The 72,089-nt window shown below is 34.5% G+C and overlaps 2 protein-coding genes, 1 long non-coding RNA gene and 2 pseudogenes across 3 annotated transcripts; 4 read left to right on the forward strand and 1 right to left on the reverse strand.

Moving 5' to 3' along the window:
- Window positions 1-5,001: 5,001 nt before the first annotated feature.
- Window positions 5,002-14,116, forward strand: LOC125656144 (uncharacterized). Its single transcript, XM_048886735.2, has 5 exons — window positions 5,002-5,109; window positions 7,784-8,019; window positions 8,880-9,024; window positions 12,796-12,942; window positions 13,209-14,116. The coding sequence occupies exons 1-5, from the start codon at window positions 5,010-5,012 to the stop codon at window positions 13,403-13,405; spliced, it is 825 nt and encodes a 274-aa protein (XP_048742692.1). The 5' UTR covers window positions 5,002-5,009; the 3' UTR covers window positions 13,406-14,116.
- Window positions 14,117-20,337: 6,221 nt separating this feature from the next.
- Window positions 20,338-26,886, forward strand: LOC125656447 (putative nuclease HARBI1; annotated as a pseudogene).
- LOC125656446 (uncharacterized) lies at window positions 26,594-29,953 on the reverse strand (annotated as a pseudogene).
- Window positions 29,954-32,429: 2,476 nt separating this feature from the next.
- Window positions 32,430-37,732, forward strand: LOC130048218 (circumsporozoite protein-like). The gene is made up of 3 exons (XM_056144625.1): window positions 32,430-32,505; window positions 36,658-37,144; window positions 37,641-37,732. The coding sequence occupies exons 2-3, from the start codon at window positions 36,710-36,712 to the stop codon at window positions 37,647-37,649; spliced, it is 444 nt and encodes a 147-aa protein (XP_056000600.1). The 5' UTR covers window positions 32,430-32,505; window positions 36,658-36,709; the 3' UTR covers window positions 37,650-37,732.
- Window positions 37,733-54,080: 16,348 nt separating this feature from the next.
- LOC130048219 (uncharacterized) lies at window positions 54,081-56,118 on the forward strand. The gene is made up of 2 exons (XR_008797076.1): window positions 54,081-54,117; window positions 55,723-56,118. It is a non-coding gene; the product is annotated as an uncharacterized LOC130048219 (long non-coding RNA).
- The last annotated feature ends 15,971 nt before the right edge of the window (window positions 56,119-72,089 follow it).

The raw sequence follows: 72,089 nt of genomic DNA on the forward strand, positions 1-72,089 counted from the left end.
AATCCCCCAAGTGGGATTAAAAATCCCTCCAAAATCCCATGGGATTTTTTGATTTCAGGTGAAATATCTTAAAAACTACAATAGGTACAAGTGTAAATGTTGGTGCATGTCTTGTGGACATAAAATCCCATCTTTTTTTGTAAAGGGTTTATTTGTATCCTTAATAAAAGGGTTGGCGAAACTCCGGACTTTTGTCGTGTCCAGAGTTAAATGTCGCACTGTTTTAATTGATCTTTGTGTCATAATGTTTAAAATACGTCTTACGTTAATATTTCATATGATATTTGAATAGTTTGGTAACTGGAAGTGCAAAATACACGTGTGAACAGTTTATAAAAAAACACTGAAATGTCAAAATGTTTATAAAGAGTAATATATATTATCTTATGTAAAATATCTCCGAAAAGTGAAAAGATTGCTAATACATGTAGTTTGATATCATATGCTTCTGTTCAATGTCATGGAGTTGTCGCAAGAATAAAAAGGAATTAAAAAATTTGTATATGTATGGTATATTTATATTACATTGCTAGTAGTATATGTATTTCGATACTGATGATTGTTGTCACAAAGTGTGTTATATGAGGATTTTGGGTTGGAATAAGTCATCATGAATAATGATAATTTATATGTTTATTTGAGTTCATGAATTTGTCTATGATATAGCATAGCTATGGTCATCTTCAGGATTTTTTGAAAATTGTACATCTCCCCTTAATCTCAGCATACTATGGCGTTACATTTTAGTTCCTTGAATTAAAACAAGTTTCTATATAAGCGGGATTTTTCTCATCCAGAAAGAAAGAATTGTTGCATGTCAGCAATGCGTGCACTCCGGTCCACGCTGAAGATTGAATCAGTTGGCTCAAATCTTGATCAATAGTTGAGGGGAATTTCTTCTCACGTGCGAATACCAAGAGCCTCTGTGAGCATTAGTTACAATTTATATAGATCTAGAAGGTCGGAGTCAAAGGGGGTTAAAGGCTTTGGTTGGAAATACTGACCGGTGGACGTATTGGATTATTATTTGATTAATAAAGGTTAGGAGTTCGAGGTTAAAGTTGATATGACGTCTACATTTTGCTAGATTATGACAAAATCTGAATTGGTTTAAGGTGGCAATTAAACCAAAATATTTAAATATAGCTCGCTAAAACACCTCTTATGAAGTATGATTTCACCATCGAAAGAGTGATACAAGCTCTGAATTATTTTACATGATTGTGATTTTTTTTCTGGAATGATAAAATGGTATTTTTGGCTTCCAAATAAGATATTTTGGAGTTCAAATTTTGCTGTGAGTTGATGCATGATATAGATATCTATTAAAACGTACCTTAAACACTTAGATAGACGTTCACTATGCAAATAGAAAAATATTTATGAAAATTGAAAATTTTATTTATTGGTATTTTTAAATGCACCGCTGAAATCTTCACGAAACATGTCAATTAAAAAAATATATATCGGACAAATGTATAGTATGAAAGGCGAAGATAATGAGCAGCGATCAATCTCACTACTCTATAAGCAATACAATGTAGATGTTATTCCTGTAAATTACATTGATATCATGAAAGGTGAAGATAACGAACAGTGATCAATCTCATAACTGCTGTAAGCAATACAAAATAGAGAGTTGGGCAAACACGGACCGTTGGACACATCAGAGGTGGGATCAGGTGCCTAGGAAGAGTAATCATCCCTTGTCGACCGGTCACACCCGCCGGGAGCCCTATATCTTGATCAGGTAAACGGAGTTTTCCGTAGTCAAAATCAGTGTGCCAAGAACGGTTTACAATCGGTATGAAACACGTCAGACATCATTTGTCCCAATGATAGGTTGTATTGGCAAACTAGATCGTTATAACGACCATATGATTTGCAAAATGATAACTTTAAACGAGACTGTTGAAACCCCTGTACCATTAACGTGTTTGAAAATAGCTTGCCTCGATTTAAAAGCTGACCATACGTAGAACAAGCGCTTGCGTATCGAATCAGTTGAGAGATATAAACACCATATGCAGGTGATAATGGAATATTGCAACTATATGGTGTTTGTTTTTTTAAATTCTATCAATATTGATCGGGATCGGTACTTTCTAATCAAATTGGTTGTCTGTTGGCATCGTCGGCGTAAACTTTTCACATTTTCATCTTCTCCAGATCAACTGAGCCAATTTCAAGCAAACTTGGCTTAAAGCATCCTTGGGTGAAGGGGATGCAGGTCTCTTCAAATGAAGGGCCATACTCCCTTAAAAGGGGGATATAATCGCACAAATAGGGTGGGTTCATTTAAGATTTTTCTTGTTAAAAACCACTGGACTTGAAAAGCTGATACTAGTATTTACATGAAAGCTTCTTGACACAATGGAGTTTCAGGTTTGTAAAAATCATGACCCCCAGGGATATGTTGGGTTCCACAATAGAGGATCAAAGTCATACATGCGAACATATAAAGAAAATATTGAGCCACCAGGCCATTTGAGTAGATATTTAAGTGAAAGCTTCCTAATGTAGAGTAGATTCAAATTTGTTCAGCTCATGTCCCCCAAGGGTAGGGTGGGGCCATATAAGGGGTAAACTTTTACATGCTGATATATAGGAACATCTTCAGAAGCATTGGGCCAATTTCAATCAAGCTTGGAACAATTCATCCTTAGGTGAAGGGGATTCAAGTTCAAATGAAGGGTCATGCCCCCTTTAAAGGGTAGATAATCACAACAATGCAAAAATAGGGTTGGGTCATTTACATGAATGCTTCCTGACAAAGTGGAGATTCAAGTTTGTAAACATCATGATCCCCTGGCGTTAGGAAGGGGTCACAATAGGGGATCAAAGTTTTACATGCGAATTTAGGGAACAAAACTTGGCACAAAGCATCCTTAGATGAAAGTTGTTATTGTGAACGTCCATATCCGTCTACAAGGGCATATGATAATTGATGAAATTGTAGTCACGTTTAATAATTAAGTTTGATACTAAATGAATTTTTAGTCGTTACCTTTAAAGGTTTTTATCTGAACAAAGCTGCTTGTGTGATAGTTTTGATCAAGCTTGTTTATTGCTAGGTACTGCTGCTCAGATGAGTGATGTGGTCAATGGGTCTCTTGTTTATCTTATTTTGTTTAAATCTATAAAATAACGGTATTTCTGAAATTTGGTCATTTCATTTCAATTTGTCTAAAATGTTGTTGTTTTCCCCAATGACATGTCTCTTGCAGATTATTGTCGTAGATTTAAAAATAGATATTAACAAAAAAAGTTTTAGATTTCAAAAATATTTTTATTAAGAGAATTAGAACATTTACATGAGCCTTCTTCAAAGGTTTTATTAGACATCAATATCATGCATCGAAGCGAATTTGGGATTTAAAATCTCTTATTTTGCAAAACTACACCAGGGTTGTTTGGGTTTTTTGTTGTTTTGTTTTTTGTCATTCCAGAGAGCATCACAAAAAAATTGTGTAAAATAATTTCGAGATTGTTTCACTCTTTAGACGGTGAAATCATGCTTCATACAAGGTGCTTAAGCGAGCCATTAAATAAAGTTTTGGGACATTAATGCTTAAATTATGATTTTTAGTGCAATTATTTTACAAGTATTTATTTATTTATTTTGAATAACTACACATTATATTATTTCATAACTTTCAATGTCATCTGGGAGAATGTTCAAATCAAAATAAAAATAACATCAAATGACACTATCAAAATAATAATATACACAACCCCACTGCATATAGTGATGCGCGCAGTTGAAAGTGATAAAGCGCCGCGAATGTCGTAAACTATCTCCAGTGATGAATATTGACTGTCATACAATTTTACATTCTAAGCAAAGGTAGACCAATGTTGCAGTAGACTAATTAACATTTCATTAAGTTCAGGACATCAGGTTGATTTATCCTTTGGGTTTCATGGGCAGGTCTATTTTAACCTGCAATCCATGCTCGTGTGTTTAATATCTATATATACCAGGCGCTGTCAGGCATTCAATAAATATAGGTTAACAAAAGTATTTTGTCTAAAGGAACATTAACTGTTTTGATTCTTTATAAGAAGATCCCCAAAACAAATTTGTGACATTTTGTCTTTGCATTCTAGTAATTAGATATCAGTAATTATATATCAAGGGAAAAAAGAAATCGTGTACGTTATACGTAATGGAATGCTATATGTACAGAATAATTACGTACATAATCACCCGGATACTACATTCACAATAGCTACTTGTATCTTTCATATTAAGGCCTCCTACTGTATAATCTCCGGCTTGTGTGAATATGAGACGGATCTGTCTTGTGGTATTGTGAAGTAGATATATGTACATAATGTTAACTGTGTTAGATCTGATGTTGGGATCATTTTACATGCAAAAGCAGCAGCCGATTACTTAAGATTCAGACGATACAGGTACATCGTACATAATCCTTCTTTTTGTCACTGTTCAGATATTCTCACATTTCATTCTTATCATATACATTGAGTTATTACCCTGTTACCTACATTTATGTATCGTCATTTTTATCAGAAGCAATGTCTCCAGATATTTTTTTCTGCAGTATTGCTTGTTGAAAAACAATATCATAGTTATGTTATACTTGTAATAGCACTGAAAATATTCTGTAAAATATTGTTGTTTTCGAGCATATGATAATATGAGGTTTTTTTGTGTAAGCCCAGACCTAAATGTATATAAAAGTATTCCATCTTCATCGTCCGACCAGCGAATGCACGACACAACACCTGAAAAAGTTTAAGGCAATCTTGATACATGTATGATTTAATACCAATTTACATACATTTATACTAGTAATATACTATGATACAATTCATTGTGAATTATAATATCTCAAAATAAATTCAATAATATACGTAGAAAAAAATTGAAGTTCGTGTGGGTTTTTTCCCTTTTATAACAGTGCAATGATATATACAATAATAGTCTTATTTGTGTGTCGGATGACTTGATTTGTCCTTATCATACAGATCTGAGGGTGGAGATGGCTCATACAAAACTGGGATATGACTGTGTACTCATTGTAATATTACATGTAATGTGTGTAGTGGAATCACTCGCAGTCAATGTTGGAAACATAACATGTAAGTTTTTCACCTACTTTACTATGGTAAAAGAAATTATATAGTATATCTATCATAATCACAAAACAATTAGCTTGGAAGCCTGATAATTGAACTTAAATCATAGTAAATAAGGAATTCTTCACAATCTTTTATTTTTCCCCATCGGTCTATAAAATGAATTCTGAGTTATGTTTAATGGTTAAATTAAAGAAGACATTTTTTTCGAAACAGAATATTAAATTATGATATCAATATAGGGCCCACGGTGGGTGTGACCGTCAACAGGGGATGTTTATCCCTCCTAGACACCTTGTCTCACCTCTGGTATGTCCAGCGGTCCGTGTTTGCCCAACTCTTAAGTTTGTATTCCTTTTAAGAGTTCTGAGATTGATAACTCTTCGTTATTTCCACTTTGTAATCAAACTGATGCAGAACTACACTGTATGAATGAATACATAATAAACATGACAAAACTGTTCTTATTAGGATTTACAGAAATTATTTATGAGTCATATAGCGCAATACAAAATGTGTATGAAACATTAAAATGTGAGAATATCACATGATTATTAACCGATGACAGTGGCTTTAAATATTGGATTGGCATCTATCTAGTATCCTTCGAATACAAAACAATTCGTATATGCTAGCTTATTAATTCATTATGATTAACTCCTACTTTTTTCCTACGGAAAACCGTTATACATTGATGACATTTTGAAATACTCCATCAACACTCACTGCTCGTTCTGTCCCTCCGTAAAGGAACAACTACGGTAAATTGCTGGATATCGTTCTGGCCTTCCGTAAAGGAAAAACAACGGTAAATTGCTGGATATCGTTCTGGTCCTCCGTAAAGGAAAAACTACGGTAAATTGCTGGATATCGTTCTGGCCCTCCGTAAAGGAAAAACTACGATAAATTGCTGGATATCGTTCTGGCCCTCTTTAAAGGAAAAACTACGGTGAATTGCTGGATATCGTTCTGGTCCTCCGTAAAGGAAAAACTACGGCAAATTGCTGGATATCGTTCTGGCCCTCCGTAAAGGAAAAACTACGGTAAATTGCTGGATATCGTTCTGGGCCCCCTTAAAGGAAGACTACGATAAATCCTCTTACATTTCATAAAGGAGATCATGTACAATACAGTTTGCTAGGTTGAATGTTTTCTGCCGTGTTTCATACCAAATGTTAGGCCGCTCTTTTCACATTAATTTTGAGTACGGGTTACTCCGTTTACTTCATCAAGATACATGTAAAGGACTCATGGTAGATGTGACCGGTCGACAGGGGATACCTGCTTCTTATATATACCTGATCCAGCACCTGGTGTTTGCAGGACACCGTGTTTGTCCTGCTTTTGTTTTTGTATTTTCTATAGGATCGATGAAATTTATCACTCTTCGTTATATCTATCCTTTTCATATCAATCAAAGTGACGTATTTTCTCAAGAGTTGAAATGTTAATTTTTGCGCATGTTTATCAGCAAAAATAGAGCACAACTCTTAACAAACTTTTTTTCCTATCACAAATGTATAAGGAAAAGGGAAATCTTAAGACATGGTACAAAGTATGACGAAGGCGATTTTTCAAAAATAAAACTACTGTACATGGAAAATAACCATTTTACGTCACAATAACTAAACACGTCGTGACATCACGTGTGTGTACAGTATATGATGTCATGGGTTATTTCTTTGCTACGCCATTGTTATCATGAGAGATTTGCTTCGGGATTCTTGCACAGATGTGGTAAAAATATCTTACAGATACATCCAATCGTTTCGAAATATAATTGTATCGTACTGTTATGAACAAACCTATTCTGACTTTGCACAGTTTGACAACAAATGATATATTCATGTAATTTTTTTTTTTACATGATATGAAAATGGAAACTGAGTTTCATGTGGGATGCTAATAAATTTCTTTCACAAATAAACTGTTTATACTGTTTACGAAGGGATAATTTTATATGAATACTGTACCCATCTGTTAATTTCAAATTTATGGTGTCGAGTGAAATTTATTTGCATCAAAACATAACAAAGAAAGAAACAACAACAAAAACCAAAAAAGAAAGATCAAATATTTTTTTTAAAGAAATACCTTTTAGTTTTTAAAAGTATAGCAGATGTTATACCTCCATCTTTTACACACCAGCATATATTACGCGCTCGAAGATAAATATGCCGGTGTGAACAGCCTTGAAGTATATCAACTCACATGCTTTCAAAAACTTAAGGTGATATCTAATATCATCATAATGATTTCATAAGCAGTGGCTAGCCTACAAGTCAAATACATTCATACGCAGTAATTAGGTAATTTTAAAAGTTGACAATGTATGAGTTATTTACCTTCAATTATTAAGAATGAAAGGTGAAATCAATAACGAAGAGTGATCAATCTTATAACTACTATAAGGAATACAAAATAAAGAGTTGGTCAAACACGGACCCCTGGACAGATCAGGTGCCTAGGAGGAGTAAGCATCCCCTGTCGAACAGCCACACCCGCCGTAATCCCCATTTCTTGATCTGGTAATCGGAGTAATTCGTAGTCAAAATCAACGGCCTAACAATCGGTATGAAACACGCCAGGCAGATTTGACCCATTGATAGGTTGTATTAGCAAATTAGAAATTTTACTAGAAATACCGAGTGAAAGTAAATACCATGAAATATTTTAGATGAGTTTGGACGGGACTGCAATGTTTCATTGGAACGAGTAACTGAAGATCTTCAGATTTTCGTGGAGTACCATGGAAAAAGTGTTAAATTTTCGTGCGCTGAATTTTCATTCCAAGGAGAAGGAAAAGAGATTGCGGATGAATATGAGTTTTGTGTGACGCCTGAGTATTTTAGAGATCCAAAGTGTGCTGTGAGATTGGATTATAAATCTTCAGATGGTAGCGGAAGTTTACGGGTAACTTTCTAGACATTTATAATCATTGAACATATTCAATTCTATTCCGAAATTCTTAATTGTACATGTATATATATACCTTTATATACTCGTATATGAAGAATGTATAGGATTATATGACTCGTACGATCACTTGACCTTCTTGCCCCCGCCGTTTTGTATGTACGTATTTGGGGTACTTGTATGTAAATGTTAACGTGTCCCTGACATTATACCTTGCTTATTAACATTGAACTAGATCAGTGCGTGTAATTCTAGAAATAAGGCATCAGTAACGTGGATTATGTTTAACAAATCCTTGTTTCTGCTTTTAACTACCCCTCTGCAGGTAAAGTCTGTAATGGAAGTAAAGGAGCCTTGTTATTTAGTGGGTGTAATCCTTTTGGCGTGTAATTTTTGAGAGTTAAACTACCTTTTTATCTTAGTGTTTTAGTTTTACTTCTCTGATTGAAAAGGCTTAGATTGTGCAGACGTCTTAAATGAAAGTGATCATGAGAGGCTTTGATATTTTGTGGACATAATTCTTAAGGCGATTACGTTCCAATCGAAAGTAACAGGAAGTGCATTGTATCGCCATGGGGAAATCCAGAACTCATAACCATGTCTTGTTTTAAATATTGTGAGTTAAGGGTGGCATTTCTAAGTTTCCATAATCATCCGCGAAAAGAACGAAACCTCGTGATTAACATCCTGTAGAAAGGGTGGGTTCAGACATTTTTCAGGGGGGGGGGGGTGCTACCCATGATTGTATCCTTTTTGCTCCCAACTCGCATCCCTACCCACCCCTAAATATAACTAAAACTACTAGATATAATTCATGTTTATACTGGTTATTATAACGCGTATTTATTATTTTTCAGAGCGTGACTTGCGCTGATAATTTCGACTCAATATACTGTGGTTCGCAGGGTGAAAATCTCTACATAAGAATTCAGGCACGTAATGGAAAATCCACAACGGATGCCAGGTTTAGACTGCTGATTAAAATACGAAAGCCACTTGATTGTAAGTTTTTGTTAATGTACAAAATCAAAAATGTTATCTAGTATGGATATCCTAAAGGCTTTGTTTGTTTTCAATATCAAAGCAATGCCTTATAATATCATATTACATACATGTACAATAAATATAGCAGAAACAGATTCTGGAAGAAAATGCAACGGTGGGTTGCGAACCAAAAAAGTAAGGACATTTTCTATAGTCATTTGGCCCAGAAAACAAATGATTTCAGTAGAAGTCCCAAAATCTGGCATTCAAATAAAGAATATATAAGCAAATCCAAACGACGTTTAATTTGATCCAAAACTGCTCTGTGTTGTATGACAGGAGCGTGAAGTTGGCATGCAAGGTGAAGATAACGAACAGTGATCAATCTCATAAAATTGCCAAAAAATGCAAAAATCAATGAAAGATTTCATAAAATCAGAGGGTCTTCCTTTCAGAAAACATGCAGCCCATCCGTCGAGCAAATTTATATTCAAATATATTTTTTATCTTCTCTTAATACACAATATATATTAATTTCATTTTGCTTGAAGAATGGGCACACCTTTTCCTAAGCAATAATCTGGATGAAATTTAACAGTTATCAAGCTCTTTTTAAAAAACAAAAAACGGGAAAACTCTTAATCATGACGTAATAATGCTATAAAATAAGAAATAACTTCGTTTTAAGTTGAGATAGTATATTTGACATGTTTGATTCAATACACATTCAAAACAGTGAATTTTTGGGCCTTTTCATGTTCACAATCGTTCCATTTCTGCTCCAACGGGGAGAGTTGCAGACCCAAAATAGAAAAAAAGATATTTTTCTAAACAAAAACAAACAAATCAACAGCTGCTCAACCAAAATGGAGGGGAGTTATAACTCATCTGACCCCTCTAAACCTACCCACACCACTGCATAGTAACATCATAGAGTCGCATATTCGTACATGTACTTTAGCATTAATTGCAATTCAATCCGCACTATATCATGCCACAAATGTATCGTGCTCTGTATAAAATGCACTGGAATTGTTGCAGTAATAAGTATATATCAATATATATAATATACAATATGGGATGTTTAAGACTTCTATTTGTTTTAAATTATGTTTCTCTCTTAGATGAAATTTTTATTACAACTCACTGTTTGTAGTTACATGTATTCTAGAACTTGTTCACATTTTCTATAGCAGGCTTATTTCCTTATATCCTTGGTTTTGCATCTGGCTTTTCTATTTTTCACATTCTAAAATTATTTAGATTGAAAGCTTGCAATGTACAATGAACAATGAAAGATAACGAACAATGATCAATCTCATTAATCCTATAAAGAATACAGCATTACGAGAAGGGTAAACACGAACTCCTGGACATACAAGAGGTGGGATTAGGCATCCAGGAGGGGGAAAGTTTTCCGGTTGACGGGTCACAACCACCGTGAACCCTATATTTTGATCAGGTAATTGGAGTAAACCGTAGTCAAAATCAATATGTAAAGAACGGGCTAAAAAAAATTGCGAAATATTGACCATAAACGAGATCACTTAAACCCCTGTTGTATGAACGTATTTGCCACTAGCCTGCCTCGAATTAAAGAATTGATCATAAGCAGAACAAACATGCTCTCGAATATCGAATGAGGTGAGAGATATAAACACCATATAAGGTAATAATGGAATATTTCTGCACAAAAATGAGTAGTTTGTTATAAAGTTGTGTTGTTAGTTTGCCGTTAACATGTATGTTCAATGAAATATCCAAATATAAAACAGATATGGAAGACTCTGTGGTGTCTTTTATTTCGAGTTATATAGAATCGACATATGAATGAATATGTGTATGGTTAATAGATAAGACGTCGTCGACATATCTTAATGTCGAGTCGAAGGCCACAGCAAGATGTTTTGTCTTTTTGAATAAATTCGTTCTCGTAAGAATACAAACATAGGTCAGCTAATAATGGAACATAATTTGTGTCCATGGGAATTTCAACAGACTGTTGGAAGACCTGACCACAAAAACTACGTAAATATTGTCAATGAGAAACAATGCTGTAGCTTAGATTTATCATCATACAATATATAAAGCAATGTGCAAATTAGCAGTTAAATTCATATCATTTGAAACAGAAATGCTCCCTGAATCGGAATTCTACTGAAGTAATGTAATCATAGTTTAATCATCTCAATAAAATTCCTTTCTCAACATATTAAGAGCCTATATTGTATAGTAAAATCGCAGCATTACGTGATCCTATCCCACTGCTGTGTTCGCTTTACCCATCGTTCTGTAAAGGAGATAGTCGTCAGCAAAGAGCCGGACTTTAGATGTTACCAGTTCTGGCATGTCATTAATGTATATCAGGAAGATAATAAGGCCCATCACTGCTCCCTGGGATACTCCGGATGTGACATTTGATTTTCTGGATTTCTTCCCGTCTTTTATTACCTGCTGAGTTCGATCCTTCGGAAAACTAATGATCCATTCCAGTTTGTTGCGTCTGATTCCAACGTAACGGTATTTGTTAAGAAGTAGTTGATGGGGCACCTTGTTCAAGGCTTTTAAGAAGTTGAGTGATATGCAGTCCAACAGGTATCCACTGTTCAATCCATCAATTAACTCCTAGTTTGTTATGACGTTCTGAGATTCATATGCTATTTGTTTGCTAATTCCATGTTGGTAATCTAATAGAATTTCGTTTTCCTGAAGATGTCTGATGACGTTACCATGCAATAGATGTTCCATTAATTAACAGAACATTGTTGTTAGAGAGATGCGTCTGTAATTTACTTGATGTAAATTCTAATCTGTTTTGAATTTAATGCTTTTATTAAAGTCTTTTGATTTTTTTTTTTTACATCTATGTCAATGACGCTAAAGGTATGAAAAATATATGATGACATCTACACGTGATATGGAGTAACACATGAACTGGAATAATAACAGTTGAACTATAATAGTAACATCGAACCGGGTATAAAGATGGTCGATTAAGTATTGTTTAGACTATTGACTGATTTTAATGTTCCAAGTTCTTCGATTATTGATGTAAAATAAACAAAGCTTTGCAGCTTTTCGTACTTGTATACACAGATGACCAATCCGGTATCATTTCATAGGCTCCAGTAGCCAGTTTCAATGTTTGAATTAGTCAATCAGCTTACATGTACTAGCAAATACGTCAATGTTACACATATTTCAACAGTTGCGTTTACGTCCGCATTTTACAAATTCTATGGTCGCTGTGATCATCTACAATGTAATTTTACAAATACAACCTGCCATTAGCTCGAATGCTGTCTGACGTGTTTCATACCAATTCATAAGCCAATCCTTATATGCTAATTTTACCACACTTGATTACTCCGTTCATCTGATCAAAATATAGGGCTCACGTCTGGTTTAACGGGTCAACAGCGGATGCTTTTTCCTCTTAGAAATCTTAACTTACTCTAGCTTTTCTGATTTTTTAATAAGACTAATAAGATTGTTCGCTGTTCGTTATCTTCCCTTTTTCATAATAGAACTATCCAAATTCCATTTTCTCGACCAATTCAATACTTTGGCTCCTCTAGGACTTTAGATATTATTCGAGCACGGAGTGGTCGGTGAATATTGTACTTCTTGGGCAGCTAAAATGTTGTATTGCCTCACAAAATATCGGTTATTATAATACATCTTATATAAGCATTCAAGTTTAATTGCAAAGCAGGATAGGGGTGATATATTCGTAAAATAAAACAGCACTGAGTAGTAATCTAAGATTATTTCATTTTATATGAACAGTTGGAGGATTAATAGCTCTTGTTATTGTCTCGTGTTTGATTGGGAGCTTGATAGTGATCTCACTGCTGATTGGTTTGTTGTGTTGGTGTGTAAGCAGGAGAAAGCCAACACAGGGAAGGGTTTTTAACCGAAACCAAGCAAACCAAAGTTAGTATGAAAAGTTACCTCATTGCATTACGATTAATAGATGTAGTTTTGCATTTGATCGTAAATGTGGCAAAATAAGATAATGTCTTTAATGATATTTTCTATGGTATTTCAAATACTTGGTTGCATCCCACTAAAATTGTTTTTCCAATTTAAAAATGTCTTATAATTTGTTAAAAGCACTCTCGCCTAACTTGATATACATGTGTACATCCTACTTCGTATGAATAATGAAGATTATACACAGTTTATTGTATCTCCAACAGCAAATCTAGCAGTTTACCCGTATGCACAATCAACAGGCAACAATTATTCTGCTTTTCCGACAACAAACTATCCGACACAGCCTGCTACTGGATACTCTACTCCGCCTACATTCCTATCATCACAAACAACCGGTCCGCAACAGATAGAAAAGCAAGCATCGGCTCCCCCTCCATGTTATGATGAAGTGATCAGCTGATTTTACTTGTGATTCCATACATTGTTATTCTGACAAAATGAAACTCAAATATCATTTTCCATGTTTTATTGCTAGGATTTGTTGTTGGATTTCACTTCTATAAAGTTATATTACTCTATCATTTTTACAACAATCTAACAATTACTGTTGCAATATCATATACTCCCTTTTATTTTTTTATTTGTTTCTTTTGTGTCTCGTTCAATAATTTTATTTTCACTTCCGAGTATACTGAGGCGTTGTCAGCTCTAGGTGACTACATATTTTGACATGCGTTCTCTCAAGGCCATAGGAGTAAAGATTCTTTATTATTTCATTATCCGTCATTAAGGTGTCATATCCGAGAGAATCATCCATGTGCATGCATTATTTATTTGTATGTTAATTGCTAATGATTTCGTGATTAGTGTTGTAATATATAATATGATAGCGTATATCGGGTGTTCTTTCGCGTCATGTTTTTTTTCGGGAATCAGAACCCAAAATAGTGTATTAAATTTACGCGAATTAAATTTTCACTAATTCAAAGTCAAAGTGAAAATTTACACTGAAGGATTATTGATTGATTGATTGGATGAATACTGTTTAACGTCCCTCTCGAATGATTATTGAAATTTGCAATCAGGACAGTAAACAATTACAGCAGCAGTATCAAAAGGTGACGATAACGAACAGATATCAATCTCATAATTCCTATACGAAATAAAAAAAAACAATTAGGAGTTGGGAAAACCCCGAACCCTGGACATACCAAAGATGAAATCAGGTGCCTAAGAGGAGTAGGAATCCCATGTCGACCGGTCACATCCGCCGTGAGCCCCATATCTTGAGCAATTAAATTGAGTAATCCAAACGGGATGATTTCAGCGTCTCCATCGTCAATTTCCCATATCTATGTAGCAATATTCCATTATCACCTGCATATGGTCACTGTTCGTTATTTTCACCTTTCATCTAGTACATGTCTCACCTTCAGTTAAAAACACCTTGGCGTTTCTTGTTAATATAGACCGTCTAGCTCTGCCTCGATATTTCGTTTTCTATTCATATCAAAGTTTTGATAGTCTGATTCCTGTATGTCATTTATTTCTCTTTCTAAAGTTCTAATTCTGTCATTTAGACTTTTTCTTTTTTGTTTAGGAAATTGAATAGAAAAGTCCCGAGCTTTTAATCTGAATATTTTCCATTTATCTTGTGTTTCTCCAAAGTCATCATATTTCTATTTCAGTAATCAGGTTTTGAATTCCCATTCTATATTCAATTTTCAGTATCCTTTTGCTCTTTGATTATGATTTGTTTTCCAAATGATATATGAATTTTTTACTTATAAGCACAAAACCTATTCTGCTACCAGGAATATCGTTTGCATTACACCATGTATAGCCGTTTCAGTCCGGGTGTTTACTGTTCCATGAATCAAACATCTCTAATGACGTTAATGTTTTTTTAGATTTCTAGAACTTGGATCCTGTATATTCTCTATTTTTCAATTGAAATTTCTACATATTATAACATTCTCGTCTGATATATTCTTATTTAAGAAATTACACGTGTATGAAATTTTGAGGGGGAAAATTACAGTGGAACACTGATTCTGACTACGGATAACTTCGTTTACCTGATCTATATATAGGGCTCACGGCGGGTGTGATCGGCTGACAGGGGGTGGTTACTCCTCCTAGGCACCTGATCCCACCTCTGGTGTGTCCAGGGGCCCGTGTTTGCCCAACTCTCTATTTTGTATTGCTTATAGGAGTTATGAGATTCTAATCTTTAATTTATCGTGACTAATGATCGTGTACAGTGTTTAAAAGTCATACATTTGATTTGAGAAAAGTTTTATGATTTCAAATTTACTAAACGTTATTTAGAATTTTTAAAATCCACCTTTGATTTACACCACTTTTGGCATATGGTGTGGCACAATACGTTTGAAGTTTTTCCATGACAGCTGTTGATATTTTCGTGGGGAGCAAAGATAGGGGATTGGTAGAATATTTACTGGATCCAGCAATATATCAATGTTTGTAAGGGTTTTTTGAAGTTTAGGACAAGTAAGTTTTGAATGACTGATCACAAATATGAACATTTCCGTTTTCCCTTTTTATTCAAAGAGTCTATGATGACAAAAAGCATGTGATATATTATTCTATTACGCAGTTTCTAATGATATGAATTGCACTCATTATAAATGTTTGATCAAGAAGTGCATTTGTATTTGATAATGAAAAAATTAAATAATTATATGCATCATCGTAATCATTGATGATGAATCGACCCGCTTATGAAAACTTTATCATCAGAGTACAGTCGTTCATAGATAACAAAAAATGCTCATTGTCGTCCACTAACGAGGGGAAAAAAGAAAATTGATTCATTGCACCAAATTAACAAAAAGTAAACTAATTTTACGGTGTCATTATTCTTTATTTAGCGTGAGACATTTTATATTCCATCCTCGTACATGATAATTTAAAATTCATTCATGCAAGAATTGAATTATTCCAGACATGAAATTATTTAATCTGCACTCTAGTTGAAGGAATCATGATCTGCATTTAGATTGACATATACATAATGTAGATCATATTTCAAAAAGTGAAGGAATTCATTATTGTGCGCTTTATTCAACAATTGAATTGAAGTCATTTTATGATCAATCCTATCATAAGTTCAAATACCGACCAAATTAATTCTTCTCTCTCTCTTCCTCTTCTTCTTTCTCTCTCAAATCCCACATACCTTCAGCTCATATGCTTTGTTTCTTTTCTTTTTTTTCTCTTTTCCCTTTTTTTCTTCTTCTCTGGATATAATATTATTGCATATCTGATATACCGGTATGTGCACAAAAATAAAAAATTATAAAAAAAAAAAAAAAAAAAATTCTTCCAATCGTCCATTGAATTTTTTAAATAAAAAGTGTTAAAAGGTTACATTCATTTAGCCCAGAAACAATGTATGTATAATCGACCTCGTTATTGTATTCATTTGAAAAAAATCAAAGAGATATTCAGGTGTAAACATCTCAAAATGAATAATGAATTTTATAATTACAATATAATGTGTCGCTATCGTACATGAGATCTTAGGTCTTTAAAATGAATAATTCCAAACAATACAATACAACCTTATTATATATTTTATTTTTTATTTAGTCTTATATCTTTTAAATTTAATTTATTTTCGAAGATCTAAAGAGAAGGTAGAGGGTTATTCAGTGTTTGACGAGATTTTGCAAGATTTCGTTTCTGGATATAAACATATCGGCAGTCATCAGATGACTAATGTGATAATGGTGATTTTCTCGATCTTACACTGGGGATATTAAATACTTGGAACATATCACTTTTTATTATATACCCATCAATGTATCGTTCTTTGATACTGTGGATTTCACAGCGTGTGATCCGGTTTTCCGGATCACCACACTGTGGTTTTCTGATTCCGTATCAGTATCCTCTCAAACAAACTTCCACCAGAGTTCGTTTGCTCACAAACCAAACTCTTCCACTTAGGCATTATGGGATAGCGATTTCTGAGGCCACGTATACTGTGACGTCACTGTAGAATGACGAAAAAACATAACGTCAAACGTAAACAACTTTCAAAACAAGAACGTAAGCATCAAGTTCATTACTTTACACAATAATTTGAACAGAGTCTTTCTACTTTTTAATGATCTTTTGATCATTTTATATTTAAAATAAAATCCATACTTTTATATTAATGCTCTTAATATTAATATCTTCAAACTTTTAACTGCGAACTACTTCTTTAGTTTAATTTGTTTGCGTGATAATCGCGGACTCACAATATACAAATCTGTATATTGTGGTGCGTCACATAGGAGAGGTCTATTCGTAGGTGACGTAATGAGGCCTCGACGGGGAGTTTGTCCTCTCAAACTGATGCCGTGACAATGACGTCACAATGCATCAACGCAACGTTATTTGTGGAAAATATTGACCGCGTCACAAAACAAAACTACGTACACAAAACATAATTTCATGGTAGATCTATGTCTGTTTTTGATAATTTGGATTACATTTATCATCTTATAAATGTGGATTTAAAATGCAGAAGGGGGTTTATAATAAATTTATAATTACTACAGTAACTTGATCCGAAGAGTTGGATCACGTCTCGTTGACAGGCGCGGATCATCAGATCAAACTCGACGCTTCGCGTCTCGTCTGATCTGATGATCCACGCCTGTCAACTCGACGTGATCCGACTCTTCGGATCAAGTTACTGTAGTAATAATATATATTTATTATATACCCATCAATGTATCGTTTGTTGATACTGTGGATTTCACACCATGTGATCCGGCTTTTCAGATCACCACACTGTGGTTTTCTGATTCCGTATCAGTATCCTCTGAAACTGATGCCGTCACAATGACGTCACAATGCATCAATGCAACGTTATTTGTGGAAAATATTGACTGCGTCACAAACTAAACTGCGTACACAAAATATAATTTCATGGTATGTCTGGGTTTTTGATGATTGGATTACATTCATTATCTTATAAATGTGGATTTAAAATGCATAAGGGGGTATACAATAAATTTATAATTACTACAGTAACTTGATCCGAAGAGTTGGATCATGTCTCGTTGACAGGCGCGGATCATCAGATCAAACTCGACGCTTCGCGTTTCATGTGATCTGACGATCCGCGCCTGTCAATTCGACGTGATCCGACTCTTCGGATCAAGATATTGTAGTAATAATATATATGAATCAGTTCTGAAATAACTGTCCATTGCGATATGTTGTTAAAGATGGCTTACGTACATGTAAAAGAGGCGTACTATATATGTGGTAAAGCATGAAGCTCTGGGGCTACAGAGCCAGCTGTTATGGTATATTGAGTTTCAGTGATTTGAGAATAAAGAATCAATTAATTGATGAGAAAGTGACTTGTTTGGTTTATTATGATTCTCGATATCTGTGATTAAGTTTCAGATGGAAAAATGTATATTACCACTCCCCATCATCTAATATTCAATTATCACATGCATATTACCACTCCCCATCATATAATATTCAGTTATCACATGTATATTACCACTCCCCATCATATAATATTCAATTATCACATGTATATTACCACTCCCCATCATATAATATTCAATTATCACATGTATATTACCACTCCCCATCATATAATATTCAATTATCACATGTATATTACCACTCCCCATCATATAATATTCAGTTATCACATGTATATTACCACTCCCCATCATATAATATTCAATTATCACATGTATATTACCACTCCCCATCATATAATATTCAATTATCACATGTATATTACCACTCCCCATCATATAATATTCAATTATCACCTGTATATTACCACTCCCCATTATATAATATTCAAATATCACATGTATATTACCACTCCCCATCATATAATATTCAATTATCACCTGTATATTACCACTCCCCATCATATAATATTCAATTATCACATGTATATTACCACTCCCCATCATATAATATTCAATTATCACCTGTATATTACCACTCCCCATCATATAATATTCAATTATCACATGTATATTACCACTCCCCATCATATAATATTCAATTATCACATGTATATTACCACTCCCCATCATATAATATTCAATTATCACATTGTATATTACCACTCCCCATCATATAATATTCAATTATCACCTGTATATTACCACTCCCCATCATATAATATTCAATTATCACATGTATATTACCACTCCCCATCATATAATATTCAATTATCACATGTATATTACCACTCCCCATCATATAATATTCAATTATCACCTGTATATTACCACTCCCCATCATATAATATTCAATTATCACATGTATATTACCACTCCCCATCATATAATATTCAATTATCACCTGCATATTACCACTTCCCATCATATAATATTCAATTATCACATGCATATGTGTATATTACCACTCCCCATCATATAATATTCAATTATCACATGCATATGTGTATATTACCACTCTCCATCATATAATATTCAATTATCACCTGCATATGGTGTCTGTGTATCTCAAATTATTCGATATTCGAAAGGGTGTTCCCCATATGATTAATTTGTAAATCAAGACAAGCTACTGACAAACAAGTTGTTGTTAGAGGGTTTTCAACAATCTCATAAAATGGTGAACATAATGAAAAGTAATCAATCTCCTAATTTCTATACGATATACAAAACAAAGAGATGGAAAACACGAACCCCTGAATTCATCAGAGGAGGGAGGGATCAGGTGAATTAAGCATCCCCATGTCAATCGGTCATATCGGCCGTGATCCTTATATCTTGATAAGGTAAAGGATGTAATCTGTAGTGAAAATCAATCTGCCAAGAACGGCTTAACAATTGGTATGAAAAACGTCAGACAGCATTTGATCCAATGAAAGGTTGTATTGCCAAATTAGATTCTTTTAACAACCATTGGCAAGCTACATGTAGATCGTTTTCATACCGATTTTTAGGTCGTTCTTCGCATACTGATTTTGACTACCGATAACTCGGTTTCACAGATCAGATTGGTGTTTAACAAAGTAATTTTAGATAACTGATCACTAGATGCAAGGTGAAGACAACGAACAGTGATCAATCTCATAACTCCTATAAGCAATACAAAATACATAGTTCGGCAAACACGGACCCTTGGACACACCAGAGGTGGGATCAGGCCCCGGGACCATAAAACTTAGCTAGCTCACTTTTGAGACCGAAATCTGAGACCGTCTCAGATTTCGGACTAAGTCTAAAGTTTGGTGTGCCGTAAAAATTCTCGTCTCAGTCTCAATCTCATATTTCTAGTTTGATCTCACTTATGAGCTCAGAAAGTTAGATCGCTGGAAAGGTGTCTCAACTCCGTGGTTTTTTTTTTCTCACTTTCAATATGGCTTCCGCAGCTGCCCGATTGAATCGGTATAACATCATCCGTAGGAGAAGGAGAGCGCCCCGGCCCCGGATTTTTCAAGATAGATCCAATCCCCTAGAGGATTTGGAAGGTGATGAAGTTTTTATTCGGTTCCGGTTTCGTCCAGATACAATTCTGTGGATTGTTGGCTTAGTATTTGATGATTTATAGAGACAGACCCATCGGAATTGTTCCCTACCCCCTTTGCTACAAGTCCTCGCCGCCCCGAGATTTCTCCCACTGGCTCGTTTTACAACATTGTCGGAGAGTCTCTTGGGATTTCAAAGTCATCGACAGGGAGAGCTGCTCGGGTGATATGCCGTTTGTTATCATCCATGACTGCGCGCTTTATCAATTTCCCAGCCAACTTGGATTCGTACAAACGTACTTTTTTGAGACTGCAGGTAAGCATTGCATTAATTTGAGTATTCCTTAGGGGAACCAGTCTATATCAGGTTTAGACTAATTACTGCACTGCTATGTTAAGGTTATATATATATATATATGTGTGTGTGTGTGTGTGTGTGTGTGTGTGTGTGTGTGTGTGTGTGTGTGTGTGTGTGTGTGTGTGTTATTGTATTTCGTTTTTAAAGCTAATTTTAAGGTATTACAAATATTTCACGATATCAGTTTGTAGTGGATGTACAAACTAATTTTGAATAAACATGTAAATAAGGAAAAAGACCAAGATATTTTTCTCCCGGATGAGTGAATTACCCTGGTTGAGTTATTTCCCTTTTTGTTTGTGCACTATGTACACGGAGATTACCTTATCACACATACAGTTCACACAACGATTCAACGTGAAAATGCATTCAGCTTCTGTCTTATGTTTATGTAGTTCACTCAACTGAAAATTCAGTGTTCCTATACAGCTGTAGATGTCCTCGAGGATAAGTATTTTTGATTAATTTAAAAAAAAAGAAGTTGTAATCCGCTTTTCCTCTGTTGTGCATTGCACATGTATACAACAGCCTTGACGGGTGTGTTGCTTATAAAGCTTCACTTTTGTGGCTATTCTTCTTGTCAAAGTCCTACTTCTACATTCAAACTTCGTTTTATTGGCTGCTTACATCCCCTTTTCCCGAAGCAATAAGTAGAAAATAAATTGGTGAGGTATATTGTACAAGTATATCACTATCAGAAATGAACAATGTGCCTTTAAGTCTTCGTATTTGATAGGGTTTCCGAGCGTTGTTGGTTGCGTGGATGGCACTCAGATCAAGATCAAAGCACCAAGTGAAAACGAGGGAGATTTCATCAACAGGAAAGGATTCCATTCACTTAATATTCAGGTACTTATACCCAACACAAGAATGTTTTTGGATATAAACTTGAAAAGTAGTAAAATGTAAAGCAATGGGGTCACAGTTGATATGCAGTTATACTCTATTCAAAAGCTTATATAAACCATTAGATCAAGGTTTTAATTTATTAAAACCGTAAGGTACATTTCCATGTTATTTGTTTTTTCATGGAGTCAAATTAGACATTGTTTTGTACCCAATTACTCATCTGCTCCAGGTATCTTGACCAGGGATCATCCCTGTAAAACTTCATTTTGTGCAGATAATTGTCTTTACGGTATATATTTAAGATTTGAAACTCGAGGATTTTTTTGAGTTTGTTGTTTCAGAATTTTTAATTTCATTTTTGGTGTATATATATTCATACTGTGTACAGTGTAGTACTGACCTAGATATTCCCATGAAACCAAATATTTTTATGTCCCTGAGATCAAAGATCAGATGGGCATATTGTTTTTGTCCTGTCTGTCATTCTGTAATTCTGTCTGAAACTTTAACCTTGCTAATAACTTTTAAACAGTAAGTGATAGAGCTTTGATATTAGAGCTTTCATATTGTACATGAGCATTTCTTGTGACAAGATCTTTCTACTGGTACCAAAATATTTGTCCTTGTGACCTTGGCCATTATCGGGGGCATTTGTGTTTGTGTTTCACAATTACATCTTGTAAGTTTGCAGTTGTAAAAGGTAGGTATATTGTTAAGTAATTGCCATATATTGCATAATAAAAAATAATTGTTGACATACACAATTAATCATTGTTGTAGATGGTATGTGGACCCAATTTCAATATCATCAATGTTGTGGCCAAGTGGCCAGGGTCAGTTAATGCCTCTAGGATGTTTAAGGAGTCTCTATTATGCAGAGAATTTGAAAATGGTATGTTGATATTTTTACAGCAACAAGGTAGTACCAAACAGATGCATAAAAGTTTTCCTGAAGTTCAATACCTTTGAAACTTTGATATTTTGTCTAAGGAACAAAACCTCTTATTGTGCATGTATAAAAGAAATCTATCATAATAATTTTTTCTCTACTTAGTTTCAAATGACAGGGAATCTGACCCCGTTAGAAGAATGTGAAAGTTACAACCTGATATGCTTTGTCGTCTTGGTCATATTTAATGAGGCAAAAAAATAATAAATGTTGGTTTCCACTCCACTTTCACCTCAACATTTTTAATGGTCGATAGGTATTTTTTTTTATATATGTTGAAACATTTTTTAATGATTTTAATTAGTATTCTACTATGCCTAAAACATAGTGATTGTCTAGTAATCAAATAAAAAGTTATAATATGGTAAACAAAAACTGTTTCTGTGTTTTATAATCTGTTAGTGCATTATAAATAACTTCATAAGTCAATAAATATACTCTTGTAGTGATGTCATTTGCAAAATATATGAGAATGGGGAAAAAAGTGCTAGGCTTAAGGGTCGGCAGAAATTTTTAGGGTCGGTCGGGAAAGTGAAAACCAACATATATTTTTTGGCCTGATTTACATTCTGCATATCATTTAAAGATTTAAGTTTGGCATTTTAGTATACATAATAATAGCAACTCTTCTTCTGAGATGCGGGAGTCCTATTGCTGTGTTTCTGACAATATGCATTGTTTATTGATATAGGGCATATACAAGGTATACTGTTGGGGGATTCTGGATATGCTCTCAAAAAGTACCTCATGACGCCATATTTGAATCCCTCAGATGTCCACCATGAGAGGTACAATGGTGCGCATTGCAGAACTCTAGGGTTCTCATTGAGCAAACCTTTGGCATATTGAAAAGAAGGTTTGCTGGTTTGCATACAGAGCTGCGACTTTCCCCAGAAAGGGCCTGTAATGCCATTGTAGCTTGCTGTGTGTTTCACAACATTGGAATTGCCAGGAGTGATATCCTACAGTTTCGAGGGAATGATTGTCCCCAGAGTCCCACAGACTACGCTGAGAGAAATGTTAGAGTTCTTGATGGCAAAGCAGTACAGGACCACATTGCAAGAAATTACTTCTAGGTAAAATAACATTTAGTCAAAGTTATTTAAAATTTTATTCAAACCACTTAACAGGGTTGGCAAAAAAGTGGTCAATATGAGTATTGACCGAGCCGGTGGTCAATACTGGTTAAAACCGGTCAATACTGGTCAATAGTGGTCAATACTGGTTGATTGAAAATTGTTTGGTCATTATAGTCTGTGTTGTTGGTTATTTTAAATGTTTCAGTGGCCATCATTATGGTAAATACTGTAATTCATAACATGCACTATCAGTTTATAATATACTTGCAAGTCATAATATTAAATAAATAATGTAAATGACTCTGTTAAATTGGGATAGTATGATGGGGGAAGTGTTTTCTATTTCTGTTCAAATTCTTTAGTTTATCAAAAACTACCTATTGTTTCAAATCTTCATTTAACTGTTAAATAAACATTTGAGGGGGTGTGTTGGTGATGTTTTCATAACAATAACATGTACACTGGTCCTCTCTGGTCCCAGAGTATGCTCATTAACACCTGTCAACTTTGTTTCCTGTGCTCTGGTACATTTCCTGCTCTGTACATTGCAACACATTGTTTATCTAGAGCACCTGTCACCCATTTCATATTAAATCACTGTGTTTATTTAATGTCCAGCTACCTGTTATTCTTAATCTGTCCAGGTACATGTAATTGTAATTAAAAGATTTATATAGCGCCCTATCAACATAAGTTCTCTAAAGCGCTTTACAAACGTGAAAGAAAAGATAATATAAAATCGATGTGCACATACATGTGAATAAAATATTCATCGTGTCAGAATTAAAATGCATAAATATTATTATTAATATATAGCGATATGATATGATTACCCTAATAACATATGAAACAGTTTAAAACAACCCTTAGGAATAATTAAATACATAAAAAGGACATAGGCATAATAACAAACAGCAGGTTTTTTTTATTGTTTTTTTTTTTTTTTTTTTTTTTTGTTAACAGCACTATAAGAGTTGTATGTAGGAGCACTAAGTATATAAAAATAATCACAAATTAAAATCTAATCTAAAGAGATGCGTTTTGAGGTCCACTTTAAAATTAGACAATGAAGTACATTGTCTGAGTTTAAAAGGCAGAGAATTCCAGAGACTCGATGCAGCCTTGTTCAGACGTCGATCCCCATATGTTTTCGTACGTGTCCGAGGTACCTGGAGAAGATGCAGAGATTCGGATCTTAGTGATCGTGTGGGATTGTAAACTGTAAGGATATCCTTTATGTAAACTGGAGATAGGTTGTTGAGAGATTTGAAAGTATGAAGAAGCATCTTATATTGAATTCTGTATTCAACTGGGAGCCAGTGGAGATCTATTAGAACAGGAGTAATATGGTCGGATTTTTTTGAGCGTGTTATTAATCTTGCAGCTGTGTTTTATTCCCTCTGAAGTTTGCTGGTGTGTTTAGAATGAACACCATAAAGCAATGCATTTCCGTTATCTAATCTGGATGTAACTAGCCAATTTACTAGCAGTTCTGTCTCCTATTGTCTAGTTATGCTATATGTGACCCTCTTTTATAGTTCTGAAGATACTATGATCACAGTTTCAGAAAACCAAATATATTAAACTTATGAAATTACATCTAATTATCTAATGACAATTATTGATAACCAATTGATCCATATATTATAATGAAAAGACTTAATTTATCTTTGCAAAAAATGTACAAAAATAGGAAAATGGACAGTTTAAATCTCAATTGACCAGTATTGACCACTTAGGGAGTATTGACCGGGACGGTTAAAACCGCTGGTTAAAACCGGTTTTAACCGCCCAACCCTGAACCACTTATAATTTTAATCATTGTTAAACAACGTCATTTTCACTGTTGAATATGACATACAATGGTAAGTTTAATCATTATCAAACAATGCCATGTTCACTGTTGATTATGTCACACAATGGTAGTCTCTATGCACTTAACTAACTCAGAATTTACCACAGGTAAACTGTAAAGAATACTATTTTGTAAGATATAGTATTGTTTACATCTATTTATTTACACTGTGCATGTGTAGTTATTCTAATTAAAATAAGGACTGATCAAGCAGTTTATAGAGCCTTTTACACAAGTAATAATAACTAAAAGTCACTGTCGGTTTGCTTTGTAATCGTTTATTACCATGAACCATCCGGTGTCTAGGTTCAATGTATCTACACAGAATTGCTCACAAATTATCTGCAGTGTGACATACACAGAAGACAAGACAAGACATGATATTCAAAATAACACACACACAAATCTAATCATGAATTACATCAAATCATATAAGACAAACGTTCCCCAAAATTATAATGATACATGTAATAATAATAGTGAAGATAAGAATATATTTGAAAATGGTTTTGTTCAGTATTATCAGGTATGTCATATAGAATACAATACTTTTAATCAGTAAGTTGTTTTTTTTTAATGGAATTTAACTGTCATGTTGTACATACCACCCCTCCCATTTTAGCTCACCTGTTCAAATTTACATTACAGTTTCCTGACATTGTGCAGATTCAAGTTTGTTTAAATCATGGCCTCCAGGAATAGGGTGGGGCCACAATCTAGGATCAATGTTTTACATGCAAATATATAAGGAACATCTTTAAGTACATGTATGACCAAGGTGGAAGTTTTTTTTACCAAAGACAGACAGTCAGACGGACAGGCCAAAACTAGATACCCCCATATCGTCGATTCCAGATAAATATAATAAAGCCTGTTCTAGTACATTACCTATTTAAATTTCTGAAAAATGAGACAAAGACAGGTAAGAAGAAGATTGAAATGAATTTTTTCGCATTTCCAGAAGCTCTATTTCTGATCTAACTTTCTGCATTTCATAAATTCCATCTCAAATTCTAATTTCTTTTTCTCTGTTACAAGTACATCGCGATGTATGGTGTCAATTTCTCTTGAATGGCGTTGTTTTTTTTACAGAGGGTGTGTTCATCTCTACAGGTCGGGGACAACACCCTGAGGCATTGGAAGTGGATGGTCCTGACTCCTCTACAATCATTGACGGTCCTTCCTTCTCTGCAGTTCCCGTTTCCTCTACAACTATTGCAGACATTCTACCATTAATTCTCTAAAACCGAGTTTGGAGACATATTATTTTTTTAGCCCATTTGACCTGAAAGTTCAAGTGAGCTTTGTCGTCTGTCTGTTCGTAAACTTTTCGACAATTAAATTTGAGGCTCTCATGTGACATTGTATTGTTTTTTTTTATTAAACTACACTTTCAAGTAAATTTCAAAATCTGTATACTATTACTGCTTACCTATGTGCAAGCTTACACTTGTCTCCATCCCCCCTTCCACTCCTTCTAAAGATGGCTTTCCAGAGAGAAATGCCAGCATGGCCTCATCAAATGGGGAAGGAGATGGGGGCTTTGGACCTCCACCTGTCGAGGGATATTTTCCGCTACTGTTGATTTTCTTTGCTGTAATAAAATGGCATATTTTAATTTAAGGTAGCTCACTATACTAAAGCTATATACTCTTTATGACGTCACAAGATGGCGATTTAAATGTTTTGTTGATATGTGTTGAAATAATTTTTTGAAAATCATGTTTGAGCCACCTTAAATGAGATTTAAACATGTATGATTATATAAATCTTAATTGAACTGATGCACAATTAAATATTTATATTTGCCATAAATCCATGTTTACCTCACTGCTTCATATTTGACCATTGCTTCTTGGCCTGTTTGATGGTCCTCTTCTTGCATGCCCCTTTCCTGTGAATATTGTATACATAAGTCTTATTATATAAATCAAACTTGAAGCTAATTAAATGTTCCACTGACACATTTACTTTACCTGCTAGAATAGATTTAGATCATAGATATGAATTAGAAGTGTTTGATAAAATATCTTTATATACATGATATCTTGAGAATAAAATCCCATTAAAGGGGGGGGGGGTACTGTGTACAATTGGTAAGTTCAGGCTTAAATTGTTGCCATGTAATACTAATATGAAATTGGAAAGGGGAAGTGTCCAACTTTACCATATTCGCATTTGAATTAGTAGTGAATTTGAAAATGAAAATAAGTTGGGGTGGGTGGGTAGTTCTGATATCCAGATAAATATAAAGCTAGTACAAGAATGTTTCCTAATGATTATATAAAGTAAATTAGAAATATTACAGAACTTGAAACAAAGAGGAAGTTATACAATGTTGTTCTTGAATCCGACTCTTGTGTATGTTTGTTGTAATCAAATAGCCTGGTCTGAATGCAAGGGTAGTCGGAATTACATGACACCCGTTTTGATAGAATTTACATATACATAGGTCTATGATTGTACAGAGGTTTCTTTTAAAAATATGGTAGGATAAGTGAAAACATTGTTTAAGATCATTTCAACTAATCATACTTTTGGCAATGAATGCGCCCCTGAGTCCAAAACCCGGGTCCCCTTTTCATATTACCGAATCCGCCTCTAGAAACAATTCTATAAATAGCATTTGATATTCGCTCTACACATCGACATTTAAGGTAGCAGGGGACAGTTTCTTTGGTTTTGAAACGTGTGGATAGGGGGTATACACCAAATTTAAATTATGACAGACTAATGAAAAATCATATTTCCCTTTTATGTCAATACTTGTATTTCATATTAGTGTAGTTAATAAATTATGACCCTAAATCACATGTAATCTATAAATACTGGTGCTGGTGCACAAAACATGCTCTGAGTAGGTTCCCCTTTTTTGCTTTGATTTTCCCTCATTTGGGCTAATCCATACCACCCCCACACCATCACAGTACCAAACATGGGGATTTAGACACTGTGCACAATCAAGAACCCTATCTGCCCTTCTCAAAAATCTACCTCTCATATGGGACCATCCACCTTCCCTCACAGCTACAGACCTTTTGCTAGACCCTGCATGTTTTCACCGGAATTTCTTCAGCAACTGACCACGTGTCTTAGTTTCGTATTTGCACCCATCTATATGCTAGGAATCATGGTGACACCTACATGTTGTATATCAACATTTTTACCAAGCACTCAGCTACATTTGACATGCATCCTAAAATTATTGTATTCATTTTTACACATGTAATATCACTTCAAATACGGGGTAATTTCATTTTTTGAAAAAGTTGATCGGGCCTATAGTGCGAAACTGTCCCCTGCTACCTAAGCATTGTGTGACCATGGTGAAAAGATTCAGTAACGCAGGGTACTAGATTTTTGAAGCGATCGATCTATTTATTTTTCTCAAAAACAACATAAATGAGAGTTTTCTTTGTATAACACATATCCCACGGAACGTGCAGAAGTATTACGAAACAGAATATGCCCCATACTTTGATTTTGAATGAAAGTAGATCTAGTTACTTTTCTCAAACACTTAATATCGAGTACCTACGAAAATCCACATGGATGTTTGTTTCATGAGCTGAATTCAAGGTTTGAAATAATTTGAGAAAGAACCATGATAATCTGTCACAAGAATACATAGCTACAGGCAAATGTACCTGTAATTACAAGTAACTATGATTTTCATATCATTTCATTTTCGTTGTACCACAGGAGTTTGAAATTTTATCGATAAAGTTAATAAAATGTACTTGATTGACCAAGCCATGAGATATGTGTACAAACTCCTGCGGTTATACCAACGATTCTGATTGACTGCGTTTTTGTTAATCGTTTCATTGACGAGATACTCATACACAATTGAGAAGGAATGGACAGAGGTATCGCAAAAATATGGAAGGAAAATTTGCGTATTATGCGCTACGAAAAGAAAAATCGATTCATTCCATTACTGAATCTTTTCATGATAGTCCACGGTGATAACGAGCGTTTTAAAAAAAGTGTATGATAAAGATCTACATAAAAAATTTATATAATTCATCATTCGGATATGAATAAATACTTAACTTCAATATACATGTATTAGTCGGGAACAAATTATACAAAACTGACAACCAAGTTCGTGTTTAATGGTCTTAATCATAAATTGATAACTCTTTTTTTCTGTCTTTATTGGGGAGGGGGAGGGGGTACTTCAAGTATGCAGACTTGGACTTACGCATTCTCTGTGGCAAGCGGTGACCGCTTGCCACGCGTTTTCCTTTTCGTATTTCCCACTCTGGGAGCCTTTGAATTTCCCTTCAATTATTTCATTTCTTGAAGTTACTTCTTCGTGAAGAATTTCCTTCTCCAGCCGACTCCTATAGGGCTCATGGTTGCTGCTTTCTGAAATTTTACTAATTAGATTAGCGATATCCTTTTCGGCCATAGCGTTTTAATAGCAGCTGACTTATAGATGAAACGACGTACATGTAATTGACGTCAAAAACAACAAATTTGACGTAACAATAGAAAAGTTGTAAAATAAAGAGAGAAAAAACAACAACAGTATTTTGTTTATACAAGATTTCTTTAATTTCCCATGCATTGCGCAATATTTAGTGGGCGTGGCATTGCAAAAAATAAAATGTAAACAACACATCCCATAATTCAACCCATTTCCTGCTCAGTTTCCATGGTTTTGATCTTGGTTTCTGTCTCAAGTTAGAAAATGCTAAATGAGCTAAAACTAGCTTTATGGCACACCAAAAGTGAGACGGTCTAAGTTGAGTTTAGAAAGTGATATTTTTTTTAATCTCAAAAGTGAGCTAGCTAGGTTTTATGGCCCCGGAGCCAGGTGCCTAGGAGGAGTAAGCATCCCCTGTTGACCGATCACACCCGCCGTGAGCCCCATATCCTGATCAGGTAAACGGAGTTATCCGCAGTCAAAATCAGTGTGCCAAGAACGGCTTAACAATCGGTATGAAACACGTCAGACAGCATTGGACCCAATGCGAGGTTGTATTCACGAACTAGATCGTTTTAACGACCATAGAATTTGCGAAATGCTGACTTCAATCGAGACTGTTGAAACCCCTGTATCATCAACTTGTTTGTCATTAGCTTACCTCGATTTAAAAACTGACTATACGCAGAACAAGCTCTTGCATATCGAATCAGTTGAGATATATAAACACCATATGCAGGTGATAATAGAATATTGCTACCTAAATATGGGAAGTTGACGATGGAGAAGCTGAAATCATCCCGTTTGTCATACAGTTGAGTTGTCAGTTATATCAGATATGACTATTTCCGTTTTCCTTTTTGTTGAAGAAGCAACTGTCTATGATGTCAAAAAGTCTAGTCTTTAATTTATCGTTTGAATGATCTTGTAAAGTGTTGAAAAGACATACGTTTTTAATTTGATTTGTGAAAGGCTTTGTGATTTCAAGTTTTCTAAAAGTTCTTTTGAATCTTTAGAATCCACATTTGATTTACACAACTTCTGGCATATGTAATGGCACAGTACGTTTGAAGATTCTTCTTCACAGCTGTTAATGTTTTCGTGAGAAGCAAAGATAGAGGCTTGATAGAACACTTACTGGATCCAACAATTTATCTTTGTTTGTAAGGGTTGTTATGAAGTTTAGGAATCTAGTATAGGTAGAGTAACTCATATTTATCCGACCCATTAACCCATCAAAATCAGTGTGCCAAATATTCTTATATTTTGAAAACAAATAAACAAGTGTTATATAAGATTTAAAATTTGATAACAAAAATATTTAAATATTTCATAAACTAGCGACATAATGTATGCCATGTGAAATTTCTATGAAAATTTACATTCTTCCTAAAATATATCAGATGACGAAATTGATGATTACTTATAATCTGTCGAACTAGAAAATGAAATGAGTGATAATGATATACAATTATGAGAAGAATGTCCATCACTTGAAGAATGCACAGAAGCTGTTAATAATTTAAAACTAAATAAATCAACTGGTTTCTATTGCTTTAGAAATGAATTTTACCAATGCTTCTGGAATCCTATTAAAGATGCATTCTGTGACACACTAAAAATATTTATAGAAATAATCAATTAAGCTATACACAAAGATTAGCAGTGATTTTTTTTCTAATCTTTAACAAAGGAGATACAAAAGACTTGAAAAACTATAGAGCAATAAGTTTGACCAACACTGATAATAAATCATAGCATTTATATTTGCAAATGACTTCAAATTTTTATAGATAATCTGATAAATAAGAATCAGTTCGCATATACCAAAGGTCGATATATTGGAGAGAATACTAGACTAATTTTAGACATTTTAGAATACTGCGAAGAATCAGTTTATGAAGGAAGTTTGCTATTTGTAGATTTTTAAAAAGCTTTTGACTCTGTCGAATGGAACGTCATGTTCAAAACATTAACAAAATTCAAATTTAAGGAAAAGTTTCTAAAATGGGTTAAAATATTGTATGCAAATCCAATATTTAGGTTAAAAATCATTGTTGGATATCTAAAACCTGCAACATGAAACGAGGGATACGACAGGGTGTCCAATTTCTGCGATATTATACCTATTTGTAGCTGAAATCCTGGTTATGAAACTAATAAAACATATAAAAGTATTTGGAATAAAAACCTCTCAATGTGGTGAGGAAGTAAAACATGCTCACCATGCAGATGATCTTACTTTGGCTGGGATATTAAAGGAATCGAATGGGATAAATTGGTTTAATACAAATTGTTTGGAATTCATTATTATGCCCTGTCATATTTTCCGTTGATTTAAATAGACACATATGATTTATGAGATTGCTTTATATCCGTCATCCCCATCTTGTCATGCACATAGTAACCTTTGTTTCAAAACGCAAGATTTACTGCAATTTAACTCACCTCAGGATATGGTATAAATAGAGGCCTCGGTTTGATAGTTTTCGCTTTGTCGGGAGCTGTGCACAAGTCAGCAATCTCCACATCAGGTAAGAGCTATACAAAATTATATCAATCTAAATAAGTTGAGAAGGGGAACACTTGCTCCGATGACAGGTGAAGATAATGAACAGTGATCAATCTCATAACTCCTGTAAGATATGTCCTATTTTTCGCCGCATTTTGAAACACTGAATGAGAATGGTTGTAGCGTCTGATAATATATATATTGTACACAAATAACTTATAGAAAATTTCAAATGCCACAACTAGAATGTAGATTTTTGAACGAACATTTTTTAAAAAAAATAAATAGGACACACATTTTTCAACCACTACAACATACATTAAAAATCGAATAAAGCGAACATGGATATAGCGAATTTACAGCTATAGCGAAGTTAATATTTTTCAAAAGGGTTTGCTTACGCAAAACAATTCTTTATAATATACAGTTTAGGAAATATATTGTCGGTATTGTTTACTATTCTAGTTAATTAAATTTAAACGTTGTTATACCCCCCGCAAACGAAGTTTAGAGGGTATACTGGAATCACTTTGTCCGTCTGTCCGTCCGTCCGTCTGTCCGTCCGTTTTTCCGTAGACGCAATTTGTCCGAAGTTTATTTCTAATACCGCTGGACATATTTCATTCAAACTTTATGCATATCTTCTATAGATTATGTAGTTGTGCATCTCCTATTTTCATTGAAATAGTTTAACAGTTATAGAAGTTACGCACATTTTCTTTTCATTTTGGGGGTTGCGCACTTTGTCCAGAGTTTAATTCTAATACTGTTGAACAGATTTGATTCAAACTTTATTCTCATCTTATATATCATTGCAGGTCAGTTTAGAACGTACAAATGTATTATATTTTCTCATCCACATACTGTATCTGCAATCTTGTGACTTCTCGGTAAAACATAAAGTGGCTCATGTGTGTTGAATACTTATTTGTCAGATAGTATTTATAATCTCAACTATCCCTGGCAATGGGATTCATAGTAAACTGCCTTTATTGCAGCTACTTAGAGTTGTTATACCAGTGGAAAATATTACAATAATACCAATACTTGAGCTAATGTCATTTATTTACTGACAAAATCAATGACAAAGTAAAGTTGGCATAACATAATGATCTTTAACAAAGTGAATATAAACTAAAGACTAGAAGAGTTGACCAGGGATTTGCAATCATACAGCCTAAAATGTGCCAACTAGTATTCATTAAGAAATAAGGTATCATTTTAAAATATTTATCGGGATATAAATACGGGTTGGTCACGTGATCAAATTCGAAAATTTGATCATGTACCAACCCGTATTTATATCCCGATAAATATTTTAAAATGATACCTTATTACTTATATTTACATTTTTTGGTCGGTAACATTGCGGAATTGTGTTAACAACACGTTTCCATGCATTTTAAATTGTTGACGTCCACAACGAAGCGTCATATATGTTCAAAATGACGACAACACAAAACAAAGTTCCATAAAATGAAGAACTGTCTTAATTATTAAGACGCTAGAAAGCAAGTATATCACCGATGACCAGGGTGGAGTTGTAGCAGACGAAATTTTAGACATACAATAGTAAAATATTGTTTACAGAAATGCTTTTATCAATTATGGATGAAAGTCCACTGCTTGGAATATAAATAAAACCGTAAATACATTTTGTGATGTTGATTTCATCTATTGATAGATCTCTGTAGTAAGTGAGAGCGATTGCTAGATGTGTATTGCCTTAGTAAAAGTAGTACCTGTTACCTTTTTTAACCAATCTTCATACGCACAGACGTGACCTCTGTTGACCCCGTAATGAATTTATGCAGGGATAAATACGTTTGCTCGTAATAGTGTTATGTAGGAGAAAACAGTTGCAAATGTAAATATTTGTTTATATTAAGCATATTTTTAATATTTCATGTACTGCTGTATTGTAGAATATACACTTCTGCATTCACATTGATTGCCCTGTAGATAATGTGAAAATATCCAATGTGCTTGCATTAAATATTTCCCATCATCTTATATGCCCCGCACGGATCAATTCTCGGATGACACACATTTTACATGTATTCTTCTTCTTGTTTTATTTGAAGACATCTTTTTATAAAGCAATGATGAAAATATTTCAAAAAATAGTGACATATACAAGTTTATAAAATTTTTAATTTAATAAGTCGGCATTCATTGGGCGCCGATATTTCCTAAAGTGTTCATTGTATTTTCGTTCGATTAACAGAACAAAATCTATGGATTAATGGTTTTCCAGTCATATTTAGTTTTTGTATTTTATTCAAACAAAAGAAAAAAAAATGCCGGAATGAAAAAGCTCTAATACATTTTACGTCTCCATATGAGTGAAATAGTCTCGAGAGGGACGTTAAACAATTATACTCAATCAATCAATTACATTTTTGTGTACACAATTTTAAGACACCCTTAATTATAAATTGAACATTCTATCGAGCAGTCAATTAATGCAGGGAGTGAAAAATATATCCCTTTGAATCAAAATGATACACGTACCAGTATTTTAAAAACCAGAGCATGCGTGCTGTCCTCATAACGATATACCATTATCACCTGCCATTTTGACATCATAGATAGTTGCCTCATCAACAAAAATGGAAAAGTGCAAAACTTTTTTTCAGTTTGTGAGTAAAATGTCCAGAGTTTACAAATTGAAAAATTCTTTAATAAGAATGTTTACTCCTATGATATACCATTATTACCTAACTTTTTGACACATTAGGTACGCAGTTGTGTTAAGTAGGGCCATAGAAATATGTCAGTGGAAAAAAGCATTAATAAACAGATCAATTTTTGACAAATTCTGTACACACAACCCTTTTATACAAAAAATGTATATATAATTAAGTGCATGTTGACCTTCCATACATTTTTCACCAGACCGACAGTCGCTGCATCAGCTTTAAATCACGTGATCAAATATCAAGATAAAATTGTATTGTGTATGTATAAATCGTTCCATTGGCACGATATCCAGATATCAATGCAAGTTGAAGTTAATATAACTTCAAAACATATTAATTTCTTAATTTGAAAAGTGATGGGAGCAAGTTTATCGTGACTTCTCCATCATGATGTATTTTTCATTGTGACGTCATGCAATGTGCCAGTGCGGTAAAGTACATTTTTACAGCACTGGACGCCGTTTCATCAAACATCGTAACTAGTTGCGTAAGCTTAGTTTGGAGTAATTTTCTGACTAGACTAAATATTTTTGCGTAAGTCCGTTTCATCAAATGGCGTAACATTAGAATTTACGTAAGTTTTCTACTAACTAGTAGAAACACTACGTCAGGTCGATACCTACGTAAGCAAAAATCATGGCCGACTGTTAGCTGTTTGTAAATATATTTTTACCGACGAGCTTTGCGTCGTGATCGATTTTTTTTTTCGAGACAAGATGCTTTAGACGTTTACAACGATGAAACTTCCGCTCTGACTATCTTTGAACAAATGATTAGCGAGCCCGATTCAATTCGATCTCTGTCGTATGGTGGGTGGATTTACGGGAATGTAATGTATATTTCATGAACAGTTATTTTAAGATCTACTATTTTCCATTGTATATCTTAAATCTTGAAAAAATATTCCGTCTTATGAAATACATCATATAACAATATTATGTATTTATTAAGACGGGATAATTTTTTTTCAAGATTTTTAAAATATCAATAATAAAGTTCTTCCAAAAAAAGATCTTCGTAACAGTTTGATACTTGACGAATTTCGGTGATATGTGATGTACAGGATAATCCGTACAGAACTACAGATATATATTTTATGAAATCATCTACATGTACATGTATATCAGGCACGAATCGGAGTGAATGGGAGTGGGGAGGGGGGGATCACCCTGCATTGCTACTCCACTTTTTTTAACAATACGATTTTTTGAATTTTGTACCGTAAGTGAATGAGAGGAAATTATGAATAAAAACTATTTAGTGAGGTATGACCATGAGCATTAATAGAAGAAGTTGATCACTATTCGATATTTTCACGTTTCCGTTATTCTATCTCGCATTAATTACTTTTGTGGTATTTTCAACCGATTCTGATATTAACAATTATCAAATAGTATGTCTGGCAAATAAATTCTACCTTATTCCTTCTTTCATAAATTTGCATTTAGTAATGTACACCTTTATTCTTACAGAAAATGCGTATATTCCTAAAACATTTCTTCCTTGTTGTCTGCCTACTTGCGGATGGTAGTTTTGGTGGCAGAGGAAAAGGATTATCATGGAATGGTAGAGGATATGGCGGCGGATATGGTACCAAATATGGTACCAAATATGGCGGCGGATATGGTGGCGGATATGGCGGCGGATATGGTGGCGGGTATGGCGGCGGGTATGGCGGCGGATATGGTGGCGGGTATGGCGGCGGGTATGGCGGCGGATATGGCGGTGGATATGGTGGCGGGTATGGCGGCGGGTATGGCGGTGGGTATGGCGGCGGATATGGCGGCGGGTATGGCGGCGGATATGGTGGCGGGTATGGCGGCGGATATGGTGGCGGGTATGGCGGCGGATATGGTACCAAATATGGCGGCGGATATGGTGCCGGGTATGGCGTCGGATATGGTACCAAATATGGCGGCGGATATTAATACAGAGAACGCGGTTGATATGACGGAAAAGGTATACAAGTGTTAGTATAATTATATGTATAGAGAGCACTAGTCATTTATTCATTTATGAAGCACTAGCCTAAAAATGTAAAATAGACAAATTTTCAGGACACCCTGTCCCTTCTTCAGGGCGATAGATTATTACAAATCAATTAAAACTTAATTATTGAAATAGGGAGTAATTGCAAACTGGCACTAAAAATAACCTACAAAAGCTGAGAAATAATAGAAGGATTAGATATTGAAATTATCGATTGTTCCATGGGGCAATACTGTTCTCAACGAGAGTCAAGATTGAATTTGTTTAACCTCTTATTTTGGACATGCGATGTTATTGGTTTGTAGTACTTATATATTAAACTGTATAGGTAAATCTTTTAGCATACTATATGTATTGACTTTCAAGTAAACGAATGCATATGAATCGGTTGAGTTTTTAAACTTTCATCCTAGATTGAATTATTACATGTTGGAACGCTTTGATGACAATGTGTTTTACTTAACAGGTCTATTAAACGAGGAAGGACACGAACAATAAGATGAATACGAGACTCCTATTTTATGTTTTAATTATTCTCAATAAATGATTTCATTTGCAGAGTTTTATCTTGCAGTCGATGCATGTCATGTAGTTTGGTCAAAAAGTCATCATAAAGTACATGTCACAAATGCTATAATTGAACTCTTCGGTGCCAAAGGCGCTGTTAGTTTCTCTGGAAGAGTACGATACGAAAAAGCGTGTTGTATCGAAATAATATCCCTACAGGCATTCTAAAACCCGGTTTGGGGCCCAAACTCTGTAATACCATAAATATGGAAAGGGGTCTAACTCTGACCCAGATAAAAAAAAACCACTCGCTTCAAATGCCTGAAAATAAACAAACTAGGTGCGATATACATAATTTGTTGGTCTCCTTGAATAGAATAATGTTGTAACTACTTGCGTGTCAAGTTTCAAGCCACAGGGTCTTAAAATAACGGAGATATACGTCATCGTTCTCTCGATTTAACGTGTTTGTTTTTTACTAGGACATCTACCGACCCAGGTCACCGGGTGCTCTCTCGCCTATGACAACAGCGAAATTCAGACTAGTGTGGAAGATTTCGTACTTATCAATTAAAATTTCACATCAAATATACACTACTTACTTCCTTATACTTTAATAAAGTTCTCTATGTTCGCCATATCTGGGTCGCTCATTTTACGAAACATCAACTCCTGACTCTATCTGCCAGTTTGAGAAACGCACTAAAAAGAAAGGAAAATATGTAAAAATAATCTAAATGAAATAGAAAAAACTAAAATACAAAATTAAGAAAGGCAAAAATCAATGTTTGATTTTCTTCTCTGCATGCAATATCACAAGAATACTGTTTTGATCAATTTTAAGGCAATTGAGATTTTAATGATATTGGGTCTCTGATGCTTTCATTGAAATGGCAGATCTTGTCAACAGGTGATGCTGCTGAGAAAAAACTGAGTTCTGTAATGTCTACACGAAAAACATTATTAAAGTATTAAAGCCCCTGTGTTCTACGGGTATTATTTTGAGCTCAACCGCACATGATGTCATAACTGTGTTGGTACTGGTTCAACATTCAAATGTATTGTACATTTATTACGTAAACCTTACATCTTTATGATATGAGGGTTGAGATGAGAGAAGACCTTAACAACTTGCAACAAGACTTAGACATTTTATCTGTCTATTCATTTAACATGAGAAATATAAAGCAGTCGACATAAACAGTGAAATGTAAAGTCATACTTATCTTCATTTTTCCCCTTGAAAGCAAGCAGTTATCAACACCAAAACGAAGGTATGAGAACATTTTGCCTAATCAAAAATAGCAGTACTTTTGAAATATACTGGTGTTTTGAATAATTACTACTACAATCGACAATCCTTGAATGATTACTTTTTTCCACTGTCATTTGCAACTGTTAAGGGTGATTAATCCTCGTTTAACTGTCTCAAACCTTAGCACATTAGCCAATCAAAATGCGGATTACAAAACAATTTCATTAGAATTTCATTTAACAGACAAGCAACTACAGGCATTTACATCCCTTCAACTGCTCCCTTGCGTAAACACTGTTTAACAACTATTTTTTGATCACGTGAATGTACAATCACAATAATGGGACAATCCAATCACGTTTGAGGTCAGTGTGTGAGGTACGCAAGGAACCCCGAATGGTATAGCAGTGGCGGGGACATTTATCCAGAGCACTTTGAGTAATCCCCATAATTTTTTTTCAGCTGATGAAGAACAATAAACTTGGCTCACATGTGTTATCATTGGAGCAACCTCGTCGTGTCATAGCTTTTCTCCCTCTTATTATATGCATCCTCTACAGTCTGTCCAAAAGATTTGTCTGGTGTGTTGTTCATCCTTAACTCGGGAAATCTAAAGCAGTTAAACAGAAGACTTGTCTGGTTATACATATATGCAACTCTTTAATTGTTACCTTCAGGTTTTATAACGAAAGCTAACATTCACACAATAACACTTTGCTTGATCAAATAATACAAACTTGTCTGCACAAACTATCCGTGTGTACCGAGTCAAAAGCTTTTTCGAAGTCAACATAGTAATATAGAGTGGTGCATTCCATTCTGCTGACTGTTCGACTATGTTTTTCAAAATGAATAGTTGCTCTACTCTGCTTCTTCCACATCTTGTTCTTCTCTTAGTTTGTTATCTACCCCATCTTTAATTTGATCAACGAGCACGTTTCCAAGGATTTTACTGAGTACTGATAAAAGCGTTATGCCTCTGTACTCTGTAGTTATCGCATATTGTCTGTCCACTTCCTCCTATGAGTTATCATGCTTCGTTTCACATTTTTGTCTTTCTCTGTATAGTCTGATCTTAACCTTCTCTCATTTAATCTGTCTGATCTTGCTTTCTCTGTTTTTTTCAGCTATCTTCCAAGAATCTCTAGTTATCCATGGCTTTTGACCTAATGCTTTATGTCCCAGTCTTTATCGTACACCATCTTCATGTATGAAATACTAATTTATTACAAACTAGAAACAGGAGGAGTAATCAGTGACGAGCCATATTTATTTGAAAATCCATGTGTGATGCGAAGTTTAAAAAATGCATTTTAAATCTATATTTGTAGGACATCTACCACGTTTTAGACGACTTTATGTCCATACAATCAACTTCCACATAATATCTGACCGGGTATGAGAAACTTCCTGCTCTTAATGCCAGTCTGTGCAAAACAAAGTTTAATGTTAAAAAAATTTCATCATATTTCAGATCATCCTCAGTTACTGCGCTCAGTGTTAAATTTCAACTCCATTTCATTATCCTAGTGCATTTTTAACAATCCTGCTGCAAAAGCTATTTATTCTCTAAAGACTTTATAACATAGTCTCCGAAACTTTTCATTCCTGGATATGTCCAAGAAATTCACTAAAACCTAACTATTGCTAACTAAAATATGCTGTGACCATCACAAACTTTTACAAAACCACAAAGCTAGAAGTTGACAGTAAGCATCATTACAAAAACTCAAATCTTTCATTGTTTTTTTAGTAACCTGCTACCTCCAAGATTTCATCAGTTATCTTGGCTACAGAATACATCACATTCATACTAGCAAAGAAAAGAAACTGTGCATTATAATATTTAGTATAACATTTCTATATTTATGGTTTATATTTATGAAATCTAAACAATCGATAAAGGTGATGTTTTTGAACAATATCGGATAGTACCCGACTCAGATGCACGGACTTTTTTATGGTTAGTGAACACATGTTGTTTACTGAAGTGTTCGTACGCACGGGTTTTACTGGCCAATACTGTTTGAAGTAAGAAGTGTAAAAGGTTTGTTTGGACACTATTCATTAAGGAAAGCAACTTAGTTTTGATAACATTTGTCGTTCTGTCATGCCACGACTCAGCGAAAACCAACGTAATCGTACTGTTGGGATGCTTCACGCTGGAATGGCACAAAATATCGTAGCAAGACACTTTGGAGTTAATCGGAACATCATTGCTTATAGGAGTTATGAAATTGATCATCGTTCATTATCTTCATCTTTCATGCATACGTATGAAAAGCAGGAAAGGATGTACAAAAATTAGGAATTACGCAACCCACGATTTTGACTGTAGGACAGAGTAAAATTTGTCATTTTGCATTAATTTTACATATATTATATTATATTTACAACCGTGTATCAAATATATGATAATATATCAAAGCTGTTCCATCACTTCAAAGCAAGACATCTATACAATGGAACATTCCACAGAGAAACAACGGGTTAGCCCTAAAACAAGTTGACAACATTCAAATATATAAAGTGAAGCCTAAGACCAGTCAACTTAGGAAGAAAAGAAGAATAACTGAAGAAATCCTTCCCAATGTACATTGCCCTGTGAAAAGACTGATACCGAGCAATGAATTTAATCAAGTCACTTACAGCAATCGGTAAATATGCCCAAATTTCAAAATTTATTTGGCACTGATGACGAAAATCGTAAAGTTATTCCCTCTCAATTTGGTCCAGTGCCTGTTGGATCGCCTCTTTCCTATCAGCAGAAAATTTCTAACTCAGATGGTGAACTTATTATCAACAACCCTTATCAGCAGACGTCTCCTGATTATGAATTGCCAAAACCTTATTTCAGAATATAGTACTGTTCTGATTTATTTTGAAGTATTTATGGGACTCCATATTAATCATGATTTTGCTGTAGAATTAGAAAAACAAACAAATGAACAAGTTATAACAAGACATGACATGATGTCTGTAGAAAGTGTATAACGTCTTCCATATTCAAAGATATTTGTAGTAGAAAATCTTACTTTGAAAGCCTTGCTACAAGAATACTACATACCAAAATCATTCAAACTGCTGTCCTTGACATCAAAGTGAAGCTGCAAAGTTGTACTCCGAAATCACAAAAGTGCTGTTTTGTACTTAATCCAACTACATCTCATCTTGGGATATCTCCTGACCGTGAAGTCTGTGACCCTACAAGTATACCTCAGTTCGGTCTTCTTGAAATTGAGTGCCCCGACAAAGATTCATATAGAGATAATATCTAATGAAGAACAAAACTAATGAAACATACAAACCGAAACCAGGTCACAGTTGCTTTTACCAAGTAATGGACCACATGTCACTGACTGGCTTAACGTGCTGCGACTTTTACAATGATAATTGGGCTGATATAAAAATTTCTTTTCAAACATTTCATTTTGAACTTCTTCTACCAGCAATTTGTAAAACTTGTCGAAAATAACTTCAAAATTTAATGTATTGTTTTTAATATTTAATTTCATTCTACCATATTGAAAGTTACAAAGAAAAATGCTTTCGGAGTTTTCGAACGTTTCTTACACATTATACTGTATTAGATGTACATGAATGTTGCATTACTAACTTTAAGGTATGACACATTTTATTGGTATAAGATGGTCAAATGGAATACATTTGTAGTTTATTTCTTTAAAAATCCTTTCCTCTTGTGTATAAATATGAAACAAATATTTAAAAAATAACTGATTTTATTTCAATAGAATGTAACTTAAAGACCCCCAGAAAATTCACGAATCACTGGAATTTACCTAGCCAAGAGATCAGGGTGTTGTCTATACTTATGATATGCACAGAACGTATCTCAGGGTCATCTTCAGAGTTTAAAATCTGTGGTATTAGTGTTTGTATAATGGTTGTATCCCTAACTGTAGCTGACACAAATTCTACACCCACCCCCTCTTTCTCTCTCTCTTACTCTCAGTCATTGACTCAATGGATAATTTCTTTTATAAATATAGAGCTATCATAAATTAATAGTATGCATTATTGTAATAAGTTAACAGATTTAGAAATTAATGTGCAACTTATTGTTTGATTTTTGATTGTGTAATTTATAACACATGTATATAGAGGAGGATGAAAATGCAATTATATCAAAATTGTATTGTTCAGGGGACTTTTAAAAAAAATGAATTACGAGAAAATAGCAGTTGTGGACAGGTCAATGCAATCAAAACTCTAGAATACAGGGCTTCCTGAAGATCTAACGAATACCTGTACGTACTTGTTCTAATCGCTATCAAAACACCTCTCTAGGGTAGTTCCAGACCACAGTTTCTACAGATGTCACTCCACCTGAGATATATTGTTAAATGTTTGATTGAGAATAACAGGCGGCTTACAATTGATTAGGATACAGGTAAACTTTGGGGGTGTTAACTTAAAAATGGGTCTTTAAAACAATGAAAGGCGAATATAACGAACAATGATCAATCACAATTTGATACCAACACATCTTTATTCATATGTCGATTTGATATATCCCTGTGAGCTCGAAATAAAGGACACCACAGAGTCGTACACTTCTGCTTCATACTTAGATATTTTATTGAAAGTAGACATTAACGGCAAACTGACAACTCAACTGTATGACAAACGGGATGATTTCAGCTTCTCCATCGTCAACTTCCCACATTTATGTAGCAATATTCCATTATCACCTGCATATGGTGTTTATATATCTCAACTGATTCGATATGCAAGAGCTTGTTCTGGGTATAGTCAGTTTTTAAATCGAGATAAGCTACTGACAAAGAAGTTGATGGTACAGGGATTTCAACAGTCTCGATTGAAGTCAGCATTTCGCAAATTCTATGGTCGTTATAACGATCTAGTTCGTCAATACAACCTCGCATTGGGTCAAATGCTGTCTGACGTGTTTCATACTGATTGTTAAGCCGTTCTTGGCACACTGATTTGACTGCGGATAACTCCGTTTACCTGATCAGGATATGGGGCTCACGGCGGGTGTGACCGGTCAACAGGGGATGCTTACTCCTCCTAGGCACCTGATCCCACCTCTGGTGTGTCCAGGGGTCCGTGTTTGCCCAACTATCTATTTTGTATTGCTTGTAGGAGTTATGAGATTGATCACTGTTCGTTATCTTCACCTTGCTTTTAAATCTGAAATTTTATTTTGTTGTTAAAATATACTATTTTGATAGTTTTATATGTAACCTTAACTATTCTCATCGACAAAATTATAACTAAGTTTAAGATTTTATCAAAATAAAGTTTTCAGTTTTATTGATATAGCATTATATAGAAATCAATTTTTGTACGGAAAAAGAACAGCGTAATTTTTTTTTCATTCAGAGCTTTTATCAACCTTATTTTGCTATCATTGAAATAGTACAATTTTGGAGCCAAAAAAAATCGACAACAAAATGACAGCTACATGTAGTATTTCTTTCATACAAGTACAACTCTAAAATTAAAACAGGTTTTGTTAGTAAAAACTAAAAATTCTTGCATTGAAGAATTTCATGCAATCGCGATTTGAAATTTAAGACAATGGGCCTTAAAAATTTCTTAAATTTGTACAAACAGTCCAAATGTGATTTATTGAAGAAGTCAAGTTGAATGAAATAACTATATAAATACATGGTATTCTTTAATTCTACGAATTGCTCTTTCTAGATGTATTCGTAATCGGGCATTTTCATGAATTTTGCGCACCTCCTCCTGCGAGGAATGGAGGAATTACTACAGTTGCATGTTTAGGTTCTAAAAAGTCTGGAATAAATAATCCTTTGTCCACCATGACCTGACCATTTTCTTTAATAATATCAATCATTTTTCACCTTATAATAACATCCTTGAAAGATGACTCTTATAATTCGAATATGTTTCTGAATTTAAGGTCTTTAAGCTTGGTGTATGTACTTTGATTTCTGTACGGTCTAAGATTAGTATTGTATTTGAGTATGCACATCTAAAGCAGGCAGGTATATTTTGATCTATAATTCATCGGGAGGGCCAAATACTTAAACTTCCGAACATTGTATACCAATAATTGGCCCATGTGATAAGTATTCTGCTGACAGATGCTTGGGAAATATTGAATATAAGAGAAAGATCTTGTTCGAGAAATCCTTGTCGAACTCGACACGTTCTTGGCCCACTGATTTTGACCACGGATAACTCCGTTTACCTGATCAGGATATAGGACTCACGGTACAGCAGCACACCGACATCGGGGTGGTCGTCAGAGGTCGACAACCCAACGCCAAGACGCCTACGTAACGACCTCCTGAACGCCTCGGGGGTGAATGTGTCCACTCCGACGATACGGAATCGGCTTCATAATGCAGGTCTCAACTCCAGAAGGGCATATGTTCGAGTCCCTCTGACTGTTCGACAGCGGCGGGGGCGATTGGACTGGGCTGAAGATCATGTCACTTGGACACAGAACGATTGGGTTCAAGTTCTGTTCACCGATGAGTCCAGGTATGTTTTGGACTTTACAGACAGGAGGCACCGAGTGTGGCGACGACAACGTGAACCTTTCCATGATGCCAACATCAGTGAACATGACTGTTATGGTGGTGGTTCCTTCATGGTCTGGGGTGGAATCAGCAGGGATGGAAGAACATATCTTCATGTCCTGGAGAGAGGAACAATGACGGGGGTGCGGTACCGGGATGAGATCCTCGATGTTTACGTCAGACCCTACGCTGGTGCTGTTGGCCCCGAGTTCATCCTGATGGATGATAACGCCCGTCCTCATCGCGCCAGGGTGGTGGAGCAGTACCTTCAGCAGGAGACAATTGTCCGTATGGACTGGCCAGCGCGCTCGCCGGACTTGAACCCGGTTGAGCATGTATGGAACATGCTGCAGGTTGCCCTTTCACGCCGTAGAGCACAACCCACTACTTTGGCAGAGCTCGGAAACACCCTTGTGGAAGAGTGGAACAACCTTCCCATTGGAAACATCCGGGTGCTTATTGACAGCATCGCTCGACGTTGTCAAACCGTCATTGATGCAAGGGGGAGGCCATACCCGGTATTGACACATCATCGACTAAGTGTAGTGATGGACTATCCCCAAAAACTGTGTAATTCTTTCTCTGGTTTGCTGTTAACTTTTTGTAATGAAATGCCTTTTGGTGTTGTTATCAGATTTCAAGCATTCCGTATTGATAAAAGTTCATGCCGTTCATTAATTTTCATTCATAACCTGAGTAAACACGTTTCTGAGTCAAATTTATGTCTTTTGTTGTGTTAGCAGTAAATTACACACATATAACCTAGTGATCCTTATCAAATTTGGAGTAGTATATAATGGCCACATACCGTACAACTTTACTTTCCTGGGATTTTTTTTATGGTTTGAGAAAATAAACGAGATCGAATCAACGTCATATTTTTATACACATCTGTCAGATTATCTTATTTGAGAAGGATTTAATTTCGTAAAGAAAGTATACCAAAACTAAATAAACAAAAATAAAAACTCAAAATTAAAACAATTAAGATTTTACCGTACATGCATGCGATGTTTGCCACTTAGATCCTTTATATATCATGGACAGGTATGAACACGTATGTATTTTCTTCGAGAGGTCGTACAAAGTCAACTGGTCCTTAAATACTGTGCTCGCATCCAGCATGGCATGGCGGCAGGTAATTCCTATTATCCGAACCACGGAAAGGATATTCCGTATTGTGATAATTGCAAGCACTCATACAAGTTAAATTCGCTATTGCATTGATCAATCTACACATGACAATCTCCATTACAAGAGACATGCTGTATTTTATCGCATTTGCAATATTGTGTCTGGGAGAACACTGTTGTGTGATACGAGTATGTCTCTCAGCCAATTTGTTTCTGTATTTAGGTAAGGGATATAAGACGAAGATGGTCTATTATGTCAGATACGGGACTGGCACGAGCCGCGACTTACACAACTAAACATTTCCCATTGCTTGAAGTGTATTTACGTATCCTTTATCTTTAAAATTGTGTATGATCTTACTTAAAATTTGAAATTCAATTCCTAGAGCTCTATGCAAATCATCTAGGAAAATCTCGATGTACATAACTTCGTAAGCATCAACAAATGACAGTAATATAGCTACAACTTGCAGTGCTCGAGCTGGGCTTCGCCATTTTCGCCAATGGCGAATGTTTTTCAAAAATGGCGAAAAAAAATTGAAAGTGGCGAAAATCCCTTTTTGCAATATATTGTATTTTAAATCCTTTGTCAGTGACACATTATCGCCTGTTTGTTTATGCAGTCAAAATCTGTTTATTCAGTCAACACGTGCGACCGGAAATCTCGCGTCGCTCCAGTGCACACAGAGCTGGTCACAGCCTCAGGTAATATTTATGGCTGCAAAAAAGTCGGTGATTATGTAATGAAGTACATCGGACAGCTGTTTACCCTGCTGTGGTCAATTGTCTAACATTTAAAGTCTTATTCATTATCGTGTTATCATCTCCACATTAATGTCAATTTTTAACCAGAGAACCGACCGGTAATTAAATTGGCCGTATTATTGTGTATAATGTATATATCATATGAATACATCAATTGTTTGTTTTTGCGGGCAAACTCGTTGATTACAAGATTTTGATGTGTTTGATTTTAGTTCGAATATTTCATAAACAAAGCGGTCGGTCACCATTGATATGGATATAGCAATTTTAATAAATAATTTTCTTTGAAGTTCGGTGCGCAACAGTATAAAAATGCTAATCTCATAAGACTATGCACCCCATTCTATTTTGACACTAAACTTGTAGCTTCTGACCCTAGTCAGTCTAAAATTATAAAAATAACTATGTTTGGCTTTACAGTCAACCCCACCTGCTCAAACATCTGATTCTGTCCAAATTGCAAAATATTCCATACAAAAACAGAAATTTAATAGGGAATGGTTGAGATACAACTCTAAATTGGGCTTGATGTTTTGTGACATCTGCATTTCGGGCAATGTACACAATGTTTTCACTGAGGGGTGTAGCATCATGAAGATTATATTTATATGATTTATTATCTCAATTTTGATTTCCATAATAGAATTTATCAAACAAATCAACTTCTTATTATTTCAGAAAGAAGTGTTTAGGTATGGTAGCTGGATATGATGAAGTAATGTAACTGATTCAAAATGCTAAAATAAGTGTAATGAATAAAATAATATATAATAGGATGGAAATAATTGTAAAGCATGTGATTATTTGTGCCGCGTCGCTCCCCGAAAAAGTGGCGAAAGGGAATTCTGGTCCAGTGGGAGCACTGGCTACAAGTTATTCAATTTCCAAAACTAGCCATGTGGTCTTAATTTTGCACATGTAGAAAGGTGAAGATAACGGAGAGTGATCAATTTCATAAATCCTAAAAGGAAAACAAATTAAGAGTTCGACAAACATTGAGTCCTGTATACATGTAAATTAGAGGTCGGACCTGGCGCCAAAGTGTAACCATCCCCAGTCGACCGGTCACACCCGCCGTGAGCCCTATGTCTTGAACACGTAAACGCATGTGAATGTGTACAGGATTCCATGTCCCACCCTGTCCTTGTATTTTTTAATGGTATTTCGGGTGTAATTTTGATAAAATATGAAACTTTAATCAGTTTAGTATTTTTTTAATGGAATGCTCAAATCTCGCATAGAAATCGTTTTGTTTTAAAATGTCATATCAACGATCATTAGAAATGAACAAAGTGTGCAATTCAGCCGGTGACATTTAAAAAAAAAATATGCACTTCGTTGAGAAACCCTATCAAAAGACCAATTACCAACTGAAAAGATCTACTTGGATTAAATGCATCGCTACATGTATTTGGTGGGCAATAATTTCTTCACGCTGTATAATTGCAATGATATAACCTCACCATCTACAACAAACGGAAGGTGTGATATTGATGCAAGGTGAAGATAACGAACAGTGATCAATCTCATAACTCCTATAAAGGTGAAGATAACGAACAGTGATCAATCTCATAACTCTTATAAAGGTGAAGATAACGAACAGTGATCAATCTCATAACTCCTATAAAGGTGAAGATAACGAACAGTGATCAATCTCATAACTCCTATAAAGGTGAAGATAACGAACAGTGATCAATCTCATAACTCCTATAAAGGTGAAGATAACGAACAGTGATCAATCTCATAACTCTTATAAAGGTGAAGATAACGAACAGTGATCAATCTCATAACTCCTATAAAGGTGAAGATAACGAACAGTGATCAATCTCATAACTCCTACAAGCAATACAAAATAGAGAGTTGGGATATCTTTCTGTCGTGGTCCACTATTTTTAAAACAAAAACAAAAAACGTGAAGAGGTTCACGAATACCATTAGCTGCAAGAAGACACTTGTTTATTGTGTATAAACGGCCGGATAAGTTAGGCTCATTGCATGGAAAATAGGGGTAATTTCTCTTTGGTGTCCTGAGTGTCAGAAAATACCACAGAAAATGAAAAAGGTAATTTACATTTGGATGTAAAAGAAATATTTTTTTCCAAAAATCATTGGAAACATATCCAAATATCTCACCTTTCTAGACTCTTAATCATGATTTCGAGCATAATGATGTTGACAAAATCTCTACTTGAAGGTTAGATCAAAACAGAACAATATTTGATTGTGATCTAAAATGATATGGGGGTTTGGGATTGGAAAATTTTAGTTGTTTTTTATTTTTATTATCATCATCATCATTATCCACACCACGTATGTGTGCGATGCATGCACATGTGCTTCTTGATGGCATGATGTTTGTTTAATCTTATAACATAAAATTTTGATTCATTTTATCAATTACCCAAAGAAATAATACTGTTTCATTTTTATGATCTAATTTGGATCAGAACACATGGAAGGAGCTTGGTGAAATATTTTGTTTCTATAGGGTCACACCTTTTGAAAAACGAATTGTATGTGAAGCATTGTCAATTGCAATCTGACTAAAGTACAAATCTCTATTATATTAAAAATATATAAGTGTATCAATCTGACTAAAGTACAAATCTCTATTGTATTAAAAATATATAAGTGTATCAATCTGACTAAAGTACAAATCTCTATTATATTAAAAATATATAAGTGTATCAATCTGACTAAAGTACAAATCTCTATTATATTAAAAATATATAAGTGTATCAATCTGACTAAAGTACAAATCTCTATTATATTAAAAATATATAAGTGTATCAATCTGACTAAAGTACAGATAGATTAATGTTGGAACTACTTGCATGCCAAATTTGAAGCTACAGGTTCTTAAAATAACAGAGATATCCGTCATCGTACTATTGATTTCACATGTTTATTTTCACTAGGACATTTACCGGTCCAGGTATACGGAGTCGTTTCTCGACTATGACAGCAGCGGAATTCAGACTAGTGTGGAAGATTTCGGACCTGTCAATTAAAATTTCACATCAATTATACAATACTTACTTCCTCATACTTTAATATTGTTCTTTGTGTAGACCTTACAGGACTTATTTTTTCCTCAACAGCATCAACTGTTGACAAGATCTGCCATTGTAATGAAAACACTAAATACCCTACAAACTTATAATCTGAAATTCCTTAAAATTGATCAAAACATTATACTTGCTATATTACAACTAGATAAGGAAAATGAACATTATTTTTTGGTTTTCTTAATTCTTCAAAACTGAAAATTCTTCATTGCACAGATTTTAGCGGGAAATGAATTTGATAAAGCGACCAACAGTTGTTTATTGATTGGGGTTTTGTGTATTGGTGCTACACTCGTGGACGGCATTGAGGCGGACAAATGTAAGTTTCATTTATTCCAGAAATCTGATATCAGACATATTGATTGTAAAATGATACCGGGTAAATGTAAAACAACTGTATTACCTAGTTTGGGGAGTTATTAGTGTTGCAGGATATACTTTTGTTGTGTGTGAACTTAATTGTTAGATAGCATGAAAATACAATATAATTCACATAGATATATAGGATATTGACTAAGCATGTAAATTGTTATATGTGACGTCAACTTATGCATGCTACATTTATCGATCTGAAAGTAAATTCCAGGTTTGAAGTATTCATTTGAAATTCACTTTTACAAATTCCTTCAATATGTAATTTATTTCATTGAGAGAAAACAATCAACAAAAAGCTTTAATGCACAACTAATACGGTACCAATTTTGATGCACCAGGTGCGCATTTCGACAAATAATGTCTCTTCAGTGATGCTCAACCGAAATGTTTGAAATCCGAAATAACAATGAAGTTTTAGAGCTATCATAGCCAAAAACAGCGTGCCAAAAGAGTGGAGTCAAATTTGTCTAAGGATAAGACCTATGCGTGAGGGAGATAATCCTTAATTTTGAAATGAATTTCTAAATTTTATAACAGCAATTAAATATACATCCGTATTTTCAAGCTAGTTACGAAATACTTAGCTACTGGGCTGTAGAATCAAGCAAAATAAAAAAGGCAAAAGTTTTTACGTTAAAGATACACGTATTCAACAATTAAACAAATTTCAGATGAAATTGGCGCTGCCTGTTATGTACCATTTGAAAAAGTGAACGAGGGATTTACGTTGAACACTTTGGGAGATATGTTCCGTCGACGTGTAATGAGTTCTCATTTATAGGAAGAGGAGAAGATATCAAGGATGACTATGAGATTTGTGTCATACTTGAATATTTTACGGACCACACTGTACCATGAGATTGGATTATAGACCATCCTATGGTAGCGAAACGTTACAGGTGTGTGCTAGTCTTGAATCCTAAAATTTACGATAAAATCGAATATATTTCTTTCACCTTTTACCATGAGATTTGTAATTAAAAATGTCTTTCGGTTAAATTAAAGAAAGTATTTCACCTTTTGAAAGGATATGTGATACCTCTTCATACCAGCATGTGGAATGGAGCGTGTGATGGCTCCGTGAAATACATGTATATGCAAGGTGAAGATAACGAACAGTGATCAATCTCATAACTCCTACAAGCAATACAAAATAGATAGTTGTATATTTTGTGTATATTTTGGAGTGACGAGTCTTAATATACATGTATTATCATCTCGATCTTTCAAAAGACAGTTCTTATGTTTACATTTTCATCCTTTTTATTTCATTTAAAAATAAATATTTGGTCTAATATATTTCTACGAAGTTGTTGCCGTATTTTATAAGAGAAAAATCAATGCGATGTGAGTTTCAAATAGTAAAATGTGAAAGGAAAAACGGAATGAATGTGAATATTAAGACTGATTCTATGTAACTATCAAAATTCAGTGGCTACCGTATGTTACAGATTTCGATGAAACTTTGTGTGTAACAATATTATGATAGATATAAAACAAAAAGGACATGCAAAGGTTTGACTTAGCAACGGTTTCCATGGAAACCGATCCTCTAACAACAGCTGGACAAGATATGTACATGTATGTTATATTTTGAATAATTAAAAATTAATCGCTATTATTTATAAAAACAACAATGGTAAAAATTATTTTGAGCTAGGTTTTAGCTTTTGGAAATTTTTTTTATTTATTTAATCCTTGAAAACAAGAGAAATAATTATTTTATGATGTATAAGGGTTTGATATATGTAATTTTTAGAGAGGGATAAAATATAGTTGCCTAGTCATTTGGTGTAAACTCACATGCTAGTAAAATGTATTGAATATGACTTTTAAAAAGTACAGAAACACATTTGTGGAGAAACCAAAGATAAACACATAAACCAGTACTTTCCTCTGGTGCACAAACCAAAATACACCAGAAAGAGCTATCGCCCTTTGTAACACTCTCTTGCATTGGAGATATGAACAACCTTTCTTTGTTTTCAGTATGGCAGGAGGTGGAAATTGAGTTTTTATTCAATTTGTTCTTCAGAAGTTTATCAATATCAGATGCTCTTTGTTCACTTAATTCACTATCACGATCTTTATCTTCAATTGTGCTAAAGGATTCCGGTTTATTTCGTGGAATACAAATCCGTTTGATCTTTGTCACCGGACCCTAACATCCAATCGTCTACGTATTCGTAGAAAAAGTAAATGTTATGGAATTTGACGCTTTATTGCATCACATCCGACTAAAAACATGACCAGGGAAACAGAAGGCTGACAGACATATTCATAGAAAATATGAAAAAGTCCTGCCTGTTGCCGTGTTGGAACTTGTATTCAAGTAAGTATTCTATTTGATTTAGAATCCAAATTCTAAAGTAAAGGCTGAATAAAATGTATCAGAAAATTTAGCTTATAGTAAACATATGAGAACCCCAATTTATTTTATACTGCCAGCCAGGCTAGTCAGCTATAGTGGTATACATGTAGACTGAACATTGTAAGTAGTCCTGTCATTTACTGCATGGGTGTACAATATAGAATACTAGTTAAGTATGTCCCTTACCTAACATTCACTCAGGGAGTTTCCTATCACATTTACACAGAGTTCAGGATCTGTAAAATTGGGGAATACTTATAAAATCATGTCTCATGTGGACATTTTCAACAGGACTAGGCTTAATTTATGATAATACATGTAATCCTACGTGATGACCTGTAGCTCTCTCTCTCTCTCTCTCTCTCTCTCTCTCTCTCTCTCTCTCTCTCACTGTCAAGTTTACAATAAAAACAAGCATGTGAATCTCTTGTGTGCATTCTAGATAAAGATTGTTAAAATCATATATATTGGTGAGCCAGGCTACCTTTAAGTTTGTTTACCTGTGGTAACCCCCACTAATATGTGATGGTTCTAATCTACAGAAGAAATCACAAAGATACTATTATGATTTAAACTTTTCTCATCTCTGTAATTATGAACTTTAGGACACTTGATTTGGAAAAATTAAATGATGAAAGTAGGGTAAAATTGATGATTTTGAATTGGGTCCTGTAACTGGGCCCTCAAATTTTAATACATGTAGGTCCTGTCAGCTGAAGTAAATTAAAAAATATTAAATGTAAATTGTAAATATTCAAATACTTTTGAATTCTTACTTTTTCATCCAATAATCACATATTTTGGCCAAAGTACATGACCACTATTTTATGTAATTAATGTGTGCATTTCTGTGTTTCAGCTGTATGAGCATCATACTGTGCAAATCACCTAAGTAAAGATGGAGTTGACCAAGTTGCTGACTTTGAGGAGGTAAGTATTCAGCATTAATACATACATATTGAGTGCATAATTTGAAATTCAAATTTGAATCCCAGCATTATAAATCCTAAAACAAATTAATAGATGTGGGGAATGTGCCTGCTGATTGTTTTTGTGCTCATTTGAGTAATTTAAGTGCAAGAAGAGCTGTAAGTTGATGTATACAAAATTTAACTTTCAATAACATTGAATCACATGCAAATCAAATATTTTAACGAAAATTTTACACTAGAGATGCCAATTCGAGATAATTAACATGCTTTGGTTATTGGCATCTGGTGTACATTTAGCAAGAAGTAGTTTTGTTCATTGTGAAACGATAAATTGATAATGTACATGTATGCGTTGGTTGTACATGTGTTTTAGGCATATCTTATTGCATGTTTTGTTGTGTTTGGTTGTCGAAAATATTGATAGAAATTAATAATGAAGAATTGCTGATATACTAAGGACATCATGATTCTGATCTAAAGAAATTGAGGACTAGTTAATATTTACATACTTTGTTACATCATGACCATACATTGCTTACAAGAAAACAACACAAGGGCCACATACATGTAATCAGTGACTAAGACATTTTGTTCAGTTATACTGTTTTCAAGTCATTACACTTGATTCTTAGAAAAATTCCTAAACTGGCAATTGATTGCAATCAGAAATTGCAAATTTTCTCTTTATTCCTTACTTGACACCATCAAATGAGGACAGCAATGTGCTGCGCGCTCCCTGTAATCAGGGGGAAATAACTCATATAGCATTGTGAAAAATGTAGCTCATTGATTATTCATATACGTTTGAATTATCTTTTTGGTTATACAAGATTTTTTACAATAACTATTGAAAAAGACTCGAACACAATTTATGTTCATGTTATGCATAAATCTTATTAAATCATTGACTTCGCAAAATCTTATGATGTCACAGGAGGGTGGAACTACCTTAAATAAAGCTGAATGCTTATGAAGGAAAAGCAGAAAGGGGTACCAAAATTGCGAATTTCGAAAACACAGGGTTGCGAATGTGGGTCCAAAAGAGTCATATAGTGTATAACATGGATTTCATAGCCCTGAGAGCTATAGTAATACTTTGAATTTTTTTAAATTTGATTAATACTCAGGTAACCAAAAAGGTTTGTGAACCTCTTGTTAACACTATTAATAGTTCCTCAATACAGCATAAACACATGTATACAAACTGTATCAAAATATAGCATCCTTTAGGCCAATTCAACTTAATTAGTAAGATTATCATCCAGGGTCACCAAAAAGTATGGTGCACTAGGTGGGAGGATTTTATTTTTTAATTTTTATTTTCTGAGAAATATTTAATGACAAAAGAGTTTTTGTCAACAGAAGAGCATAATTTATGCCAGATATATAAATCTATGCTTATTTCACAGATGATTTTTGAGAGGCGGGCAGGGATGATAATCTATCAATTAAGTAATTAATTAAGTGGTAAAATTACTATTCTAGCATCATGAATGATCTTGTACACGTAAATTTAGTTTAATCAAATTGAATTAGGTGTGTACTGTATGAAAATGTGAAAAATAAGATGAACTTTTCAATATTTGTTCAACACATTGTTTAGAACTTGAAGAGCAGAAGATGCATTCCATGACACTTATATGATATAGAAGACAAAGGAGAGCTCTTGAGAATGGAAAATAACCTGCGAGTTTTACAGTCAATGAACACACCTCACGACACAAGTCCATCCTGATTCAGTAAACTGGTAGTCTATTCTTCTAAGGACACACCATGACTTTGTTAAGATCAAGATTTGGTGTCAGAAGACTAATGTAACTAAAACATTGCAAAATTAACCTGCAAGTGTCTTATGTGAGCCTACTGAATAAGGATTCATTACTGAACAGTTGAAGGAAAATCACTATTATAATGATTTTAAAAAAAAAAAAAAAAAGATGATTGTGTTGTTTGGATAACATTGTGATTCATGTTTGTTGAATAAACAACTTTGCAAAAATGAGTTGTTCTGTGTTAATACTATAAATTTACTAATTACTGGTATGTCAACATAGATTACAGTAACACTGAACAAACTTCAATAAATTTTAAAGTTTCATGCAGTTTCTGCAGTAGAAAATTCTCTGGTCTAAAGGTCACCAGGTGCAATACAATACTCTGTACAATTGATGTCTGACCAATTTCTTCAGAACCCTTTGATTGATAATGATATTTTATACAGGGGTTGGTCACTGGTAGTATATGACCCCCATTGCTTTTCAGGTCAAAAGATTAAAAATGACAGGGGCCTCCGTGGCCGAGTGGTTGGACATTAGCGTTCAAAATCACACGAATCCCGATCGCGCCGGTAAGTGAGAAAGTTTCCCAGTTTACTTTCGGAAGGTCGGTGGTCTCTTCCCAGGTACATTGTATCTGGGTTCTCACCTTCACCAATAAACACTGGGCACTACCAGATAACTGAAAAATTGTTGAGTGTGGCGGAAAATATCAATAAATCAATCAATTAAAAATGGCTAGGTGCAATGTACTTAGTACTCTATGCAATGGTGTCCCCCCAATATCTTGGGCCTGTTGTTCAATTATGATATTTCATATGTTGGTTAGTTATGAATAGTAGATGACCCTAATGATTTCCAGGTCAAAGGTCAGCAAATACAAGGCCGTACAATGAACAATTTATTGGTATCTGCCCAATATCTTGAGAAGACTTTTTTTAATAGATGCAAGGTGAAGATAACGAACAGTGATCAATCTCATAACTCCTACAAGCAATACAAAATAGATAGTTGGGCAAACACGAACCCCTGGACACACCAGAGGTGGGATCAGGTGCCTAGGAGGATTAAGCATCCCCTGTTGACCGATCACACCCGCCGTGAGCCCCATATCCTGATCAGGTAAACGGAGTTATCCGCAGTCAAAATCAGTGTGCCAAGAACGGCTTAACAATCGGTATGAAACACGTCAGACAGCATTTGACCCAATGCGAGGTTGTATTGACAAACTAGATCGTTATAACGACCATAGAATTTGCGAAATGCTGACTTCAATCGAGACTGTTGAAATCCCTGTACCATCAACTTCTTTGTCAGTAGCTTATCTCGATTTAAAAACTGACTATACCCAGAACAAGCTCTTGCATATCGAATCAGTTGAGATATATAAACACCATATGCAGGTGATAATGGAATATTGCTACATAAATGTGGGAAGTTGACGATGGAGAAGCTGAAATCATCCCGTTTGTCATACAGTTGAGTTGTCAGTTTGCCGTTAATGTCTACTTTGAATAAAATATCGAAGTATGAAGCAGAAGTGGACGACTCTGTGGTGTCCTTTATTTCGAGCTCACAGGAATATATCAAATCGACATATGAATGAAAGCTATCATTGTTAATAGACAAAACGTTATCGATATATCTAAAAGTCGAATTGAAGGTGTTGATATATTGATAATAGTTTTCATGGCAATACAGTACATGTAATATAGCTCGTTTATGGAAATTATTGCAAAATCTACTTGGTGTTTGGGGGGGGGGGGGGGGTACTACTGAATTACAGTTTATGTTTACATTGGGGTTTTTTATCACTCTAACTAATTTTTATTAATATGTTAAAATTCTCCATGTTTATTTTTGAAATATCAATTGCTCATATTGTTCATTTTAACTGAAAATGGTGTAGTTTGTATTATTTGACTTTGGCAAAATGCCCAAATCTACAGTTTTCGTGCTACAATAGATATATTGCACTACGTTTCACCATTGATCTTTTTATATATATTAAGAGTCTTTGATATGGACATCCTTTAATGGCAGTTGATTATGCTGTATGTATTTTTCAAATTATGTAAATTCATCAACGAAATCCAACAAAAAATCCCTTTTTGGCAAAATGCCCAAATCTACAGTTTTCATGCTACAATAGATATATTGCACTACGTTTCACCATTGATCTTTTTATATATATTAAGAGTCTTTGATATGGACATCCTTTGATGGCAGTTGATTATGCTGTATGTATTTTCCAAATTATGTAAATTCATCAATGAAATCCAACAAAAAATCTCTTTTTGGCAAAGTGTCCAAATCTACAGTTTTCATGTTACTACAGATCAATTGCACTACGTTTCACCATTAATCTTTTTATTAGGTCACCTGAATCATTCAGGTGACCTATTGCTATCTGTTTTTGTCCGTCGTCGTGCGTCGTGCGTTAACTTTTGAACATTTTCAGCTTCTTCTCTGAAACCCCTTAACCAATTTCAACCAATTTTGGCATATAGCATTTGTGGGTAGAGGGGAACAAAAATTGTGAAATTCGTGGTCCCTGCCCCCCTGGGGCATGAGGGGTGGGGGCAAACACCATCAAAATAAGTGTAATTTTCAAAAATCTTCTTCTTTACTCCTGGACATCAAGAAGCCAAACTGTGGGCATAATTATAATGAGCGTTGAACCCTCTACCAAAATTGTGAAATTCATGGTCCCTGGGGCAGGGGTTCTTGTGTTAGGGTGGGGCTCTATTGGTCATATAGTGAAATTGTAGAAATTCTTTAAAAATCTTCTTAGATTTGTTTTATCTAAGGAGTAAATAACCCTTTTCTTTATGATGTCTCAGACCTAGGTTTTTAAGGATTATTGATTGAACATAAAAATGACACATGTACTTCATGACCACATAGCTATTCAATGTTTCTTCCATCCAAAAGTAAAATTCTTATATTTAAACACAAACCTAATTCAAACATTGAAAGGTTGTTACATGATACTCAGGTGACCTATAAGGCCCCTGGGCCTCTTGTTTATATTAAGAGGCTTTGATATGGACATCCTTTGATGGCAGTTGATTTTGCTGTATGTATTTACCAAATTATCTAAATTCATCAATGAAATCCAACAAAAAATCACTTTTTGGCAAATTGCCAATTTATTGTACATTGGTACAGCGGACAGTAACACACTCTTTACCATAGGTGGATATAAATATCATAAATAAGGAGGGAATTTTATGGGGAATCGAGATTTATGGAGAAGATTAGTTGTCTTTTTTAATTTTTTATATACCACAAGGACAAAACATGGGCAAAACGGGTTGAATTTTGCAGTTCAATTAGCCCTCATAGACTGCTGTCGGTTTCCATGGCAACGCATGGTAGAAATTTGGTGGTGGGGTTGAAATTATATAAGATAGTGCAAGTAAAGTTAATACTGTGAAAATTAAAGAAATATGTGACATTGTGTGACCAGACCCTATCTGATTTCTTTGATTTTTACATAGAATTGATCTTAAACATTGTATTAAGAATTAGATATTTAGACCTATACAAATCAATATACGTGATAGATAATTGATCACATCAATCTTCATGAATCACTGTCAGAGGCAGAGGCGGATCCAGGAATTGCGGTTACGGGGGGGGGCTACTTTATGAGGCAGAGGGTCTGGGGTCTGCCTTGAGCCCTCCCCATTGGGTCCAGGGCGAAGCCCTGAGGGCTAGGGGTTGAACCTCTTGGATTTTACAGATTTTATAGGGCTTGAAATATGTCTCCTATTTAAGTCATTTGTACTATTTTCTATCATTTTTGATCAGGTGAAACTAGTAAAAGGACGCGAATTTTAAGAGTTTTGGGGGGAAAATTCAGTTCTCCCAGTAAAGTAATTCACGAAATCAAAAGATTTTGTCATTTATTTCTCCGGGAATCGAAGAAATTATTGCTTCTTTTATCGTTTAGTACATTTTTCTAAACAAAATACAACGATTTACCTTAAATTTGAAAATTTTAATGGGAATAACCTTAAATCCTTCACTGACTGTATTAATTCACTCGCTAATGATGCCATATTATTTCCGCGTTTTAGTATTATAAAAACATGCACGTATCACATGGCAAAGTGAAAGCAAAAACGAACGTAAGGTTCAATTTATTGACAGGTACAATGTATCATGACCACAAGGAATGTTTCACAGTGCATGCATTAAATGATTTCGAAATTAGACAGATCAGAGTTATTTAAGAATGAAATTATACGGACTATTCAAAACTTTTAACACATAATAATGATAATAGTAAATGATAAAATTCAAATTGCGCTTATATAAAATAAATTATTATAAGGCACTTTACAGGAGTAAAAAGAGAAATGAAACAATAAAACAAAATTAAATGAAATTAAGTACGGTATGATATAAGATCTTGTATCTGTAAAATTATCAAAATCAAACACGATACCTACAGGTGTGGTTTGTATGGGGGTGTTTGATAATGAAAACAGTCATTGTTTATACATGTTAAAATCTAAAAAGCTAATTTACAAAAATGGGTTTAAAGATGGGTTTTTTTTTAAACTTTCAAGAGATGTTGACTTCATGATGTCATCTGGAAGATGTTCTGTGGACGTGTAATGAGTTCACATTTGTAGGATTGATTGATTGATGATGTTTTCTGCCACACTCAACAATTTTTCATTTACCTGGTGGTGCCCAGTTTTTATTGGTGGAAGAGAGGACCCAGATACAATGTACAATGTCTCCACCGATACTTGAAAACTACTCACTGTGCACCCTCATCTGGCTGTTGAATACAGGTAAACTCCCCTTGAGGGCACACATTATCAAACACAGCCAATACAAAATTGCACTAGATAAGATAAATGCTGATGATCTTGATTTAAGGATAAAAAATACGGAGGGTTATAATAAAGTAAACAGAAACCATGAAGAGTTTTCATTTCTCTTGTGAAACATGTACTAAGTATGTTGTTAAAATTGTCTGTCGCCACTCGATTTGGTCCCTCGTTTCGCTCGGCACCAAATTTCTTGGTACTCGAGAAAGGTTTACCAACGTATACTTGGTATGATTACGAGTATAGATTAAGAATATAAAGAAGTTTCGCGCTAAAATCTCACTTGGTGTTTATGTAATCACTAGGAAAACACAAAGTAAGTTTCCTACCAACATCTGAAGTTATAACGAGCACGTGCAGAAAACGTGAGTTTCCTACCAACATCTGAAGTTATAACGAGCACGTGCAGAAAACGTGAGTTTCCTACCAACATCTGAAGTTATAACGAGCACGTGCAGAATACGCGAGTCAAACTAACGGACGGACAGAGAGACAAACAGAGGGAAAAGTATATTCCTCTTTGGATTTAGCGATATAAAACGAACGAGTGACCGATTGCTTCTTCTTAAAAACATATCAAATACTTCCTGTATGATACATAGATATACTAACCGGATACGTGATATATATAGTTATAAAAATGATACCTGTAATTTCTTTTATCTGCAAATAAACCTTTATATTCATATTCTCTTTTCTTCCAGAGTATAACCTGTTCAGGAAACTACAGCAACTGGAAATACTGTATCCCTAACAGCAAATATCTATACATAATTTACAAGACACGTGGGCTTGGAGCGTTTGCAGAGCACGTCAGATTTAAGTTGAAGATCACAGCAAGAAAAGTGTTTGATTGTAAGTTGTCTTGATTTTAATTTACAAAGATTGCAATTGTACATTTGTATTCCATAAACTGTGTCAATGTATGGTATGGCAATATTGATCTATTAGCAACAAACAAGGTGATAGAAATCTAAGTACATTGCATATGTAGAGGATTATGTTTGTATATTTTCTCTCTATCCAACTAGATGAAATGGTGTATATTGTATGCATGGTAAACGTAGAGTGTAGTTGAAGGCAGCATTGCAAATTCAAGTATAATAAAATAATGTATATACCATTTTCATTCGTTAAGTAAAGAAAAATGCATTAAATATCAAGATTTATAGATGTCCAATTAACTAATAGACTATTGCTATCAAGTCTTTCAAAATCCTTTAAACCTCCAACATACGATCACCTTTATTTACTGTGGATCACTTATTTTTCGCGAGTACTTTATTTCGCGTTTATAGGACCCGGTGTTTATTCGCGAATACTATAATTCGCGAAAATACAGTTAAAAATAACTAATATTTATAGATCTGCCCCCGTGCCTCTGATCGTAATATTCTAGCGCACGTACATGTATATGTGTAAGATGTACATTGTAAGTACCGTTATCGATTTTACGTATTCAGTGGAATTGTTTATCCCCATGCTTACTAGTGGTAATTACATGAATAGTTCTTACGTTATGAAAATAGTTTTACCTGTAATTATTGTCATTTTTATCGTAACTTTTAAAAGTGTAGTTTCGAGAATGACGACATTGACTTTCAAAACAACTGAAAACTAATATTAATGAAAGTACCTTTTAAACAACCAATGAAAGGACTTTTTGAAGCCTTTTATGCCAGTAAAGTCGCTGATCATTTGAAAAACAATCCTTCTCCTTTATGGTATAAGGTAATGTCCACATAATGATGTAAGTAGCACACTGATTTTGACTACGAATGGCTCCGTTTACCTGATCAAGATAAAGGGTTCGCGGCGGGTGTGACCGGTCAACAGGGGATGCGTACTCCTCAAAGGCACCTGATCCCACCTCTGTTATATCCAAGGGTCCACGTTTGCCCAACTCTCTATTTCGTATTGCTTATAGGAGTTTATGAGATAGATCACTGTTCGTTATCTTCACCTTTCATACAATGAATACGTATAATAATTTATAATAGCTCAATATACATGTATATGGGATTGATGGATTGAATATTGTTTAACGTCCCCCTTGAGAATATTTCACTCATATGGAGACGTCACCTCTGCCGGTCAAGGGCTGCAAAATTTAGGCCTATGCTCGGTGCTTATGGCCATTGAGCAGGGAGGGATCTTTATCGTGCCACACCTACTGTGACACAGGACATCAGTTTTTGCGGTCTCATCTGAATGACTGCCCCATTTAGTCGCCTCTTACGACCAGCAAGGAGTACTGAGGACCTATTCTAACCCGGATCCCCACGGGATCATGTATATAGGAAGTACAACTTTTATAACAGAGAATTACAATAATAATGTAGGGAAGTCGACCGCATGCAAAACTTACTTCATATTCATAGAAAACTAAAAAACGCTGGAGAAGAAAGGGGGCATAATGGAACTAAGAAAAGACAACAAAGAACCAAAATAGATCAAATAAGATGAGGAAAGGGGGTACCGATTCAACAAGAAAAAGCCAGGCATACACAATATGTGATTTACTTTCATAACGTGTACAATCAGACAATCCTAGTATACAAATTTTTGTTTTAATATTGTGTATTTTATTATAACGGTAGAAAGTCAATCTCTAAAGCTTACAAAAAGCGTGAAACGATTATATGAATCGAAAGAGGGATGAGATAGACAGGGAATTCACACATTTCAGAGAAATTATTGCCACCAAAAAAATTATCAAAAAGAGGGGAGTAATATCCATACTTCAGGTGCCTGTGTTATTACTTCACAGTATGCTATCGTAAGGCGTCGCAGTTCATGCCCTCATGTATTTTTAAAAATGAAATTAGTTCTTAAACATCTTTTTCTTTCGAAAATGCATTTTGAATCTAATCATAAATTTAACATTCTCTTTGAAGTTACAAACCCCGTCACCATTCAGAAATAAATACAATTGCGATGTTTTTGTCTTTGATATCTTCACCAACTTTAATAATAGCCATTTGCTCATGAATATGACGTAGGTTTAAATAATGCACGTATAACCTTAAAGTATAGTACGTCTATTTTAACGGCAAGGAATTCTGCAAAAATGAAAGTAGAATGTAGGTATAAAAGAATAGATTTCCGTTTTGAAAATACATAGGAGTATAAACTGCAACGCTTTACACCTGCAGACTCTTCTTAAAGCTCTAACGCGCTTAAAGGTATAGGGTCTAAGATATTGGTAACATTTTGCATGTTCCAAAAAGGTGGCGAAATTAAAGATCATAACTAGAAAATCACAAAAAGTTCCTCAGAATGGTTATAAACACAATGGATACGATAGTAATTACAAAATAATTTCCTATTCTTATTTGCCTAAACTGGTACCCTGTTGACTTCGCATCTCTTATAGCCACCAATCAGTGGGGTACCAGTTAAATATATTGTCCTCCAGACAAACATTTTATAAAGGGCTAAAACTTCAAAATGACTTCAATTTCAAAGCACTGCAGCTATAGGTAACTCATAATTAATACTACAATTTTTGTTGTGTTTTTTTTTAGTTCTTCTTGCAAAATATTGTGATGTCATTTTTGAGATAAAAGATAGACCTTATGCTTTTAATGAAATATACCAGCGTCAAGCATCACAGTTTAAACCCTCGGACATTTTCAAAAATATAATGTACTTCTTGCATACCTTTAACGATGCAGGCACGCACAGCCACATTAAATTGATAGACTTTAATGCATGCGAAGAATTATTTGTTCTGAACACTGAACACAATCAAAGAAAAAATTAAAAGCAGATATTGATTTTCATTAATTGTTGAATACATTTGTCGAGTTTTCTTCCGTTTCATGAATACAGATTGGGATTTAGTTGGACCTATCATCGGTGGGGTATCTGGAGGCATAATTTTGATCTTACTGGTGATTGGTCTGGTATGTAGAGGTGTGTGTAGAAAACTACGTCACAGAAACAGGAGTTAAATCCCAATCAAAGTTAGTATGAGCTGTCAAATTTGTAAAAAATATACCTGTTACTTTATAGAGTTGTTATTCCTGTTTGGTAGTAAATGTGTATGATACACACTGAAGTCGTATTCTGTGTAATTATTATCCTCATATTAGCTATTTTCTAAACAATACACCCGCTTGCATCATGTTATATACAGTTTGACATTCCTTCTAGTTTTGATACCATGCCTTCGTGTAAGGTGCTCCATTGACAATATAAGCACACTGTGCAGATATTTTGCAGTTTATTGCAATATATAATATACATTTTTTTAAGTTAAGATTTGCTTAAGTTCGTTTTGTGATCCATTTAAGTCAGCAATCTTAGCTAGTTCAAATCTTGATTTAAAGTCAAAATTTTGACTTAACTTTAAGACAGTTTCATGATCCCGAAGCCTGGTCGATTTTAACCTGCAATCCATGCTCGTGTATTTATTTTTTATATATACCAGACGCTATCAGGTATACATATAGGTTAACAAAAGTATTTTGTCTGAAGGAACATTCACTATTCTGATTCTTTATAAGAAGACCCAAAACAAATTTGTGACATTATGTCTTTGCATACTAATAATTAGATATCGGGGGAAAAGAAATCGTATACATTATACGTAAAGGAATGTTATATGTAGAGACTAATTACGTAAATAATCATCCGGGTACTACATTCAGAATAGCTACTTGTATCTTTCATATTAAGGCCTCGAACTGTATAATCTCCGGCTTGCGTGAATATGAAACGGATTTGTCTTGTGGTATCGTGAAGTACATACATAATGTTAACTGTGTCAGATCTGATGTTGGGATCATTTTACCTGCAAAAGCAGCAGCTAATTCGTAAGATTCAGACGATACAGGTACATCGTACATAATCCGTCTGTTTTGTGACCGTTCAAATAGTCTCACATTTCATTCTTATCATATACATTGAGTTATTATCCTGCTACCTACATGCACATTTATGTATCGTCATTTTTATCAGAAGTAATGTCTCCAGACATTTTTTTTCGCAGTAATGCTTGTTGAAAAACAATATCATAGTTATGTTATACTTGTAATATCACTGAAAATATTCTGTAAAATATTGTTGTTTACGAGCATATGATAATATGAGACTTTTTTGTGTAGGCCCAGACCTAAATGTATATAAAAGTATTCAATCTTCGTCGTCCGACCAGCGAATGCACGACACGACACCTAAAATTAATATTAATCTAAATACATTTATACTAGAAATATTTTACGATACAATTCATTGTGAATTATAATATCTCAAAATAAATTCAGTGATATACGTAGAAAAAAAAATTAAAACTTCAGGTGGTTTTTTTCCTTTTATAACAGTGCAATGATATATACAATGAGATGTGCGTGGATATGAGAGTTTTATTGTGAGCCGAATTACTTGACTTTTCCTTATCATTCAGATCTGAGGGTGGAGATGGCTTATACAAAAGTGGGCTACGACACTGTACTCATTGTAATATTACATGTAATGTGTGTATCGGAATCACTCACAGCCACTGTTGGAAACGTAACATGTAAGTTTTTCACCTACTTTACTATGATAAAAGAAATACATCTATCATAATCACAAAACAATTTGCTTGAAGCCTGATAATTGAACTTAAATCATAGACAATAAGGAATTTTCCAAAATCTTTTAATTTTTTCCCAATCGGTCGATATAATGAATTGTGAGTTATATTTTATGGTTAAATTAAAGAAGACATTTCTTCGAAACCAAATATTAGATTATGATATCAATATATGACCCACGGTGGGTGTGACTGTCAGCAAAGGGATGTTTATCCCTCCTAGACACCTTATGCCACCTCTGGTATGTCCAGGGGTCCGTGTTTGCCCAATTCTTAAGTTTGTATTCCTTATAAGAGTTCTGAGATTGATAACTTCGTTATTTCCACTTGTTAATCAAACTGATGTAGAACTATGAATGAATACATAATAAACAAGACAAAAATTTTCTTATTAGGATTTACAGAATTTATTTATGAGTCATGTAGCCCAATACAAAATATGTATGAAACATTAAAATATGAGAATATCACATGGTTATTAACCGATAACAGTGGCTTTAAATATTGGATTGGCATCTAGTTATCCATCGAATACAAACAAATGGTATATGATTGCTTGTTATCAATTCATTATGATTAACTCCTACTTTTTCCTATGGAAAGACATTATGACATTGATGACATTTTGAAAAACTTCATCAACACTCACTGCTCGTTCTGGCCCTCCGTAAAGGAACAGCTACGGTAAATTGTTGGATATCGTTCTGGCCCTCCGTAAAGGAACAACTACGGTAAATTGCTGGATATCGTTCTGGCCCTCCGTAAAGGAACAACTACGGTAAATTGCTGGATATCGTTCTGGCCCTCCTGAAAGAAAGACTACGATAAATCCTCTTACATTTCATAAAGGAGATCATGTACAATACATTTTGTTAGGTTGATGTTTTCTGACGTTTTTCATACCAAATGTTAGGCCGTTCTTTTCACACTAATTTTGATTACGGGTTACTCCGTTTACTTCATCGAGATACATCATGGTAGATGTGACCGGTCGACAGGGGATACCTGTTGCTCATATATACCTGATCCAGCACCTGGTGTTTGCAGAGCCCCGTGTTTGCTCTGCTTTTATTTTTTCTATAGGATTGATGAGATTGATCACACTTCCTTATATCTATCCTTTTCTTACCAATCAAAGTGACGTATTTTCGAAAGAGTTGAAATGTTAATTTTTGCGCATGTTTATCAGCAAAAATAGAGCACAGCTTTGAACAAACTTTTTTTCCTATTACAAATGTATAAGGAAAAAGGAGATCTTAAGACATGATACAAAGTATGACGAAGGGGATTTTTTGTAAATAAAACTACATGGAAAAATAACCATTTTATGTCACAATAACCAAAGATATCATGACACCACGTGTATGTACTGTATATGATGTCATGGGTTATATCTTTGCTACGTCATTGTTATCATGAGAGATTTGCTTCGGAATTCTTGCACAGATGTGGTAAAAATATCTTACGGAAACATCGAATTGTTTCGAAATATACGTGTATCGTACGGTTATGAACAAACCTATTCTGACTTGGCACAGTTTGACGACAAATTAATGATATATTCATGTAAAAAAGGTTTCACATGATATGAAAATGGAAACAGTTTCATGTTGGATGTTAATAGATTTCTTTCACAAATAAACTGTTTGTAGTGTTTATATGATAATATGATATTATTATATAGGGATAAGTTTATATGAATATTGTACGCATCTGTTAATTTTAAACTTATGGTGTCAACCGAAATTTATTTGCATAAAAACGTAACAAAGAAAGAAACAACAACAAAAATTAACAAAGGAAGATCAAATATGTTTTTTTAAGAAATACCTTTTAGTTTTTAAAAGTATAAGAGAGCTATACCTCCATCCTTTACACACCAGGATATATTACGCGCTCGATTAAATATATGCCGGTGTGAACAGCCTTGAAGTATATCAACTCACATGCTTTCAAAAACTTCAGGTCATATCTAATATCATGATAATGATTTCATAAGCAGTGGCTAGCCTACAAGTCAAATACATTCGTATGCAGTAATTAGTTAATTTTAAAAGTTGACAATGTATGATATATTTACCTTCAATTATTAAGAATGAAAGGTAAAACAAATGACGAAGAGTGATCAATCTTATAACTTCTATAAGGAACACAAAATAAAGAGTTGGGCAAATACGGACTCTTGGACATGCCAGAGGTAGGATCAGGTGCCTAGGGGGAGTAAGCATCCCCTGTCGAACGGCCACACCCACCGTACGCCCTATGTCTTGATCAGGTAAACGGAGTCATCCGTAGTCAAAATTAGTGTGCCAAGAACGGCCTAACAATCGGTATGAAACACGTCAGGCAGCATTGGACCCAAGGATAGGTTTTATTGGCAAACTAGAAATGTTACGAGAAATACAGTGTGTAAGTAAATACCATGAAATATTTCAGATGAGTTTCCTTGGAAGGAGCAAATGAAGATCTTCAGATTTTCGTGGAGTACCATGGAAAAAGTGTTAAATTGTCGTGCGCTGAATTTTCATTCCAAGGGGAAGGGAAAGAGATTGCGGATGAATATTAGTTTTGTGTGACGCCTGAGTATTTTAGAGATCCAAAGTGTGCTGTGAGATTGGATTATAAATCTTCAGATGGTAGCGGAAGTTTACGGGTAACGTTTTAGACATTTATGATCATTGAACATATTCAATTCTATTCCGAAATTCTTAATTGTACATGTATATACCTTTATATACTCGTATATGAAGAATATATATGATTACATGACTCGTACGATCACTTCTTGCCCCCACCGTTTTGAATGTACATATTTGGGGTACTTGTATGTAAATGTTAACGTGTCCCTGACATTATACCTTGCTTATTAACATTGAACTAGATCAGTGCGTGTAATTCTAGAAATAAGGCATCAGTAACGTGGATTATGTTTAACAAATCCTTGTTTCTGCTTTTAACTACCCCTCTGCAGGTAAAGTCTGTAATGGAAGTAAAGGAGCCTTGCTATTTAGTGGGTGTAATCCTTTTGGCGTGTAATTTCTGAGAGTTAAACTACCTTGTTATCTTAGTTTTTTTAGTTCTACTTCACTGATTGAAAATGCTTAAGATTGTGCAGACGTCTTGAATTAAAGTGATCATGAGAGGCTTTGATATTTTGAGGACATAATTCTTAAGGCGATTACTTTCCAATCGAAAGTGACAGGAAGTGCATTGTATTGCCATGGGGAAATCCAGAACTCATAACCATGTCTTTTTAAACGTTATGAGTTAAGGGTGGCATTTCTAAAGTTTCCATAATCACCCGTGAAAAGAACGAAACATTATAATTAACATCCTGTAAAAAGGGCGGGTTCAGACATTTTTCAAGGAAAGGGGGGGAGGTGCGACCCATGTTTGTACACTTTTTGCTCGAAATCGTGTTCAACCAAACGGGGGTGAGGCTGCAATCCTCGTACTCCCCTCTAGATCCGCCTCCCCAGGAGTGCATTGCAAGGTTTTAGATCCTCAATAACCAGTTTTAAAATGACTTATTCTTAAAGTATAATTATCAGATATGTGATTATTATCAAAAACGATTTTATGGCATAACGAGTTTGTGATAAAGTTACATCTCATTCTACATATAACGGACTAACAATAAATATAACTAATTATAAGTAACAGACAGCAACACTCTAGACTGTCAATATCTCTCTCATTTTCAATTATTTACGCATTAGCAAAACCAAAAGAGGATGCTTTTCGTAGTAATAACATTTACAGTGTTGTTAGGCTCCAATGTGAATTTTTCATAATTCATATATTTAATAAATCTCGTAATGACCTCGACCTTTGGACCCCAATGTCAATAGGTTGCTTCCTCACTTGATTTCAATGTTACATTTGAAGTATTAAAGAAATGTGGCCCGTAGAGTGTCTACAATTTTTTTCTATCTAATCCTGTGGTGACCTTGGCCTTTTGACCCCAAAATACATAGGGATTTTCCTCTTTTATAACAAAATTACACGTGAAGAATCAAATCCATCGAACAAAAAATGTGGCATGTAGAGTGCCTACAGGCGCAGTGTTACACACACATACTTAGAATAGGTCCTCAGTATCTCTTGCATGTCGTAAGAGACGATTAAATGGGGTGGTCCTTCGAACGAGACCGCAAAAACTTAGATCCCAGGTCACTGCAGGTGTTTCACGATAAAGATCCCGCCCTACTAAAAGGACGTAAGCGCCAAGCATAAACTTAAATTTTACAGCCCTTCACTCCATTTGAGTGGAAAATTCTCGAAAGGGGTGTTAACCAGTAGAGAACCAACCAACAACATACCCAGCACTGCATTACGCCGGGATGAAGAAAACAATGTCACTCACTAGACCTTAATTCATGGTTAAAGGCATCATTATAATTAATACCAAATGTGTTACTCATTCAACATAATTATCAATGTTGAGATTGAACATTTACAAACTTTACACCCTGAAACATCCATCAGATGTTACATTGCTATATTTTTGGTCAACACATGTAAAACACTAGATATAACTCATGTTTATATACTGTTTTTCAGAGCGTGACTTGCGCTGATAATTTCGACTCAATATACTGTGGTTCGCAGGGTGAAAATCTCTACATAAGAATTCAGGCACGTAATGGAAAATCCACAACGGATGACAGGTTTAGACTGCTGATAACAATACGAAAACCACTGGATTGTAAGTTTTTATTAATGTACAAAATCAAAAATGTTATCTTGTATGAATATCCTTTATTTGTTTTCAATATCAAGCAATGCCATATAATACCATATTACATACATGTACAATAAATATCAAAGCAGGAACGGATTCTGAAGAAAACGAAAATGCAAAAGTGGGTTGCGATCCAAATTTGTTCCATTTCTGCTCCAAAGGGGAAGAGTTGCAGATCGCAAAATAGCAAAAATTATTTTTGTAAAAAACAAACTGTGTGTGGTTAATAGATAAGACGTCGTCGATATATCTTAATGTCGAGTGGAAGACCACAGCAAGATATTTTGTCTTTTTGAATGAATTCGTTCTCATAAGAATTCAAACATAGGTCAGCTAATAATGGAACACAATTTGTGTCCATGGGAATTTCAACAGACTGTTCGAAGACCTGACCACAAAAACTACGCAAATATTGTCAATGAAAAATAATGTTGTAGCTTAGATTTATCATCATACGATATATAAAGCAATGTGCAAATTAGCAGTTAAATTCATATCATTTGAAACAGAAATGTTCCCTGAATCGGAATTCTACTAAAGTCATGTAATTATAATTTAATCATCTATATAAAAGTCCTTTCTCAACATATTATAAGAGCCTATATTGTCTAGTAAAATCGCAGCATCACGTGATCCTATCCCACTGCTGTGTTCGCTTTACCCATCGTCCTGTAAAGGAGATAGTCGTCAGCCGGACTTTAGATGTTACCAGTTCTGGCATGTCATTAATGTATATTAGGAAGAGAATAAGGCCCCGTCACTGTTCTCTGGGGTACTCCGGATGTAACATTAGATTTTCTGGATTTCTTCCCGTCTTTTATTACCTACTGAGTTCGACCCTTCGGGAAAATAATGATCCATTCCAATGTGTTGCGTCTGATTCCAACGTAATGGTATTTGTTAAGAAGTAGTTGATGGAGCAAGGCTTTTAAGAAGTTGAGTGATACGCAGTCCAACAGGTCTCCACTGTTCAATCCATCAATGAACTCTTAGAATGTTATGACGTTCTGAGATTCATAT

The sequence above is a fragment of the Ostrea edulis genome, chromosome 7 (assembly GCF_947568905.1).
Source record: "Ostrea edulis chromosome 7, xbOstEdul1.1, whole genome shotgun sequence".
NCBI lineage: Eukaryota > Metazoa > Mollusca > Bivalvia > Ostreida > Ostreidae > Ostrea > Ostrea edulis.

What these genes read in the sequence shown, in the direction of transcription:
- LOC125656144 (XM_048886735.2), top strand. Translation starts at nt 5,010, where the DNA reads ATGGCTCATACAAAACTGGGATATGACTGTGTACTCATTGTAATATTA. An exon ending in CAATGTTGGAAACATAACAT is followed by an intron (nt 5,110 to 7,783) that starts GTAAGTTTTTCA and finishes GAAATATTTTAG; the next exon opens with ATGAGTTTGGACGGGACTGC. An exon ending in ATGGTAGCGGAAGTTTACGG is followed by an intron (nt 8,020 to 8,879) that starts GTAACTTTCTAG and finishes ATTATTTTTCAG; the next exon opens with AGCGTGACTTGCGCTGATAA.
- LOC130048218 (XM_056144625.1), top strand. Translation starts at nt 36,710, where the DNA reads ATGGTAGTTTTGGTGGCAGAGGAAAAGGATTATCATGGAATGGTAGAG.